A 72,089-nucleotide genomic window follows, 5' to 3' on the forward strand; every position below is an offset into this window, starting at 1 on the left:
TCATTATGGTTACATGCTCCCACCATATTACATGGATCCTATTCATAATTATGGAGCAGACAGCTGTACAATGTAAAGGCTAATAGTTTAACAAGATAATTTTTGTATGGGCTGTACCATAGTAATAATAAAAAAAGCGTGGTCTTGTATAAGGCTCTCTCCAAAGCCACTCTACAGTACGAATCCATGTGAGAAATCCGTCTGCTCCAACAAACACATACAAATCATCCAGTCTCATACTGTACGTCATACTGGAGACATAGACTTTACTGTGATTCCTGGAAATCAGACTTCTGTACAAATCACTGTGCTGTTTTGTACTTGACAAAACAATGAAGCAACGTGAAGGTCCAATGCCTTTGTATGCACTCATCTGTTTCCTTCCACATGGGCATGAAGGTCCTGTGTGCGTTCCTCTCCTCACACAGCTGTGGTCTGTTTGATGCTGTGGAAGCTAATCCTTGTGGGTGATGTAGGGATGGACATGGCTCGTGCCACTCGCACTCGAAGCGCGTGATTGTCTTGCCAGCGATGCCACCTTTTTCTTGTGGCAGAGCGCACCTAAAAGATTAATGAGAAGTTGTGTGAGTGTGTGTGTGCACGCTCACGCGCACGCGTGCTTGCGTGCGTACATGCGTGTGTGTGTGTGTGTGTGTGTGTGTGTGTGTGTGTGTGTGTGAGAATATAATTCCCATTGTAAAGCGATTTGTATAAAGCATACAGGTATATAAAGGCACCATTTAACATGACTCCAGAGATATGTGTACCAACTTTTTGCCAAAATCTGTTGTAGTGACAAAATGGCAGAATATCTATTTCAGTAGAAATGGGCCTGGCCTATCCAAGGAAGCAGGGGAAAATCCAGTGGAAAGCCAGAGGAGAATGTTGTTTTCATTGTATGACCTACGTTTAAAGAGTTAAAAAAAGTACCATGAGGCCAATTAGAATTAGAAATTGGGGGTGGAGTGTCTTCCTTGGCCTACTGGGAGTGGGCATGCAAAGTTTGATGCTGATCGACTCACCTCTCCATTGAGGAAGCAGTAAAATACTGACACGAAGAAGCCCTAAAAATAAGACACAATACAGTGACAATTAAGAAGTCAAATTAATTATCAGGGTTTTGCTATGCAGTTTTTACAATGGAAGATAGAATACCCACAGTTTCCGTTAACCGATATATGCCGGTCATTGACAGATTCAAATCTTAATTGACCATTAATATGAACATCGCCGGCCACCGTGGCAGGTTGGGAAAATACTATTTTATTATTATTATTATTATTTGGATAAAGCAACCCTACAATATGTGGTTTACAACCATTAGCATCATATTTTAAGTATTTTTTAGCTTACATTGATTGGCGAATCAGCCAAAATCATCAGGCGAGTTAAGCAGAAGCATATCTCTCCTCCTGATCAGCGCTGAGTTGGCCCAATTGAAAAACCCGGATCCAATTGACGATAATAAAACAGGGACCCCAACTCATATGGGTCATGGATATTATACAAGAAAGCACAGTGACTGCAATGGAGAGAGCGGTGGAGCAAAGTGGTGGAATAACTTGGTGGCACGTTGCAGTTGACTACCTTCCTTGCCATCATGAAATAAACATAACAAAACATGATGTAAGTTACTGCGCATTAAGGTTGAACGAGAGGTAAAGCCACAAACATACTCAGCCTATAGTTTGTTTATACTGTAGTACGTAGTAGTCAAGATCACATTCATCCTCCTGACTTTTATTCTGTTCTTTTTGGTAAGGGACACCTATGATGTATGTAGTAGATATGCTTCAGGAAACTATAAACGCAGGAACAGATTGCATCTGAGATAAGTGGAAAGAAGCGCTGCAGTAATGTAACGAGGTGTAATGATCAGCTGGGTGGTTCACTGCACATGCATGTATCTGCAAACACGCATGTGACATTTATTATATTATGGCCGATTAATTTACCCTTTGGCCGTAAACATGTAATCTTGCCAGTTATGGTGGCTGTCTAAAAGATTGTCTAGCGGAAACCCTGACCCACAGAGCAGAGATCAGACGCACATGTCTCCACTTAGCCTGACGGCCGAGTCAGTATGTTCTGACAAGTATCATCGCTGTCGGGCAGGAACCTTGTATCGCCATATTTCAAGCTTTTATGTTTTGTTTTTACATTTTTTAATGAATGCCCTACTTCATCATGCAAGATAGTCACTCAAAAATAGCTATCAATAGCAACAATCTACAAACTTGTTGCGATGCGACACAAGCTTGACAAGCTATTTTTGCTATTTCTGAAAATGTTTGAAATTGAAAGTGGTTAAGTGTAGGCCTATCTGTGTTTTCATAAATGTTGAACCAATCAACAATATTAACGAGAGCCTGTGACTAAATAATAACTACATTGGATCCACTGGAACACAGGTTCTTTTTCCTATTTTCTGATAAGTAACATATGCTATTACAAATTGCTCTTCCTCTCGAGGGCTCATTACCTGAAAGGTTGAGTGATGAAACTCTACAAAAGGATGATGTACAGTATTGTAAAAAATATTAAGATTAATTTGATCGAAGAAACCTAAGATCTAGCATTTGCTTTAGCCTTCATTACTCTCACCTGAAACGATTGTAAAAAGGAATTGAAATAGATGAAAACTATTTGGGAAATGTCATCCTCCCCTGGATTCACAAAGAAGAGCATGTAAGTGATTCCCAACAGGGGTAGTAACACCAACGTTGCTTTCACTGCTTTTCTGTGAAGACAGAGATATAAAACATTGAGTGTGAATGATGAAAATGTGCTTGGATTCCATCATCCACTTGATCGTGAAGTCATTTCTCAAAATTATGACTTATAAGACTTAAGACTTATTTTAATGATTTCCTTTTTTTTTTACCCATTAAAACCGGGAACGCATCCGTATAACCACTTTAACCATTATTTTATACTTTGGCTATTAAAAAAGAGTAGATATACGGTACAAGCTCATAGCTGCTATTTTATTTTAATCGTGAAAATGTGTGCAAAAATTGGAATACAAAAATATTGGAATACAAAAATAGCAGATCTACAAGCTCATAGCGCGGCAATCTGTGCCGCACTATGAGCTTGTATATCTGCTATTTTTTGAATAGCCAAAGAAATCTGAAAATGACACGGATGTGTTCCCGTTCTTAATGGGTTAACCAATCTGTATGATAGAGTATGTTAACACAATAACTAACAAAGCTGCAATGGTTGGAGGTGGTCTCTACTCTTCTGTTGAGACATTTCAACCACGGGTCTGTGTAGGTCAAAATCAGTAGAGGACACCCTCTGGGGTTTATGAAGGTGCACAGAAATGTCCATGTCAATCCTGTCAGTAATTACCGAGATAACTTATTTGGTGCCAAAGTGGAGAATGGAAGGACAGAGAAAATCCCAGACGATATCTCATATCACCATATTGATATGGATGGATATATTGCCCAGCCTTATCTGGAGATACAACTACAGTAGTTTGTGATGTCTGAATTAGAAGCCAGAATATCAGCAATGGCACTAATCAAAATCTGTTTATTGGTCAGGTATACTCACATATTATTGTGCAATGCATTTGAACAGTAAATTGCTCTCAACTACTTGAAGGTTTTTTAATCCTGGGTCCTATTATTGGATCATTTAGACCACAAACGAGGGTGGGTGTAAAGAAAATATTGTAATTGGTCCATTCGTTTCCTTCCAGGCGTTCCAGTAATTCCAGCAATCCATAATTCATCCAGTAATTCAAACTATGACTTTTTTCCTTTTATTTTTATTTTTATGCCTTTTTCTTTAGTCATTGTGCCAATTGATTCCTCCCAGTCCCCACACACATGTGTGTGTTGTCACTTTGTTGTATCCTACTGACTCACCTGCCACTGAGGAGCCCCCACCGGGAGGACGTAGAGCCTTCGTCCTACTCCTCCCGCCCAACACTCCATGCTGACAGGGGCCGCCCCAGCTCCGTATATTACTTGCAATGACAATATCATCCTCCCCGGCCGGCTTCTCCCCCCCGAACACCGGCCAATTATGTTCGTATAGACGCTCGACAAAGCCAGATGCAAACTACGCCTTTTTTTGTTTTTTATATTTTACTTTTTCTGCTTTCATTGATAGGAAAGTAGACTGACAGGAAATGGGGAGAGATGGGGGGGTGACACGCAGCAAAGGTCATCGGGATCGGGAGTCGAACCTGTGACACACCATCAATTACCAGGATTACCAGCCTCTGTGGTATGCGCGCCCAACTATGCCTTTTTATAATAAAAAAACAATCTCCTCTGCCCAGAACCCCTAACCCCTTCCAGCAACACAGTCAATTCCCATGGAATGTCAAAATGATAGATAAGCCCGGAGAAAACTGGAACAATGTTCTCAATCAAATACAATAATGTGAGCCTGTATTTGGAAAGAAAGGTCATAGTTTGAAATACCGGATTGCCCCTCCGGAAAGTGGAACATTTGAAAGCGAGCGAATGAACAATTACAAAGAAAAAATCACAGCTACCCTTCATTTATGGTCCAAATGATCCAAAAATAGGGCCCAGGTTTAAAAAACAAACAATTTTTAAAAAAATCCATTTTAAGCCCTACAGTACTTCATTGTACAACAAATATGGAAAATGGCTGATCTACAGCTTGTGAGGTTGTATTATGACATGCCCAGGTTGAAAATGGTTGAACAGAAGAAAAAAGAAGAAAGAAAAACATATGCAAATTAGATAAAAATCCCAAAATATAGTAGCATGGTATAACAAAAATAGGTATAATTAATATAATGAGTATTGGGCCATCTTATATAAAATGGTTTAACTTCACCTGCATTCAAAATTAATGTTTGTTTGGTGTAGTAGTGTATAAAGGGCCTTATATTTGCCGGCTGATTTTTCTTTGACAGAACCAATTTGGGGGGAAAAGTTGTTTATTTATGACATTTTTATTAAACAAGTACTGCAATCATCTGCAGTAGGAACCCACCTGTACTGTATTGTTTCAGATGTCGTAGAAGCTCTCAGTTTGGTCATAAGAATTCGTACAATGTTGAAGAGGAACACAAAATTGATCTGGTAAAGAAAGAAAAAGTAGAAAAGTTAATCTCGATTAATTTCTAACAGTTCGCAATTAAATGAACCTGACAGCAATTTTAGGTAGTGAAGACACCAAACTGCATTCATGATCAGCTCTGATTGAAGGGAAGGGCTTTGCAAGGTATCAATCATCAATATATTACCATTCTGGAACGGCATGTGCACAATGATAAAGTAAACATAATAAAACATTTTCTCATTTCCACAGAATCATTTAACTGTTTTAACTGTACAGTATAGCACTTGTTAGTAAAAGTCTCATCAATGCTTTCTCCAATGTATAAACCCAAAGTAAATTATTATGATAGATGCTGACACAGTACATTATGATATCAATTAATGCTTTACCAAATCTAGGGGGTGGGGATGATAAAGTATACAGTATATAGAGAGGGAGGAAAATGCAACACAGGTCTCTAGCTGGAAACAAACAGGGGATATTGTAACTACAGAGTGTAGCAGACACCTGGCATCTACCAGCGTGTCCCAGTAAAGTGAAACATAGTAAAAAGTTGAATTTCCCTGTTACTGCTCACCAAAAGGACAAGAATAACTGGCCCTTGGTAAATGTAGTCAATATACTTTCCAGGCTCCTTGCCAAACCAGCATCTGTTGGCATAAAGAATAATTGTATGTGAAAATCCCATCAGGTTTTGTGTTGAATTTGTATTGATGAATATCAATGAATAATTAGAGTGAATGCTTACTGTTCATTCTCATAATATAGCTTGCCAATAGCCCAAGCAATAATGATAGGACATGGAATGCCTGAAATTAATAGGATTAGTTTACATTTTTGTAGAGAGGAATTACCTTGTACATCATTTATTGTATATCATTTTGAAAGGCATTTAAACTGCACAAAAAAATATTAATTTGCAGCAGAAACAGCTCTAAGCTAAGTATGGTAAATCAATACCAATACAAATCAGTACCAATATATTAAATGAAAAATGTAACCCAACTCCAACCCACTAAATTAAACCAATTAAGGATGCAATTTTACCACGTTTTTTAGAGCTATGTGATTTTAGATGGTTTTAACAAAAAACAATAAGATTAAACATGCTCACGAAGCTCTGCTACTTCACCTCTTATGCCTATCAACTGTCTTTCAACCAAGTTGGACTCACTTCAATCACATCCAATTGTGTCTCATATTCACTGGGTTTGGAAGAAAATAGCTTGTATGTTCAAATTTAATCCCTTTCTCCATTGGTCTGCAGGAGTTTGGCATAATCCCAAGCTTTGCATAGACAAAAAGCCTTTCCTTTGGAATTCATGGTTTCAAAGGGGAATCACAGTTTTGGGAGACCTATACCAAGGAAACAAACTAAAATCATTTGTTAAATTAAGATCGGAGTTTGGAGTACCACATAATCACTTTTGACAATACTTACAATTGAGACACCTTTTGGTGAGGACCTTTGGCTCTATCACATCAGCCCCCCCTGTATAAAGGGGGGGGGGGGGCACTCGAGTATATTCGCGACAAAGATACCATGGGAAAGGGATTTAGAGGTATCATTTTCAGGTGGGGAATGGGTTAATGGGTTCTCAGGAATGGGAAGAAAATGCCAAGAGAACTGCGTACAAATTTAAAATCATTAATAGAATATACTGGATGCCATCAAGACTGTTTAGAGTGGGCCTGACAGAAGGGCCTGAGTGTTGGAGGTGTCAGGACAGGGATGATACATTGGTGCATATGCTCTGTAGCTGTCCAAAAATCCATACAGATTGGAGAGGATAACAGGCCTGGCTATTCCCTTCTCCCCCAGACTGTTTATTCTGGGGGACTTTAAGGAATGTTTCTCTTCCTTCAGCTGAATGGACTGCAGACTGCCCTCATGTTAGGTAGGAGGCTTTTGGTCAAGGACTGGAAAGCCTCATCTGCACCTGCACCTTGCTTGTGGTTCACCTCTCTTGGACAGCTGGCCGCTTACAAGCGTCTGTCATACAGGTTGCTTAACAGGATGGACAAGTATATGATCTAAAAGTTTCCAGCTCTAAGTAAGCTATATCTACTGGAAATGATTTATTAGAGAACTTATTGTCTGGGGTTTGGGCTGAGGTGGAATTCTGTATGCTTCTCTGCACTTAATTTTTTTTGTTTTTATTGTGTGTGTGTGTTTTGTTTGATGTGTGTATTTTATTTTACGTGTCTGTCTGTCTGTTTGATGATGTTGATGTATTTGTATGTTGTTATACCGGAGAAAATGTATAAAGTACTAATCATAAAGAAATACAAATAAAAATAAAACATTTTGAAATTAAAATCTGCTTCTATTTTTCTTACGCATCATTTGTAGTGTGTTCCTGCCCACCTCTTAAATACAGCACACTTCAATCACTGTGAGGCTACCTGAGGTCCAATCATAGTAGAGCTATCATCAGTTCCCTAGTGTTATACAGATTTAAACTGTTCCACTTCTTTCATGTCCTGATAGATAATAATTAGCAATCACAAAGGAGTGATATAAGAATGGACACTGTTCTCAATTCTCATTAAAGGTGGTGTCACCCAAGATACCAAAATCTAAAATAGCATGAACATAAGAATATTTATGCAGCTTCATAATAAAGGTGACGAATAAACGATGCGGTAATGCATCGCCGAATATTTCACATCAAACTAATCATATAGTTGATGCCTCATGCATACAGGTTGATGCTTTTAATCACAGTAAAAAAATAAAAATAAATAAAAAGATGTTGCTTTATCGTCACGTAATAATTTGCGTTTTGGGTGGATGTACTCAGTCAGGACACAAACAATAGTTTGAATTAATGCCAATTAATCACACAAAATAAACAATCCTTTTGTGTGATGTGTCAGCTATTGTGTTCCCTTCTACTTCCCTTCTCTTGCATCTTACATGTTTGCTTACTTCATACAAGTCTTACATCTTGCAATGTGTGTATAATACATAACATAATAAAGAAAATCGTTAAGGCCAGTCATGATTGGACCATAAATTTATATAAAGTAATGTGGTTATTTCCATTTTAGGGCCAATATGAGTTTTCCACTCAGAGCAATTTATTCTGAAGATGTTTGGTGTGAGTCACTTTAACATGACCCACATATTTTTTCCCCAGTGCTCGTTCTATCACAGTGTGGAAGTCATGCATAACCACAAACATGACCATCGTCCACGCTTCACTGCTGCCCATCCCACTACAATCCTTTAAACCAGTGGTTCTCAAAGTGAGGTGCGGGGGACCATCAGGGGTCCTTGAGGGGGTTCCAAGGGGTCCCCAGGAAAATAAGGAACAGTTTTCTAACACTTAAGCCCTCTTTTGTTTTTGACTATTCTAAAATAGCCAGTCTATAAGCTCTGAACGTGTCTCAGCGCAACACGTGAGCTTGTTTGTACATCTGCTATTTACGAATGATGTTTACAAAATGTTGACAAATCGTCTCTTGTCGTCTCTTGGCTCAAAATCTTTTCAAATGGTGGTCGGCAGCCAAATGCATATCAATTTGGCCATCCTTCGAATTAAAATGTTTGAGAATCACTGTGTTAACGAACTGATGTGTCCCTCATTTCCACCAATATTTATGGTATTTGAAGCATTCAAGCTCATGATGGAGCATGGAATAATGTTGTTTTGGAGTTGGAGGGAAATACAAACTGAACAGGCATCTGTAGCAAGTGTAGGCAGCTGACTGGTAATTTCGTTTTCTGTAGCAAGTGTAGGCAGCTGACACATAATTTTGTTTTCAATCTCAACAATAATTCCTTTGCCTGTTTTGGTGGACATGTGACGAGTTCAACATTTTCAATTCACAATCTATCACCCCCAAATTACACCCTGGTATCTTAAAAAGTGGAATATCAAATGTCTAACTAACTGGAACCAGAAAGAATAATGGCTTTTGAAATGACCAATAACAGTGTGACAATTGGCCAGCAAGAGAAGGCTTATGAAAGCATTTCTAACTCAAGCTCTGCATTGTGAACATAAATGTACTTACACCAGCCAATGAAAAGAAAGACCCACTTTCTAAGCTTGCCAGTTGAATAAGTCATCACAATGGCAGTATGAAGGTAGCATCCTTCAACAAACATCCAGAAAAAGTTAGTCACCACAAAATAGTTGTATATTGTGGTAATTAAGCGACACCAGGGCTGAAAGAGAAAGGGTATTTTAGTCACTCAAGGTTGAAGCAAAAACAAATATTATTTTAATTTCTCCAAAGGCTCAAGGTGTTTATTGTCACATTTACCGTGGGATAACTGATTCTCATTCAATTCTGACTCTGAGTGAACAAAATACTAGAAGAATGTGACACTGACTTTAATGTGTGCATACAACACTTATAGATCATGATTGTTACCTCATTGCTCTCATGGATGTTGTGGTCAATCAACTGAAGCAGAAACCACATAACGTTCCTTAAAATGAAGGTGGTGATTAGGTTCCAGTGGATGACATTTCGAAGACATCTTATGCTTCTGTAGTGAAAGTCAAGTGGAGGAGATGTCAAAATTATTTATTAGCATAAGCTCATTCACGGTGTGGGGGAGTTACTTTCAAAATGTGCTATAATATAGTGTATTACATATCACTTACAAAATTACTTTCTGTGCCAAGAAATGTGTTATATTACTTTTGCACTACTTTCACACTGAAGCACAAAGGGATTAGGGAAATATGAGATGGAAAAGGGAAGGCTGAATAGAACAGAGAAGAATGCCACAATAGACATTCATAGGGCATTATTTTTGCTCCTACTGTATGTATGTCATACTCATACTGTACATCATGTGTTTAGCCTACAGTACATGATGGATTACTACCAACACTGATCACTGTACGGCACAGCAGCGGTTCTTCATGTCAACGACCCCCAAATTTGATACAGTGTGTATGTTACCCCCATTTGAAAGGATCTTGTGCCAGGGATCCCCAGAAGAGAATAAATAATGGGTCCCCAGATCCCACTTTGAGAACCACTGCTGTACAATACATGAGGGCTGATTTATACGTAGTTGCGTGCCGGTGTCTCTCACCACAACATTTCTGATCCCCAAACTCATAACAGAGTGAGATAAGTGTGAGAAACGATGCACAACCAAGTATAAACGAGCCATGAGAGCCGTGGTGCGTGCGTGCGTGCGTGCGTGCGTGCGTGCGTGCGTGCGTGCGTGCAGGCGTGCATGCAGGCGTGCAGGCGTACGTGCGCGTGTGTGAGTGCATGTGGGTGGGTGTGCAAACAGGAAATGGAAAGGAGTCATGTTGGTTAAACATGATTTTGAAATACACAGTAGGCATATGTACTGAATCTCTTAGTATGGATTGCTCTCATAGTGTTGAACTGGAAGGCGGGGGGGGCTATATTCATCTGACATAAACGAGTTAATGATACGCACAGCAGCTGTCCAAGGCATTACATGATTTTCTGTGATTGATTTGTAAGAGGCCACATGTGTATAAGATACATTTAGAAGGGAACTATTTCTGTACTTGCCTTAAGCACAAGAAGAGAACGAAGGCCACGACCAAAGCTCCCACAGATATGCAGTGGCCAAGGTAGTTGATGATCAGTGCTATTTTATAATGCATGGGATACTTCCTCTGTAATGGCAATATGAATCATTTCATTACATGGACTGGACATGAAATAAAACACACACCAACTTAATGCAATGTGCATGGGTAATGGTGTACATTATGTGCATTAATAACTAAAATGAAAGATCTCTATCTGTCTGTCTGTCTGTCTGTCTGTCTATCTATATACTGTACTATATATCTATCCATCTGCAGTACCTACCTAGCTTTTTATCTATCTTATGTCTGCCTGTCGTATGCTGAATATGCATAATTTGTTTTCATGAGTATACAGTATACTGTCCCATCAAGGGAGACAGCAGGTAAAATGGTAGTGCAAAAAGGAATCTGTCATTGACACACTTTAGACGTCTCGGCTTAAAATTAGATGGAAATAGAGCATGAGCCACATAATCAGGGGCCATGATGTGAGGTAATCAGGCCAAAACTCATTACATGCAATATGGGAGTCTCGCCTATGATTAGTAGATGTAACTGTTAAAATGGAAGAGAGTATTATTTGTGATGTCACACAGACAAAGTGCAAAACATTTAGTGTTCAACTGCACTATGCATGAGTGGAAAAAGCTGTTCATTAATCTTATGCAATTAGAACATCACATTAATTTGATTTGCATTATGTGATTATATGATTTTTTAATCGCGTACCATTATCATAATGATGAGTAAATATGGTGAGCATGTCTCTTGCTGCTAACAGATTACAGTACTCTACATATAGTACAGAATGGAGGATATACATGTAGGAGGGTTACTTCTGGATACTAACCTTTTCCTCCAAAATGGGTTCACAGCTGGAGTAATTGCTCCTCATTGCCCACGTCCCATTATCCATGCACTCTCGGTATGCACTCCCTATAAAGGAGAGGCAAGAAGATGATTCTTCATACCGGCCGTCTCACACACAAACACACATAGCATCCACACAGTTTACTGAAGATTGTACACACAAACACATGCACACATAAACAGGGCTCCAGAGTGCACCCACAATTCTCTCCAGTGCAACTAAAAACGTTCATTGGTTGCACCAGTGCATCTTATATACAACTAGAAAAAGTGCTCCTTGGAGCGCAGGTCTCTGCCAGGTCAGGTACGTTACTGTGGCCTCCTGGTGGCGCTATAATAGGCTAATGTGAAAAGGGTGCCATTTATTCTTAGGTCGTTCACGGCAATCGGACACTGCATTCATGATTTGAGGCATTTTGTTCCAAAAATGTGTTTTGGTAATTAGACCTGCTGGTGGCGCTATAACAGGCCAATGTGAAAAGGGTAGCATTTCTTCCTTGGCCTAGTGGGAATGTGCGTGTGAAATTTCAGGGAAATCGCAAGCTGGGTTCATGTAATGAGGCATTTTGTTCAAAACGGACCAATCCTGCAAACTTTGGAAGCCAACCAGGCAATGTGGATGGAATCTGGGAAATCGGACAGATCCGTGTTGATCACATGACTATAGAGAGATACTACATACCAAGTTGCATGACGTTTGGATAAAATCTGTAGGAGTAATATAAAAAAATAGGTTTTGCACGAATCGGCCTCCTGGTGGCGCTATAAGAGGCCCATGTGAAAATTTTGAGGCAGAGGTTCTAAATTGGCATCCAAGGAGTGTGTGTGCACAGTTTCGCAGCGACCGGGCCAACGGTGCCGGAGATTAGCTGGTAACACACGGACAGGACACACGGACGGACGGACACACGGACGGATGGACGGACAGACAGGGTTCAAAACATACTCTCTCGCCATGCCTTTCGGCCTGGCGGAGGCATGGCGAAATTCACACTGTCTTTGTGAAGTAAGTCCTAACTCAGCTTACATTTGAGTGTGCATGTGTGGGTGCATCTAAATGATATGCTGGTGCACCTATATGAAAAGGTGGACTAACTTAAAAGTTAGTCCAGAACCCTGTATAAATGTACACACTGTACACTTTATGCTAAAGATTATGCTTATGCATATACACAGTATATACCGGTATCACATTTAGAAGTAGGACCCATAAACACAGCACGTTCAAAGCACCTGTGTGGCCTTCTTTGTTCTGTCCCAATGGCTAAATCTCTCTCATCTTTTATGTCAAAATTAAAACCTTATTTTTGTAGACTTGCTTTTAATGTATTTCATTTCTCATTTGTGGTTTGTATTCTGTACTATATTTGTTTCATTAATCGTCTTTATTTTTATTTTTTTTCATTTAGCTTTTTCATTCATCTAATAAGCCCAGTGCACATCAACGAGTTGCAACTTGCAACCAGTTGCAGCGGTCTGAATTGACCCGATTGATGCAGTTTGGGGATTCTGTTGCAAGTGGTTGCAAGTGGTTGCAGTTGCAACGTTTTGTGTTGCCAAGGAGTGTTTTAAAGGAGTAGTTCACCCAAAAAATTACTTATTTTCTATCAATTACACAGATTGTTCCATGTAAATTTAACAACCTTCATGGGTAAGAATAGATTCTTGCACAGCGCAGCAGTGCAATGGAATGATTTGCCTAAGGAAATGAAAACAAGTGTCTCTCTCTATGCACTTTTAAAACAGCTCTTAACTTTTTAGAAGAAGGCTAGGTTGCACACCTCAAAGGTTGGTGACAGGTGCGTAGGACAAAAAGTGTATTATATTCAGAAGGGGATCTCTGATAATGACATCAAAGAAAAGGACCCGCACTGTCTGGAACTTGTAAAATATTTTTTTTTGACAGCTCTTTTTTGACAGCTCTTAAAAAATGGCTTCAAAATAACTAAATCTATTTTTTATTTTTACTTTTATAGTTATTTTTCTTTCTTTTTGTCATTTTCTATAGATTACCTTTGCCCTGCTGTCACCTAAATGGTTTCAAATGGTTAATGTATGGCATAATATGCACTTTAATAGATTGTTTGGTATAGAACTTTATATGACAAACTGTGAACTTTATCATAGCATTCCTAAGCCAATAATTTGATGACTGGAGGAGTCTCAAAGTCTCCTACTCAAAGAGTCTTCTACTGAGTTGAACGATGAACAATGATCAAATTGTTGGCTCAGGAATGCGACAAAAACTAAAAAATCTGCAGAAGTTCAAGGCTTCATGGTGTGTGTAATTGATAGAAAATAAGTAATTTTTCGGGTGAACTACTCCTTTAACTGAATGCAGTAGGCCTGAAACCCAGAACCTGCCATATGACAATATTTGGAAAGTAAGTTTGTCTGAAGAGTTGAAAAACCTAGATTTGCCTGTAGTATAAGTAGAGGTTTAGACAAATCCCAGTCAGACTGAGCATGGCAGCCTATTTCTGTCATCCAAAGTCCTTGTAAGCACTTTAACCTATCATGAATGTCAGTGAAGCAACTAAACCACCATTAGTCACTAGAATGGAGTAAGACCATCTGTATTAAAACAAATGTACAGAAAAAGAAGTAGAAAGAGGGATAGCTTTAACTATCAATCAATGCTTTCCCATACTTTGCCTACTTTGACTGTACTTTTACCTGACTGACATTCATTGCACAGGAGATTTTTATACAACGCATTTGGACTAGCAAATCCTTGCAGCATGTGGTCATGAAGTAAAGTCCCAAATGACAGCTGTGGTGTCAGGGCTTTGGAGTGTGGAGTGTGGACTCAGTTAAATCCTTTGGCAAATAGATGCTCAAAACATGTATCCCCTGAGAGGAGGCGAAGATGTCCCTTCCAAACACATCGAGCTTCTTCATTTTAAACTTGTACACAAACGTTTAGCAGTTAGGGGCATAACTAATTAAGTCTCCCTATGTGGTGAGGTACTGTATGCTACATCATAACACCTACCTCTACCGTTTTGAAAAACTATTTTACCATGTTATGAAGAGAAGCCTGTGTTCAATTATCTTATCTTTTTTGTACTAACCTTTTTTTGTAAAGCATTGTAAAGCAGATTCATTCATATTTCATGGTGCCATTTCTGTTTTTTCTTTGTCTGTTATTTTTCAGTATTATACAGTACTGCACTTTAGAATGTTCACTTTACTGCCACCACTGCAGCCACTTAGGTGACTGCACTATAATATATGTGATCTTCCAGCCAGTTCTCAGGAGGACATTAAACTGGACTGTTAGAATATGATTATTAGCCTACTTTAGGGAGAAAAAAGAAAAAAGCATGTCACTATATTAGAAGGAGAATTGTATAGCCTGAAAATAGTCCAGGGATGCCATTGTATTATCATGTAGTGTTAATGAACTGCTACGAAAACGAAACGAAAAACACCCTCTTTCTTATTACGGGGCCAGAGCTCTGCTCTGGACACGTATTGTTATTCGCATTATTCTGTCACTTCTGCCACTTTTCGCAGTTCTGGCTGAACCGCGCTGTCGCTTTTTACGAAACTCGGCCATATGGTAGATGGTCATGAAAAACGATCAAAAAATAATTCTCACAATCTTTCGTCCAAAGGTGGCGCTATAGCACTCAATTGAAAATGCCAACTTTGACCAGGTACAACTCATGCCCTGTTTGACCTACAGCCATGAAACTTGGATACACATATGCGTCTCCTCATGCTGAACAACTTTCACACTCTGACTTTTGACCTCTGACCTTTAGATCTCCCACCATTTTGAATTATATGAAAAACAGTCATTGGCTCCTAACTTCTGCATTTTTTCACTTATGGAAAATCCGTTGGAAATTTTTGTAGAAAGTGGTCCAAAGTTCAAGTGTGAAACGTTTCGTGCAGATTGCTGAAAAATCCCAGGAGGAGATAGATTTTAACTATTACAGTTTTATGAAAATTATTCATCTGTGCCTAAAACATACATGCAGACTCACATTTCTTTGAAACTTTGCAGAAATGTACAGGGTCATTCCAAATATCACTGAAACCAATCTTACTCCAATTGGCCAAAAGGGGGCGCTATAGCAATTTTTTGAAAAGGCAGATTTTAAACAGGCATAAGTCATGCCTCGTTTGGCCGAAAGTCGTGAAAGTTGCTTACACATGTGCCTTGACTCATGAGGAACACACGTATCGATTTGACCATTAAGCTCCGCCCTTAGATTTTCCGCAATTTTGAGCAGTTTGAAAAATACTTGTTTTTGCCAGTTCTGGCTTAACCGTGCATACGCTTTTTACGAAACTCGGCCATATGGTAGATGCTCATGAAAAACTACCAAGAAATAATTCTCACACTCATTCGTCAAAGGGTGGCGCTATAGCACTCAATTGAAAGTGCCAACTTTGAACAGGTACAACTCATGCCCTGTTTGACCTACAACCATGAAACTTCGATACACACATGCGTCTCTTCATGCCCGACAACTTTCGTGGTCTGACTTTTGACCTCTGACCTTTAGATCGCCCACCATTTTGAATTATATGAAAAACAGTCATTGGCTCCTAACTTCTGCATTTTTTCACTTATGGAAAATCCGTTGGAAATTTTTGTAGGCAGTGGTCCAAAGTTCATGTGTAAAATGTTTCGTGCAGATTGCTCAAAAATCCCAGGAGGAGATAGATTTTAACTATTACAGTTTTATGAAAATTATTCATCTGTGCCTAAAACATACATGCAGACTCACATTTCTTTGAAACTTGGCAGAAATGTACAGGGTCATTCCAAATATCACTGAAACCAATCTCACTCCAATTGGCCAAAAGGGGGCGCTATAGCAATTTTTTGAAAAGGCAGACTTTAAACAGGCATAAGTCATGCCTCGTTTGGCCGAAAGTCGTGAAACTTGCTTACACATGTGCCTTGACTCATGAGGAACACATCTATCTCTTTGACCAGTAAGCTCCGCCCTTAGATTGTCCGCAATTTTGAGCAGTTTGAAAAACACTTAAACCCAGGATTTTTCGGCTATTTGCGTGAAACTGTATCATCTGTGTGATCTCCTTTTTCACAGTTACTTATCTGTTGGGCCAATGGCGTCTCCCTTAAATGAATGCCTCACAATCTCAGGGTCGCCAGTTCAAGCCTCACTTGATGCAGACTTAATTTAAGTTGAATTGCAAACAACATGACTGTATCATTGAATACATGTGCAACTGGTAAAGGTAATGATGAAATGCTTCTTGGAGAGAGTATGTTTTTGCAATGTATGACAAACTTCATTGTGAAAATAACCGATCTACAATCTCAAAACTTTTCAGATAGCAACATGTTTCTGAGCTTGTAGATCGGCTGCTTTCACTGGTTCACTTTTATCTTCAACAGATGACCTCAGCCTGGACAAAGCTATAGCCCTATAGGTAGTGTCTCAGCCTGTGAATCCAAAGGTCGAGAGTTTGATTCCTGTCAATGGCAATAGGTTGAAATGTCAATGGGTGAGGTTTTTCACCTGGGATTGCCCCCCTGCGTCCTATATATGACCACCTCAGCTGGGTTGGGCTGAAAAGAATATTCGCCTGTTGGAATCATTTGCTTTGTCTCAATTTCAATCTATTCCCTTTCCATGTCTTATTGTGCTATTATTACGGGGCCAGAGCTCAGCTCTGGACCTGTTTTGTTATTGGCAGTATTCTGTCACTTCTTCTGCCACTTTTCGCAGTTCTGGCTGAACCGTGCAGTCGCTTTTTACGAAACTCTGCCATAAGGTAGATGGTCATGAAAAACGATCAAGAAATAATTCTCACAATCTTTCGTCCAAAGGTGGCGCTATAGCACTCAATTGAAAATGGCAACTTTGAACAGGTACAACTCATGCCCTGTTTGACCTAGAGTAATGAAACTTGAATACACATATGCGTCTCCTCATGCTGAACAACTTTCACCCTCTGACTTTTGACCTCTGACCTTTAGATCGCCCACCATTTTGAATTATATGTAAAACAGTCATTGGCTCCTAACTTCTGCATTTTTTCACTTATGGAAAATCCGTTGGAAATTTTTGTAGGCAGTGGTCCAAAGTTCAAGTGTTAAACGTTTCGTGCAGATTGCTCAAAAATCCCAGGAGGAGATAGATTTTAACTATTACAGTTTTATGAAAATTATTCATCTGTGCCTAAAACATACATGCAGACTCACATTTCTTTGAAACTTGGCAGAAATGTACAGGGTCATTCCAAATATCACTGAAACCAATCTCACTCCAATTGGCCAAAAGGGGGCGCTATAGCAATTTTTTGAAAAGGCAGACTTTAAACAGGCATAAGTCATGCCTCGTTTGGCCGAAAGTCGTGAAACTTGCTTACACATGTGCCTTGACTCATGAGGAACACATCTATCGCTTTGACCAGTAAGCTCCGCCCGTAGATTGTCCGCAATTTTGAGCAGTTTGAAAAACACTTAAACCCAGGATTTTTCAGCTATTTGCGTGAAACTGTATCATCTGTGTAATCTCCTTTTTCATAGTTCCTTGTCTGTTGGTCCAATGGCGTCTCCCTTAAATGAGTGCCTCACAGTCTCAAGGTCGCCAGTTCAAGCCTCTCTTAACGCAGACTTAATTTAAGTTGAATTGCAAACAACATGACTGTATCAATGAATACATGTGCAAATGGTAAAGATAACCTGAAATGCTTATTTGAGAGTACGATTTCTCAATGTATGACATACTTCATTCTGAAAATAGCCGATCTACAATCTCAAAACTTTTCAGATAGCAACGTGTTTCTGAGCTTGTAGATCGGCTGCTTTCACTGTTTTCGGTAGCGAGGAGACATACAATTTCTCTATTGGTAAATGGTTTGTGAACGAGTGATCTTAGTGTTGGCTTGGTTCATGACAGAAGGCAAGAGTTTATGATCTTCAACAGACAACATCAGCCTGGACAAAGCTATAGCACTATAGGTAGTGTTGCAGCCTATTAGCCTATCATGGGGCGGCCATAGCTGGGTGGTTAGTGAGCACGCCTAGGGAACCAGAGGCCCTGGTTGCCCCAGGTTTGATTCCGGGCCATCCCAGCATATGCGTCGATGAAATGCAATTTGTCCCTGAGCAAGACTCTTAACCCCTAATTGCTCACAGGTTCTCATTGGAAACAAGACCACAAGGACTTTCATGAACGACCTGTTAAAAGGAATTATCCTTATCCTAGTCCGAAGGTTGAGAGTTCGATTCCTGTTAATGGCAACAGGTTGAGATGTCCAATCTATCCATTCTGTTTCCATCTCTCTCTCTCTCATCAATCTATTCCGTTTCCATGTCTCTCTTCAATCTATTCCGTTTCCATGTGTCTCTCTCTCTCTCTAGTCTCTCTCTCTCCAGTTTCCATGTCTGTCTGTCTCTCTCTCACTGGCCCCGTATTATCGCTGCTTGCAGCTATATTTAGTTCTTGTTATTGGTCACAAACAGCAATTAAATGGCAAAAATGTATTTAAAATAATTATTATTTGTCGTTCCACCTTAAAATACAGAAGAGCCTTATTTAGCAGAGGAATATTATTACAGTACACATTCTCCAAGTTCTGCACTATTCTTTTCAAGGATGTCTGTGTAGTTAATTTGGTGAATATGAATTGGACTTATGAATTGGGTTTTACACTGAGAAACGCTTCTCATACTGTAGGACTTTTTTTCCAAAGATAGTTTTACATCATCTGTGGTCTGTTCAAGGGGCCATAGATTTGTTTGTTGATGACACTGCACCACATTTTGTTTTGTCTTTTTGACTTTTTTTTTTTTTACATGCTTCCATACAAACAGGATATTTTAGTCAGTGTTTGAGTGTTTGGTGGATATTGTAGTCACAGCAGCACTTGGCTTGGCAATATACAAAGAAATACAAGTTTCACTAGTTGATCCAGAGTTCAGTGTCAGAAATATCACAGCAAAAGCCCTTAGTCTCCCTGCGTTACTGTGATATCACACTGTCTTTGTGAAGTAAGTCCTAATGGTGCAGACAGAGCTTATGGGAAGCAGGTTGTTGCCTGTGAGCTTCCTCCAGCGAGGCAGAACTAATTCAAGGCAGTGGTGCAGGGAAAGCACATTTCTGACTTCCATTTCTGACTAACCATCTGTGTATTACACATGATAAAGCTACTCTATTCACCTACATCATCATCATGCATACTGTCATATTCTTAAATAACAAGTTCCTCAGGTTCTACCAAATCTGCATAATGGTCCTTGATAAGGGCTCCCTATAAGATGTTAAGAATGCAAGCAAAGCACAAAACAATGGCAAGACTCCACGGGCATAGACGAATGACTTGACATGCATTATTAAAAATGAAAGAAACATGCAATTACCCTTTGGTTTACCCCCTGCCAACATCACCAACCTCCTCCGCCACTTATCTCAGAACCTGCCTTTGTCTCTCATACTTTATCTTTTCTCTCAAGGTGCTAGCGTTAATCCATGAGCTTCATCCTTTTTTGTCTAATCTGTTGTGTTAATTTTATTATGCAAATAAAATAATGACTGCACCAGCTATGTTTTTTCTCCTAGACTATGTCTGAAGTCATTCACTTATTCAGTATTAACTACTCACTATACAGTAGGGGCTGTATATGGAGAGGACTATGATCTGAAGGAAGAGCTTTCTGCTCGAAATTTCACTCTGGCGGATGCCTAAATAAAGTCTCTGAAGGAAGCTACAGTTGCAAGCCTATTAATTATCCTTTGATGTTTGGTTCTTTTGGGTTCAGAACCTGCCTTTAAAGGGTGTGTAGATGTGCGTGATCTCATTTGATCCTTGACGACTATAGCGAGCTCATTGGCAAAATAAAAATAAAAAGTATTTTGGACACTACTCAGGTCACTGCTAATTACATCATTGCTGTTGCACAATTAAAACCTAAAAAATATAAAAATATAAATATTATATGTACAAAAGCTTGCAATGCTCTCTATCCTCTCATCTGTCTGCAATTTGTCTTTCACCCCAATGCACAATGGTGTACACTATTACTGCTTGGTTAGTGACTGTAGGTTGTACAGTACTTTTCACCCTGCATTGTGAGGTATGATGAGTCCAGTAGGGTATAATAATTCTCACTATACATTTGGACAGCACTACAAAATGTAGTGGACTATATAGTGAGTAGTGAGTGATTTCGAACACAGCTCTGGTCTTTCTTTCATCAAGAAATAGAGGTACAGTACATGACAGCAGACAGTCCTACTTCCTCTTGCTGGGATGTCATAGTATGTACTGAGAAGCTAGAAAGATACTACTGTATGTGAGACAGGGAAACTCTCATATAGCACAATCTGACAGACAGAGCACCCTATGCACCACATTTCTTGACAAACTCCAAACCTTAGCTGATTTTATTTTATTTATTCTATTGAAAGTGTAACATAATATCCTCGTGGTGAATCTAAAGATGGCATATATTTGAAAAAAGAAATAAAAGTGATCCTAAACTAATATTAATGCTTTGCCACGTGGAACATTTGAAGTAACGGTATGTTTTAAATGATTCAAATAGAAACTAGAAAAGTGCGCTCCTTTGAGTGCAGGTCTCTGCCAGGCCGGGTTGTCTACCCAGGCCTGTGCCAGCTCTGCAGTGCAGCCGCCAGGACACAAAGTGACAGACTGTTCATGTTTGTTGCACCCCCTATGGGAAAAAGTGAGAGAGGCTTTTCGATGCGATGCGATGCGATGCGATGCGATGCGATGCGATGCGATGCGATGTGATGTGATGTGATGTGATGTGATGCGATGCGATGCGAGAGCGCAGACTAGACAACACCAACTCAGGAGTCCTGAATCACTGCTCTCCACACCCTCCTGTCTAGCATCAGGGTCTTGAGCTCTGCAGTGTTGTTACAGTAGCTCTGCTGTCGCGCCGCAGTGTACAGTATCTACGTAGGTGGTGCGCCTCTTTCCTTTTCTGGATTTGCCCTGGGTTGGCTCCCACAGTGTCTGTTTGCTTGCCACCAGTTCCAGGTGCCTGACGCACTATAGAGGTCCCTCCACATGCAATTCCAATTTGGGGTTGATTGAATGTTGCGTTAACGATATACGTTTTTGTTTTTGGAAGAAATAGGCCCCACCCATAAAGTTATGAAGGCAATTACAGGCAAACGGTGTGGAGTATAAAATTCCTGTTTGACGGACATTGCCACTTTTCTTTTTTTTTGCTTGTTTACCCCATTTTCTCCCCAATTTAGTCTTAGTTCCCCCCAGACAGGAATCAATTGTGTTGTCACTGCTGTTCTATCCTACTTGCTCACCTACCAGTGAGGCGCCCCCACCGGGAGGATGTAGAGCCTCCATCCTACTCCTCCCGCCCAACATTCCCTGCTGACAGGTGCCGCCCCAGCCCATAGGAGAACGTGCAGTGACAAATATCACTATCCCTGCCCAGCTTCCCTCCCCCGAACACAGGCCAATTGTGTTCAAATAGACAATCAACAATGCCGGAAGCACCGCGGAGGATTCAAACCCCTGGACTTCGCGGTGGTGGGCAGTTACTTTACCACCACACCAACCGAGAGGCTACAAAAGAACATTCATGCCTACTTTGGAAGGGGGGGGGGAGCGGTGTCAAGTATCTGCAACAAACAGTGACATATCGATTTTTGAACAAAATCTGTAGGAGTAGTATCAAAAGGTGTGTTTTTGATACTATAGTATAGTAACCATTGCTATAGAGTGTTTGTTCAGTAACAGGGGCCTCCCCGTCTCTCCAGCTCTTTAATAAACAGAAAATACATTTTTTGGTAGGTGACAATATTTCAGCCAATCAGAAGAGAGTACCCATTTATCAGCTTAATTTTTATAGTGTTCCAGTTCAAATTTTGTCAGCTCATTTCTTAGTGTCATCACTTCCAATTCCACTTGTTTAATCTATATCCTGATTGAGTTCTCTATCCTTATTGGATAAAATTGGAAATGAAACTGAAACTGAAACGAAAATGCATTTTATGTTTTATAAAGAGCTGGAGAGACATGGAGACTCCTTTTACTGAACAAACACTCTATAGCAATGAGTACTATCAGAATATAGAGCTATTTAATACTTATTTTAACCAAAGAAAATCACTTACCCTACCTTTAAATACATTACGTTGACTTAATGATTTTTTTTCCTTTCAGCAATGCACAGCAGAATTCATCAGTGCCTGCAGGTGGTTAAATGAAAAGCTCAGATTCTGATCATTTTCAGGTTAATAAAGACTATCAATCAAGCTATCATATGAAACTCAGCGACATCATGTGAAGCATACAAGGGGGCCAGATATTGATATTTTCGCTATCGTTGAAAACAGGGTCTAAGAGGTTACATTTTCAACAATTTACACTTTATTACTTAGTACTACTTATTAACCTTGTATTCTAACTTTTACTACCTTACTTTATATATATCTACCTTACTTAATACATCTTGTTTTAATTACGTTTGACACTGTGGGAACAGTCTGGTAAAGTATGCCGCGCCAACATTTCACTACACATGTATGAGCATGTGACAAATATTGGATCTTGAATGCAGCCATAGACACACAGACACACATTTAAAGAAAGTATAAACAAGTGCAAACTTGTGATTTTAGTGTCACATACTGGACATGTATCACAAGGCTAGTAAAGATCATCTAGTTAGAAACCATAATGAGGTCATAGAGCAGGTTACATTCTATAAATACTTGAGTGTATATATATAATATATATAGAGAGAGGAATGTAAGGAGCACATAGACTGTGACAACGGTTTCTGCTTCAGCAGACAATAAAGTATTATCTCATCTCTCATCTCTCATCTCTCATCTCTCATCTCATCTCAGCTCATCTCATATGGCAAGCGTCTGTCTAAATGTACTGTAAAAGGCAGGGTCACGTGCAAAATGCGATTTGCAGACATGGAGGCACAAACACTACCACAGTGTTGATGACAAAAGTAAATCTATCCATGTTTTTGACAAGCCTTAGGTTATTTTTTCCTTTTTTTTTTTTACATCATCACATCAGCATTGTTTAGATCAGCTGAATCAAACCCTGGGGATTCTTTCTGCCTCAGTTCAGTCAGCTTTAAGGGGTGAGAACATGGCAACAGACAGTTGCCAAATGTAATCGAAGATAGGAAAAAGGAATTACACATCTATCTATTCATTCACAAAACCTGTGGGCCTAACACGGGCACCACCCGACTGGACGGCCTCAAACTTGGCGTTTGTGTCCCATATGACACCGTGTGCAGTGCCGAGTGCAATTCGATTGGCCCAATGGTTTACCAAGTTTGCAGGATTGGTCCATTTTTTAAAAAATGCATCAAATCATAGCTTCCGTGAAATTTTCCACGCATATTCACGCCAGGCCTAGGAAGAAATGGCACCCTTTTCACATTCGCCACCAGGAGGCCACAATAAGCTACCTAACCTGGCGGAGAGGAGACCTGTGCTCGATGAGCACTTTTTCTAATTTACACATGTTTAGGTCCTGTCCTCACTTACAGTACTACATTTTTGGACAGATATTTTTAAATCCCATTCTGTCATGGGAAGTCCCACTCAGTCCTCATAAGGCCCTGTTTGGTGTTCCGGTCAAGGACTATTATATCTTAATAGAATTATGTCCTTTACTTCTCTCATAGCTAGATGCCTTATACTCCTTAAATGAAAACATGTGTCTCCACCCACCCATAATAGATGGATCAAGGATGTATTATCCTCACACTAGATTTGATTTTCGTTAAACGGTTTACTGGACACCTTTTGTGGGCTATGTAAAGACCTGTCACAGTTGTTCTAGAGGAGAGTGACATTATGAACTTTGACATGTTGAATCTTGTACTGTACATACAAACATAGGCCAGCACACACACAGGTGTCTTGTTGTTTTAAGTTGCTGTTGTTGTTTTGTTTTAGTTTTTTTCTATTTCTACACTTATTTTATTCCAATACTTATTTTTTCTTCCTTTTTCTCCAACTTTTTTTTGATTGATAGATTAACCCATTAAAAACGGGAAAGCATCTATGTCATTTTAGATTACTTTGGCTATTAAAAAATAGCAGATATACAAGCTCATATGAACTGCGATTTTTGAACATTTTTGAAAATTGTTGAAAAGCTTTGAATATACATTTTTTTAAAGCAAACATTTTTAACTAAAATCTTTTGTTCTGTGGATCCCTGGAACATTTTTTTTTGAGATGGGTGTCAGCGGCCAAATGCATTTTGGGGATCCTTGACGTGAAAACGTTTGAGCACCACAGATATAGCAACATACGTTTTTAAGAAAACTGTTAGGATTTAGAAGAGATTCGCAGAATCGGCCTCAGGTCTTAATGGGTTACGTTACTTTTTAGAGGGGTTGCTACAATAACATGATGTGAACGTCATTGAGAGATGTATGTCTTATTATAACAAAAGATGATGATCACATGAGGCCTTGTGGTTTAAAGTTTTGAGTACTGCCAGCCCAGTAGCATTACAGACTTATGTTGTGAAACGTGATTCTCTCTTTTGAAAAGGGTCAGTAGTAATGCCAGTAGGATATTTGCATTTCTATATCATTTCCATATTTTTCCAGATCCAAGTATACCATCTGCGCTACATGTAACATTGAATATGCTTTAAATTCTGTACTATAATTAAATACATTTAACACAAAACAGATTTGGCTCAAACATGGGCAAAAATGCATTCTACTATACTGCCATCAAAGTGTGGAATGAATGACCTACCAAAATATGTTACATAAAGGTTCTCAACTCCCTATCCAAATTCAAAACTAACCTAAAAGAATTTATGTCCTTAAACTACAAGTGGACAGTTTAACTCATTGAACACCTCCTCTGCCCCCCACCCCCACCCATCCTTTCTCTGTAAATATACCTTATGATTCTACTGAGTTTTATTCCAATATGTTTTGTAGTGTATTTGTATCCTATTGTATTGTTAGTATTATATTTATTACAGATGAATTGAGTACAATGGAAAACAATGGACTTTTTGAGTCATTGTTTTAGCATAACCTTAGACTGTACTACCTGTCCGTCAAATCGGCCTCATGGTGGCGCTATAACAAGGCGATTCAGGTTTTGGCTCATACAGTAACTCTTGAACCGTAGGTCATAGAATCAAAAGTCCTTTCCCCTGTATTCCTTGGATCATGCCAAGATCTTTCGCTTATTTTGCGTCTTTTTAACACATTGAGTGCCAGAGGTTTATTAAAATATTATACGTTCAGTGCCGGCATATCTTCCATCCACTTACGTTGATATGTTTCGTGCTGTAGAAGCCCCGACGCGGACATGCATGTAAACAAGCGTGCGTGCAAGACGGCGGAGGGTCCCGACTAATGTCCTGGAACAATAATATTTCCAACGCGATCCTCCATTGCAGAGTGATCGCCGATCGAAAACGGCTCGCTTCCACCACGTTAAAAAGAAATGGAGATATTAAGCTTTTAGTCAGGAGTTAACATTGGAAACGCCGACCGGAAGGATTTTTGACATGGAGCCACATCCAGCCTCTCCTTCTCAGAAACTCCGTGGGTGATCCCAAAGTTTCGTTTTAGCGCCCCACGTGGGGCCCTCGTATAAAAGCAGAATTGGGTCAAACACGGTCCGGACCGTTTTCGGCACTTCTCGTTTGGATTCACAAAAACGGTCCGGACCGTTTACGGCACTCGATGTGTTAAACACGCCTTTTTCTACTACTACCGATTTCCTCCAACCCTCACACAAATCGTTACACGTTATCTCTGTAGTCATGTGATCAATACAAAATGGTCAGATTTCTCATATTCAATTCAGATTGGCTACGATTGGCTTCCAAAGTGTGCTGGGGCGGCCCATTGCGAATCAGTCAGGATTCCAGGCTAACGTTTTGCACAAAATGCCACAAATCATGAACACAGAGAATCAGAATCAGAATCAGCTTTATTGTCAGAAATAAAGCTTGTTTACAGAAGTAAAGAAGTGGGTGAAATTCGTTTTCATGCATAGTTCCGATCGTATCGTTATTTTCCATAGAAGAAAGAAAGGGAAGAAGAGGGGGGAAAGGGGTTAAAGGAAATCAAACAAGATCTTTCTTGTTTGATCTCCTTTCCCCCTTGCCCCCCCCACCTTTCTTCTTCCCTTTCTTTCTTCTATGGAAAATAACGATACAATGGGAACTATATGCATGACATGCATGAAATTTCCTGAAGATGACAAATGTGCAGAGCCTCCGTGAACGGTTTTGATTGACAAATATGAGATGGTTTTCCTTCTTTCAATATCTTTCAATCTCTCCCAAGCGCAATTTCGCTTTATTTTTGTTCATAGTACGTAGCCATAATTAAACAGCATGCAATTGAAAATTGCAGTTACGGTAGTCACAAATCGTGCCTTTGCTTTTATACCGTATATGAGTGAAAGGGAAAATGTCATCACCTTACACCTTCTGCTCAATGAATACTAGCTTGAATATCTACAGCTTTATTTAACATAATGTAGATGGACCTATATCTTACAGTGTAATTGATATTAACATGTCGTAAGATGTATTCTGTCTTGTCTTTTGTATTTTGTCTTGTCCTACAGTATATCCTAAAAGGATGGGATTAAACTCTACTTGGTTTTCAAAGCCTAGATATTAAATAAGTCTAGAAGTCCAAAAAAGAGGAACTTTGGCTTGCGGAGAAGACCATCTACATCTACTATAATATAACCACACACTATAAACCTGTCTTTAAAACATCTACTTTAGCCACAGATATGAATCACCTAAACAAGAAAATTAACCAATGTAAGTCAATGTCAATGTTCCAAGTTCCAATTCCAAAATAAAGTTGTCAAGCACAGTGCATTGTCAGCTTTTAAACTTGCAATACTTCTGAGCTCAAATATTTTCTGAATGTGTTTATTTTTACTTTACAGTTTTGCCTGTGACTCAGCAATGACTATAGAGATTATGTTTTATGTTTGCTGAAACAATTAAGCTGACATCTTATGTGTCATATGGTTCCTTGAAGGGCATTGAAACTGGCTTTTCAATGTTGTGTCATTGATACACTAGTGTTGACAACACTGACAAATCGGAGACCAATGCTTAGTAATTTGAGTCAAGGGTCATGTAGATTGTAGTCTCGCTACCCAGAATGATCCCTACTATACTAGATTCATGATTGTAGTTGCAAAAGGCATCAAATTAACAGCATGCTCTTATATAGTATCTAATTATATAAACGACAAGTTACTTCCGCGCGCCGCTGACGCTATAGCCACAGCTCTGTAATCGAGTAAACACAACGGCACCACAGGACATGTCGCGAAAACAGTAGCCACGGCCGACTTTCACAATTTACGGGTGGCGTAGGGCACCTATCATTGCTCACTTCACAGTTTCCACGTCGCAACATAATTTATTACACTCACCACATTTCGGACAAAACGGAAGGTGAATCACTTTCTTACCGTTTAGCGTGCGCACCACCGACACCGAACGGCGACGGCTTGAGCCGAACAGAGCCGAAACAACACGAGCGGCCGCCATTGAACTCTGCCCATCTCCTCCACAACAACACACACGCAGGTCCTTCGCTTCAAGCCCCCCCCCCCCCTTCTTACGTACCTCCTTTGTTCCACCCAGGCCGTTACTTTCACTTCACTCATGTCTCCATCACAATATGTCCGTCCTTCACGTGCCATGCACACCCCAAACACACAAACACACGGCGACGGCCACAGTACAGCAGCATAGCACGCTGGCAAATGTGGTAAACAAACCAGCCTAGGTTCATGACACCAAAGGATTCGACAGTGATGTCATCATTATGCAACCCGGAAGTACAAATACCAAGGATACGTCAGTGATGTCAGTCGGGTTGCCACGTTCATGCCAGGTTTTCAAAAACAAGCGACAGAAACAAGCAAACCGTGCATGAAAAAAAAAAAAACAGCCGAAGGGGTCCGCCATGTTCCAGGGGGGTCCCCGGGGGTCCCAACACTCACAGGGGGTCGGTGGACCACCAGGGGGTCCGCGGACCACCAAGTTAAAAATAAATATTAACATTTTTCCCCCCAAAAAATGTTTTCTTTTTTTCCTTTTGGACAGTTTTACTCCGGCGATTTCGGCACCCCAATATACACGCGCCCACGCTGGGCCCCGTGCGCGGCTGGGGTTGTATAATAGTACTGTATAATCATGTACTATGTTTGATGGATACATCATTGTCTAGTATAGTGACATCTTAAATGTGTATGTAACACAATGTTCTGTCAGTAATCCCAACATAAAGCACAAGATTATGATTTATATATTTTTTCTCAACTGCAAAGACAAGACGGACGCAGGGGAGAAAGGCGGGACATCCACTTCACCCCCAGATCGGTTTCAGCGCTTCCCATGTACAGACCGTATGACAGAAGCATTTGAAAATTGTGGGACGCAACAGTCTGGCTCGAGAGAGACACGATATGACATAATTGAAACCTTTAGTTTAGATCTCTACTAAAATGCAAGTTTTTTTTTTTTTTTAAAACAGTTTTACATTGCACGCATGCACACAGTCCCCACAACACAAATAGACAGAGAAACAAAGAGACTGCATAGGGTGACCATACGTCCTCTTTTACCCGGACATGTCCTCTTTTGGGGGGCTGTCCGGCCTACCGGGGGGGGGGGGGGGGGGGGGGGGGTTTATAAAATCCTTCAAATGTCTGAGGTTTTGAGAGTTTGGGTGATATCCCCCCCACTTCTGGGATGAAGAAAAAAGAAAAAACCTCAGACAAGTCAGGGGTTTTTACGGATGAAAAACAGAACGCTCGTCCTAAAACACACTGCCCCATTTTTTTCGCGGGCAGAGGCCGCCGGATTAGACCCGGGGCGAGGGTGTTTTAGAACGACGGTTCTTCCATTTCTGAGGTGCACAAGCAGCGCGATGGAGAGAAGGACCCCCCGATGTGTGCATGTCATGCTTGATATTGTTTAATGGCGAAACAATCATGACTGATACACATGAAAGAAGACCCTTCACAGCTAATAGAAAATTTAAAATTTTAAGAATCGGTTCAGAATTGAATGAGTAGGCTACGGCTACAGTTAAATGTGAACCTCTTTCTGCTATAAAAATCCACCATTCTGTGCGCCCCTCGGCTGCGACGTTTCCTTTTTGCCACACAACTACACAGAAATAAAAAGGGGGGAAAACGCAAAAAAAACTGCGCGTGCACTCTGGTCACGCATGCACGATGCGCGCGCGTGCATGTGCGTGAAGTGTCCTCTTTTTTGGAATTCAGAATATGGTCACCCTAAGACTGCAGCACCACACAGGACAGACATGCCTTCAGTCAAAGCTAAGCTGATCACACATTTTACAGGACAGTCCCGAAAATGGAAAGTTTGTCTCACATCCCGCATGAACAGAATAATGTCTCGCATTAGAATGATCAAGGTTAAAAATAAACAAGTGGGAAAGAGAGAGAGAGAGAGAGAGAGAAAGAGAGAGAGAGAGAGAGAGAGAGAGAGAGAGAGAGAGAGAGAGGGAGGGAGGGAGAGAGAAAGAGAGAGAGAGAACTAACGCAATCTCAAAAAAAGCGAAATAAGTTCACTGATGACACGACAGTGATAGGCCTGATCACTAACGACCATGAAACAGCCTACAGAGACAGTTCGAGAACGCAATACAATGATGTAAGAAGAACAACCCATGGCTCTTAACATCAACAAGACCAAAGAGCTGTGTGGAATATGGAGATACAAGGGTTCTGGTCGACAGTGACGTTATGATCATTGGGTCAGTGGCAAGGGGCCCTGAGGGTGCACCATCAGTGGCCAGTCAAGAGGTGACTGTTCAAATCTCATCTGCTGACTCAAGCCTGCAGGCTAGACAGAGGCACACGGTCACTTGCAATATAATGTGAAAGGGGGAATCCTGTTTCTTCTGTCTGAGATTTGTGTGTGTCTGGGTTACTGGTATGATGCTGTGGTCCTTTACTAACAAGACCTTCCAACTGAAAGCAGCATAATTATATTTAAGTAAAAGATTGCGGATACAAGCGGACAAAATTAGTTTTATCAGACGGGTGGCCGGCCTCTCCCTTAGAGATAGGGTGAGAAGTCCGTGAGAGAGACTCACCGATACTCCTTGACTCGGAAAGGAGGGAGGAGAACCTGTGGCAGACTAAGGACCAGATGGAGGGATTATACAGTATCTCCACACTGGCCTTGAAATGTCTTCGGGATACCCCAGGAGGAAGTTGCTAATGTTGCTCTGGAAAGGGAAGTCTGGAGCACTTGGAACTGTTGGAACTGTTACCCCTGCGACCCGATACCGGATAAGCGGTTGAAGATGGATGGATAATGTCAATAGACAGTGCCTAGTTGGGTGTGTTGATTGAGCCATCAGATTTCAGTGTTTCCCCTAGGTTTACTGCTTTGCAGGGGGATAGGCCGTAAAGAGTATGTTCTAGACCTGCTCTTTGTTAAAAGTGCCATTGGATTACTTCTATTGTGATTTGGTACTAATTTGACTGGTAGGGGAAACACTGATCTTGGGAACCACTCCAAAAGATCACAAGCCGTTTGTGTTCTCATTGAAGATGAAGATTAAGAAAAAAGACTGCCACCTCTAATATTGCGGATCCTTCTGATGTGGTAAATCTTTGGGATATTGAAATTCATGGAAATGAATGCTTGAGAAAGTAGAATGAAAGAAAATAACCTAATATCCATGCTCAATACAGAAATGTAAAATAAATAAATAACTACAGTAGAAAGGTGTGCTCTGCGGTGCACAGATATCCGCCAGCCATTGCTTTTAAAACAAGCTTGTAAATTAACTGTGTTTTGACTTGATTCAGTGGTTGTATTTCGTGTTGGAATGAGCAGCAACACAGCAAGTGTTTAAGCTTGCCTGTGGGTTTCATAAATATTTAACCAGAAGAGCTTGTGACTAAATAACTAAATTGGATTCACTGGAACACAGGTTATTTTTTCCATTTCCTGAAAACTGGTTTTGTACATACAAGGTTTCAGCCCGACAGTGACGATAAGACACATGGAGGTGCTCAGAAATAATTGGCTGCCTGGCTGCCTGACCAAACAACTATTTACAGTTTGTCTACCTTGTGGAACTGATTTCCGAAGAGCTCGGCTCTATGCAGGGGCCATATTGGCTAAACATCGGGCAATTACTTCATTCACAGGTGTAACCAATCATACTAATTAAGGCTCTGTCCAATTAATGTAGCAGAGCCTGTCCAGTGAACCAACGTGCACAATGGCAAATATGCTTAATTTAGGAAGAAACGCCATCGCACACTGCGCCACTAAGGCTGCCATAGCCGAATGGGTGGAGAGCCTGCCTGGGAAGCAGAAGGTGCCTGGTGCGAGCCCCGGCAATGTGTCGAGGTGTCCTGAGCAAGACACTTAAACCGTAACTGCCCCACACCCCCACCCCCCACGCTCACTTGTGAATCACTCAGCTAGGTGAAGCTGAAAACGGAAATTCCCCTGTGGGATGAAATAGGTCTAACTATAATTACTGTGAAATGGTCCACAAATAGTCGCCTAAGTGGGTGCCGTCTGATGTTAGATGATTACTGTTCCTACAGTAGATCTCGCATTGCTGTCATGACCTACTTCTGGATTCCTAAGGTGACCACCTACGTATGTCACACAGATACGGGAAGTAAAGTGGAGATGGAGTGTCTTGCTTTACTATTGTTTGTCTTTGATAATAGTAGCTCTGACTCAGTTTGACCAAAATGGAACAGAGCCTTAATTAGTATCATTGGTAACACCTGAGAAGGAATTAAGGAAGCAGCCCAATTTCTTGCCAATATGACTGCTGTGCCAAGAGCCTATTAGTATGAATAAAGCCCACAGTTTTGCAGGTTTCACTACATTATCTAATTAGCTCAGTCGGGTAACCTTTATGTATTTTTATTTTGTATTTAGGATGCTCCAGAAGATAGATTTGTAAGGTAAAAAGACATCAGTTACACACAGAGAGTCTGGACTTTAAGTCTTCGGAACTTACAGTAGAACTTACTGTACTGCATTGAGCGAACACAATCACCGCAGTAGCTGCATCACAGCATATTACACTGCTACTGCAGTATGATTTCAATCCCTATTTTGCAAGTCATATTTAATTAAATCTATGCATACAGAATTATAAACCAAGTTAAGAATACAATAAGAGTCTATGCATTATACATTAAGGGTGTTCCACAAGTGCTGGCCAAGGACTGGATAGCCAAATATTAAAATATTTCCAGCCAGTGGCCTATTCCCTCCACTAAGTAAACGTAAAAAGGCTTGAAATGAGCTTATCTCTGAATGTTTTCATAGTTGCCTATCTCACAACTGTGAGAGCAAAAAACTCCCATGTGACCGGTCGTCCTGTTGATCCTTACATCCAATCTAAGTACAACTTGTTTGTCATGTAAATGGTGCATGTGCCATACTTGGAACCACTGTACAGACACATTGCTTATTTGGATAATGTCGTATTTGGAGTTTACTACAACAGAACAAGAACCAAAATCGAATTGGGACTTGACATTATACTGCATTTGGGCTTGATTTGTAAAATAAATATATATAAAATAGAATAATATAGGATAATATAATAATAATAATAATAATATTTTTGCAATTTTTTGAATACTTTTTATTATGTTTTGACACATTTTAACATACATTTTTAATTATATTGTTAAATTGTGTTATTATAAAACACAAATATCAAACATATCACACTGTAAAATGCATGTATTACATCAGTCTGACCAGAAGCATGGATAAAACATACCCCCACTGGTGATAAAAATGAATGGCCAGAGAGGGCATATCAAAACAGAGGCATGATCCCCCGAACCCCCCCCCCCGCCCCCCCCCCCGCCGCCGCCGCCGCCGCCGCCGCCCAGCAAATCTCACCCTGCAGACTAATGTAGAACACCATGATATCTGTCAATTTGAACCACCACAGACGACTGTACTAGACAGCAATGAGCTTATTAGGTCACCCTGATCTCTCACGGTGTTTGCAAATGAAGCAAAACATTATATAGCACTGGATCATCCATGCATAGTTATGTTAATAATTGATGTTCATAATGATTACACTGCACGATTTACATGCATCAATGGCAAAAATCTATAAGACAGGCCTTCCACTATTACTGCCAGGCAGCACATCTTGACTGTAATTCTTAAGCAATGTTCTCATAATCTAAGTGTGAAATTATGTGGGAAGATTTAGTAGTAAATCAAATAGATGTTAGAATGTTACTGAATTAATGCACATTCATTTGTGAGTGCAAAAATATGACTAGAAAGTGTGCTCCTCGGAGCATAGGTCTCCGCCAGGCCGAGTTGGCCCGCAAACTTTGGTCATAGCCACTTGGAATGGGATCTGAAAATCAAACTTATCTTATCTTGATCACAAGACCCCCGAGATAATGTGCACCGATATGTTGAGTTTTTGACTAAATCTGTAGGAAGAGTAGCAAAAAAGGGTGTTTTGAAGAAAACGCGCCATGGCAGAAAATTTTATCCGGCACAAACCTATAAGCCTATAAGCCTATGAGCCTATAAGTTGTGTCATGATCCAAGGAATCCAGGGGGAAAAAGATGTTGATTGTACGAGCTATGGTTCAAGAGTTATAGGCCAAAATGTGAAGTGGGCTATTGTAGCGCCAGCATAAGGAGATCGGCCTGGCGGAGACAACAAATGGATGCCCAGTGAAGAGACTTCTGCATTTAAAATGCTACTGTGCATGCTTCTACCGTTTGAAACCCTAGTGCGTTGGACATGGTGGCCGTTCATAGGTACTGCAGCTTATTACGGCTGAGGCCAGACACATGAACGAGCGAAAACGAAATCGACCAATGGCCTCGACTCATGAGCTTGCACACAGGGTTGTGCACGGAGGTGACACTACTACGCATGCAAGATGACGCGCAGAGGGACGCAAAACGCGCCACATAGGCCCCAAATAGGCCCCGCCCATCACATTTCCCAACCCGGGAGAAGGGGTGAAAAGGGAATATGCGCTGGGTGAGCAATCCATACAAGTGAATGGGCGGGGATTTTCATCACCTCTCTATTATTTTTTACTCTATGGCACCAACATTTGGTGCTCAAATGCGGAAGAAGAGGATACTTCCGGGTGCTTCATGCGCTGGGTGAGCAACTTCATTGAAATGAATTGATGGGGCGGGGCCGACCGTTCTCTAGATATTATAACTCGGGTGGAAGCACAGAGATGTATGCAGTGGTAATTCACCATTTCATGTCTTTCAGAATGTGCAGTAAACATTTTTGGAGTATCTCTCACTAATTCAGCTTTCCTTCCAAAATGGCAACATGTTGTTAAGCAATTATTGTTTAACAGTATGCTGTGAAAGGGAGGAAATCAAGCTTCTTATGGAAAAGACATTGCTTCTATCAGTGTTGAGCACAGCACATTACTGCTCCATTTTGAAACAGGACTTTAACGGACACAATTTCAAACATACTCACAGTCACAAGTGTCTTAATTAGTTGCAGTCACAAGTGTCCTCAGTGATTTATAGTTACAGTACTTAGTTCAGCTCATGGTGGAGGCCTGCTTAGTCTACAGAGGTTCATCTGAATTTGTCATTTCAGATTGCAACCTTGCAAGGAGACTACATATATACAGTAGATGCCTGTAAAATGTGTTGAACATCTTCCCCAATTATTTTTATATGATTTATTATAGGACTTTACCAAGTACACTGTGATAGACTGGACAATTGAACAGTCCAGATTGCCTTCCACTTGTCTACAGTGGATATTTTGCCCAATATTGTAATTAAAATGACATGACACGTTTAGTAACCTGAAAACTATATTGTCGAAAAGCTGGTTTCCTGAACCATTTAATATATTATTTTCAACATTATTACCTGCCGTGGTCACCACCTCATCAACACAGGTGAGCACTCCCTCCTTTGTGTTTGCCTGAAACTCATATAATATAAGGTGCCACCATTCTTTACTCAGACATCATGACTACAGTACATATTGAAACAAAGTTATCTCTCTGCGTGGAGTTTGCATGTTCTCCCCGTGTTCCCTAGGGTGGGTACCCTCACAAAAACATGCAGTAATCCTGGTCACTATACTGCCTCCCCCTGGCCAGCCGGGGCGCCTGATGGAGGGGAAGGGAACTGATTGGAATAACGTGTTCCTTCCACGCGCTACGTCCAACCAGGGAAACTCTCCCCTGTTAGGTGACAAGAAGGTCAATAGGCTCTCATGCATTGAAGGAAGCATGAGCTCGGCCCTGGCCTCCCTAGGTTGGCAGAGGGTAGAGCCCAGGATTACATAGACAATTGGCACTGGGTGTAAAAAATGGGGTTACAAAATCGTGGGATACAAATTTAAAAATAAATAAATATATATATATATATATATATATATTGAAACAAAGTTATATAGGTATTACCACGCCCAGATTGGCTGTCGGGAGGGGCGGAACAATCCCCGGTGGGCGGTGGCCTGCCGTATGATTGGCCTGCCCGGCCTGTCTGTCAAAAAAAAAAAAAAAGCAGAAAACGGCGGCGCAGCGCTGTCAGACATAGGCTAAGCGCCTGTTAGTTGGATTGCTCGAAATGTCAGTAATCAAAGTTTTTTTTGGCAGGATCAAGACGTGAATGGCTTGTTTCGCTTTCCACCCCGCCCCCATCACCAGTGCAGTTGTAAACAGAACAGCAACGTGAGAGAGGAGTAGTTGTGAGATTCCTGAGAAGGAGAGATTAATTGACGTTTGTGTCATGTTATCTTTATCAAATACGGTAAGAAAAAGAGTGGTGGAGCTGAAAGGACAAGAAATAAAGGCCTGTCTGTCCTGTGGAGGCAGAGGTTTCAAAATGACTGATATTCAAATCCCCTGTCAGTCAAATGCAGTCGCAAGTAAGTTGCACAACACTGATTCTTCTCAACACATGGGGTTCTCAGGAATGTTTTAGACCAGCTATGATTAACAGTTAATCATTTAGCAGCTCTCAGTTCCGTGGTCTAATCAATACATTATGCACTGCAGCTGTGGGGCCTTACATTTTTTATTGAGAATCACAGACCTAGATGCCACAACAAACAGTCCACAGTTGGATATAACTGACATAATAGTGAGTTCCTAGGGATTATGTTACTAAGTATTGTATTCTCACCAGCCTGTAACAAGCTGTAAAGATTTAGCTCATAACATGACACAATTGGTAGGCTATTCTATATGGCTGAATGTTTAGCTGTAAAAAATAACTTTGGCATTAGGCTACTTGTTACTGTCAAACAAGGGCGCCGATAACGTGGGTGCCCCGGGGCTAAAGCACCCACTGTGGGTGAGGAGCACCCACTGGGTGCTGGTCAAAAAGAAAAAAAAAAGTAAAAAAAAAAAAATATTTTTCAAAATCAGATCGCCTGGTTCAGATCGCCACTGAACAACCGAATTAAACGAAATAAAGTTACAAAACCCCCCCAAAAAAGTCAATTATCCGACCAAAACCCGCAATTTTTTTCGGGGCGCCTGTGCATGTGTGCCTTGTTGGGCACCCGCTAGAGCTTTTAAATATCGGCGCCCCTGCTGTCAAAGCTTATTCAATTTAGTGCTAGTAGGTTTGTTGTGGTATTATGTCTATCACAAACATAAAACCTACTAGTCTCTTATAGTTGAGTGAGTTGACTTTGTCAACTTTTCATGTTACTGAAATAACATCACACAAATTCAATGTTGCTTTTGACATAGAACTACTACTGTATACGTTTAACTAGTCTTACTGTTATTCTACTCTTGTTGAATATTGGTATTGGCATATTGACTATTGGTAAGCTAATTTGATGACAAAACTAGAAAAAGTGCTCCTCGGAGCAGAGGTCTCCGCCAGGTCAGGTAGGTTGTTGTGGTCCAGCAATGTTCGGAATTCGCCAATCAGGATGACTATACCAACCATCTTGATTAGATAATGTGTACCGATTTGCATGATGTTTGGACAAAATTTGTAGGAGTAATATAAAAAAGCGTTGCAAAAATTGTCCTCCTGGTGGCGCTATAATAGGGCAATGTTAAAAGGGTGGCATTTGAATTCTAGAAATAATTGTCAATCTGTTTGGGAAAGGAAGAACAAATACAGTATGTGACGTAAAAATCTGCACACTCTCAAACTATTACCAGGAAATCTAAGTTTGACACAGTTCATCTTTCCCTCTGAAAAACAAACTGCTTTTGCTCCCTGCAGTAGTACTGTACATGATTTAAAATGAAGTGACAAGTTCTATTCCCAACATGCAATGCTGCCAAAGCTCTGTTGTTCTTCCTAAACCTGCCACACAACCACTGTTTCCTTACGGCCAAGACTTTATCGATGTTGTTAGGGTTATTGACTTATCATTTATTGAAAATTGTCTTTACCATCACAAATAATGAACAACATTGCAGTGATAACAAGTGTGTAGACACTGTTGATTTTACTAAATGTGCAGTAGGCTATGTGGTGCATTATACAAAAGAAATCAATGATAGAGGATCACACACAGCAAAGTGAGTTGCTTTTGCAATGAAGAGTCGCTGACTCAGCTATCGGGCATACTGTGTAGATACACTGTATGGCCTGATAATTGAAACCTTGACACCGGGGTCATACATTACTTTCATCTGCAGACCTTGCTAGTCCAGGTTGCCATCTATTGAGTGACACAGTAGCCCCAAGCAGTGACAATGAATGACTTTGTGACACATACAGCAACTATGCTCCAACAGAGGGAAGTGCATCTTCTATAAACCATTGAACTGGATGAACACTCACAAAAAAGGACACAGGGAGGTTTAAAAATGCATATCCCTCTTATCAAGGCACTCCACAGGCATTAATATTTATATGTTGAACGAAATGGAAATGGCAATTTATAGCCCCACACCTGATGGGGTCTGTGAGAAACATTGGACTTTAAGTGACTGTCAAATACATGTCCCCAACATTAACCCCACTCAGCTGTTCATTTTACAGGGTTACTGAAACACTCATCAAGGTCAAACACTGTACTTACATCTTTTAACCCTTTAAGACCGGGAACGAATCAGTGTAATTTTTAAAATAGCAGATATACAAGCTCATAGCGCGGCACAGAGTGCCGCACTATGAGCTTGTAGATCTGCCATTTATTTTTTTAATCGTGAAAATGTATGCAAATCTTTCAATATATATTTTTAAAAGCAAACATTTTTCACTAAAATCTTTGCTTCTGGGGCGTCCCTGGAACAAAATATGTATATCAGTGGTTCTAAAACTTTTTCATGTCAAGGACAATATATTCAAAGATTTGCACACATTTTCACAATTTCTCAAAAATAGCAGATCTACAAGCTCATAGTGTGGCACTCTGTGCCGCGCTATGAGCTTGTATATCTGCTATTTTTGAATAGCCAAAGTATAAAATAATGGTTAAAGTGGTTGCTTTCCCGGTCTTAATGAGTTAATGTCCAACTTCTTGGGGTCTAGTATAATGGCCCATGGATTACAGTCCCTGTAATCCATGGGTTTGACCTGTTGTTCTAATATACAACGTTATAGAATGAAAACTCCATTACTGCCCTGAGGATTCTTACGGATGCCATTTGAAAAGCAGAACAATATATTATTATTAGTCCCATTAAAGTCAAATGAGTCAGCTGAGAAAGAAGCTTGACTACAACGAAACTCCAGAGTTTAGGTGTAACATAAATGTGTAATGTAATTTAATAACATGAATAGATTTTATCCCACAATTTTGTAACCCTTTTCCCAATTATCTAAGTGATCCTGGGCCCTACACTCCCCCCGCCAGCCTAGGGAGCCCAGAGCCGAGGTCATGTCTCCTTCAATGCATGAGAGCGAACTGAACTTCTTATCACCTGACAGGGGGGAGTTTCCCCGGTAGGACGTAGTGCGTGGAAGGAACACGTTATTCCAACCAGTTCCTTTCCCCTCCATCAGGCTGTCATGGGGGGGGGTATAGCGACCAGGATTACTACATGTTTTTGTGAGGGTATTAACTACCCTAGGAGACACAGGGAGAACATGCAAACTCCACACAGAGAGGGAGATATTCTTAGCATAGAACTGTTCTGCTTTGCCTTGTGTTTGCTCATTGTGTTTGCGTATATATAGCCTACTGTGTATACCATAGTAAGACAAGGACAATCACATCATGACACCTCACGTGGCTCAGAACCCATGTGACCCATAGTTGTAAAACCCTGCTGGGTTCAGTGAATTGATATCAATTATGCATTTAGGACTATTGCGAAGCTTATTCTATTCTATTATTATTTTTTATCTGTTTCACACTTTGCTCAACATGCACCTACAATACAGCTCAATTATGTTTGTTAATGCAACTATAACTTCTGTTGTATTCACAAGATTGTATTGCATGCATTATGTGTGTATTTGGATGTGCATTGAAAGACCCTCATGTTCAGCACAGTGGAATTGCTTGAGCAAATGGAAATCAATAAAGAACTCTGACAGTGATGGGTCATTTGAAATGTAACCTTTGAAACCACTCACCGAGACGATGAACTGTAGCATTTGGTAAAAGTTAAATCATGAACAAATTAAGAAGTGAAAGTGGCAATGCTTTTGGGGATTCGTTGAGTAAACCACCCTTGACATGTGATTCAAATTTGTGATTGACCGGACGCTTCGTTCATATTTTTTCGCATTTTTGGTAAAACGGGCCCATCCCACTAACTTTGGAAGCCAATTACGGGCGAACGGTAAGGACTATCATAATGCCGTTTGGATATGTTTATCGCATGGTTCCAGAGATCATGTGTACTGTTTTTTATTTTAATTTGGATAAAATATGTGGGAGGAGGAGCTAAAAGTGTGTTTTGAAGAAAATTCAAAATGGCGGAAAATCTATCCTGACGCAAATGGGCGTGGCCTATATGGGCAGTCGCGTCATGACCCAAGGAATCTAGGGAAAAAAATATTTTTATTCTACGAGCTCAAACGTAAAGTGGGCTGTTATAGCGCCACCATGAGGCCGAATGGTGTAATTATTATTTTAATAATTTCGCAATAAACTATGAACCTCCCCTCCAAGTCTTGTAACTCTAACCCTCACGGTTTCTGAGAAAAAAAATACTTGAATGGGAGATTTTTCATTTTCCCATTAAAGTGGATGGGGAAATTTAATGCACTAATAAATCAATATCAATTAAACTATGTTACCAATCTCTTGATATGATAGCACACGATTCCCGGTGAAGCCGGTCATTTTCACATATGGCGCGAAATTTGGGGGAAAACACTGTGGGAGGAGTAACGTGCCAAAATAAAGTTTATCTATAATAAATAAACATAGATCATCTATTACTATAGTCAGTAAGTAATTAGTGTGGTTGCCCTATTCAGGCAACCACACTAATTACTTACTATATAACCATATAACCTCAACCAAGAACAATGATTTTTAAGTACCAAAACAAATGAGGGCTATTAAGAACCCATTTGCTGTCGATGTTGAAAGAATTTGTAGCACTCCTGTCAACTTCCACCAGATGTATATGTTGTACTGTATGACGTAAGAGCAAAATGACTGTTGTGTGAATATGGTCCATGATCATACACAGCTATAACAATCATGAATAGCATTGAAAAGCAAAATAATATGAGGCATTTATGCAAAACATAATTATTCCTTGTGAAGGATTCTTACAAGTGCACATGCATGTGACAAAAACCTACAGTGAACTACAGAGCAAACCAAGATAATGCTGTTAATAAGGAATGTTTGAACTTATGCATGATCTGTTTTCAATATTTAGCTTTTGTTTATTTGACCCTGACATTTATTTTCCTCTTGGTTTGTCTGAGCAAAAGGTGCAAGTTTTAAGTCCAAGCCTGCTCTTGGATATGAATGAATATTTGTTATCACCTAAAAACTCCTGTCACATTTTATATCCAACACAATGTATGTAATCTAATTCATTTATAACTGACTCACTTGTGCTTTTGGCAGCATGGTCTGCCAGAATTATCCAGTCATAGTAATCTCACCTGCAGTCAGTGCACTCATACTGTACTACCCAGCAATGCATGCAGAAAATCAGAGGGAGCAATGGAACAGGTGCTGTCATGGTAAACAGACATTTCAGACCAACACACCAGCTAACTATACACAACACAGAATGTCAGACATGGTTTCTACATGCGAGAGCAAGATTCATAACGACTAGCAGAGACATTTAAAGTGCAGTGCACACAGAGTACACCCATCATCTCTGTGAACTGTAAGGGTAGAGAGATGGGGGTGGGATGCTGAATGAATGAACTACCCCCTCTAACACATTAATGACATTATTAAAATAGTATACTGTAATTCAGGTCCTCTAGTGACAGAATTAACTGCCTCTCATGAGGAGGATTTATTGCATAGGCTATACATGTAGCAGTGGTCCCCACGTGATTTGGGGGGGGGGGGTCCTCAGATGACAGTGAAGTGACAATCTAAGTAATCAACAAACTATATACCATAACAACTGGTCAAACATTGGCCAAATTGTCAAATAATATAAGAAAGACACACATTTTGAAAATATCTGATCTACAAGCTCACAATGCCTCGCAACGCAAGGCGTTGTGAGCTTGTAGATCGGTTATTTTCACAACCTTTTTCTGTGCATCTGAGTCAAACTAAATGTAATGCCTCAAATCCTACAATTCCAAAATCCTACAAGTGCTTGTCAGGGTAGTGGGGGGGGGGGGGGGGGGGGGGGGTCCTCATTTCAAATATGATTATTTTGGGGGGTCACAGGCTGAAAAGGTTGAAAACCAGCTGGGACATCATCAAACTGTGCCCCCAAAACTTTTATGTAATACTGTCTCTCTTTTTCTCATACATGTATGGGCTAATTTAGCTTTTTTTTTTGTTACACCCTTTTAAACTTAAACTGGAAAAGAATTCAATTTAATTGAATAATTTATTGGGACACTGTTAATTATTATTAGTCTATTATCATTATTATTGGCAGGACATTTGACTGATAGGCTTTAAGAATAGGCCAACAACGTATAGAGAATATTGACAGGTATTACGTTATTGCAGGATTGATTTGGTGAGAACGCTCAAAGCAAAGAAATGCATTAAGTCAATAACGCGGGGGGAGCGACTTTATAATGTTGAGCAAGAGTTCAGTAGGCTATCTTAGTTGTATTGTACTTCACCCCGTTGATGTAGCCTACTATGTATCTTACTTGTTGTATTGTACTTGACCCCGTTGATGTACTCGGGACAGGGTCTCTCCACGATCCGCCCGGCGCCACTCCGTGGCCAGCAGGTCCCGATCTCATCGGTCGTGGCGTTGCAATAATAAGCACCTTTGGAGAAAGAAATCATACGCTTATTATTTGCTCTGATGCATGCAATGCAAGGGTTGGAAATATAGCTCTCTGAAAATGTTTTGTCCCGTAGGCTTACCAGATTTGTGTTGTTAGAATGTTTGTTTGTTTGTTTGTTTGTTTGTTTGATTGGTTGATTGATTGGTTGATTGATTGCATACTTTATCAGTTTGCCAAAAAAAAGCACAGCTGAAAGTAGCCTACAGTTCAATACAAGTTCTGCTAAGAGGGTTATACCGAAGAAAGCGCTGTTTCCATTGGGGTCCTCCTGTGTAGGCTACTCAATTCATCAACAAATATTCCAAATATTCCACATTTTATCTCAAGATTTTTTTTTTTTTTTTCAAGACAAGCTATCGTGACGCCTTGTGAGCTTGTAGATCGGCTATTTTTCAATCCATACAGTAGTTTAAAGTGCTCATAATAAACGTCCAGAAGAAACACGCAATGAATGGCAGCTTACCGTCAGTGTTCATCAACAAGAGGGACGCGTTCTCGTAAAAAGTGTCTTGGAAAGCGTCCATCAAACTACAGTTTGGGTCACCGAACTCTCCGAACAGGATTTGGTATATTGTAGCATCCATGGCGAAAGCTGCTGTTCCAGAAGAGACAATTGGTCCAGACAGAGTGAACTGCTCTCTCCTCTCTCAGCGCTGTCCCTGTGCTTGTGAATGGAGCATCTCTGACAGCCAGAGTATAGAGCGACTGTTTAACAAGAGAGCCCAGTGGTGGAAAAGGTACTCACATCCCCAGTAGGCCTAGGCTACTCACATTTTTAATTAAGTAAAAGTATCAATGCTGCAATGTAGAAATACTCTGTTACAAGTAAAAGTCCGGAATTCAAAGTGTAGCCTATACTTGTGTAAAAGTAGCCTACAAACGTATTGGCATCAAAATGTAGCCTACTTAAAGTACCTAAAGACAGTAAAAGTACTCATTAAGCAGAATGTCCGATTTCAAGTTTTCAAATGTGTAAAAAATACAAGCTCACAATGCCATTTTGAGCTTGTATCGGCTACTTTTCAAATGGCCAAAATGTATACTTAGCCTACATGTAGAGCTGAAGTGGTGAATGTATATTTTGTAATAATAATCCAAATCTACGAAGTAACTAGTAAACTAAAGTTTTCAAATACAGCGGAGTAAATGTTTTGTCCCATGTACCCCAGAAGAGAAGATTTAAGTAAAAAAAAAATCCGATTTATTAAAAAAAAATCAAACATTTTTTACATTCTCCAAAGAATGTAGAAAGAATGTATGGAAACTATTGTTTCCAATGTTTAAACTATGTTTGCTATGTGTATCTTAGCCTACATCTTTGTTAAGGTCTATATTTGGAGAATGCTATTTTAAAGATGGATTAGGGCCCCCTTAGAAATCAAATCTTTTCTCTATTCATAGTACAAAAGAAACTAACCTGCATGTCCTAGCTCATATCAAAGTTGTATACTGTAGCCTAACCTCATCACTATCAGATTTCTAGTTTTACTGTAGGGTATGTCTATATCTACTTGGGGAAGAATAGAACAGACAATACCCCATTGAGAAGGGAGGATGCAATGTAGGTTAACAGCCTAGCCTACATATTTACAGTTAACCTTCTTTAATGAGAAAAACACGCACAGCTCATCAAGTTTAATCAATGCCAGTAGTCTACAACTAGATCTTAGCTCAATATGAAACATTGAGCAAACAGTCTTTTTTTTTTTTATTAAAAAAAAGATTAACATATAAGTAAACATTTAATTATACATTATTTTCTCAAGCTATAGTAACAATACGATTTCATCAGTGTTGTGTTCTAGTTTTTTTCGGAAGGTATACGCTACGATACGATGCGCGTGGTCGTGGGTATACGCTCTCGCGTTTTCAATGGATGAAACAGTTTTTGAAGGTATACGGTAGCGACAAAAAAAAATCTCAAGGTATACGCCGTACACAGCATCTGACGGTAGAACACACCACTGGATTTCATTCATGAAAAGTGTTCTCTTTATTTAATTTCAATTATTATGCCAAATCTTTTCATAATGAATAATCTCTTGTGCAAGCTAGTTGAAGATGTTTGTTAACCTCTACAGCAATGTCATTAATTTATATACTGTACAGTGACAGGACATCATTATAGACATACAAGTGGAGGCACGCATCCCTGCTTGTCTGGCTGACATCTCGGAGTGGATGTCGACGCACCACCTGAAGCTCAACCTGGACAAGACCGAGCTGATGTTCCTCCCGGGGAAGGGCTGTCCGCACCGAGACATGGCCATCACCATTGATAATGCTGTGGTGACGTCAACTCGGACTGCGAAGAATCTGGGTGTGACCCTGGACGATCAACTGTCGTTCTCGGCAAACATCGCATCAGTGACACGGTCCTGCAGATTCCTCCTCTACAACATCAGGAGGATTCGGCCCTTCCTCACGGAGAAGGCAGCAGGTGCTCATCCAGGCTCTTGTCATCTCCCGCCTGGACTACTGCAACTCCCTCCTTGCTGGTGCTCCGGCATCTGCCATCAGACCTCTGGAGCTTGTTCAGAAAGCTGTGGCTCGTCTGGTGTTCAACCCTCCCAAGTTCTCCCACACAACTATCCTTCTCCGTTCTCTACACTGGCTCCCCGTAGCGGCTCGCATCCAGTTTAAAACCCTGGTGCTAGCCTATAGGGCAGTGAAAGGAACAGCTCCTTCTTACCTCCGGAGCTATGGTCGATGCCTACACCCCTGCCCGACCACTTCGGTCTGCCACCTCGGGGCGACTGATTGCCTCCTCACTCAAGGGTCCTTCTGGCCGATCCACATGGTCACGACTTTTTTCTGTTCTGGCCCCACAGTGGTGGAATGAACTTCCCACTGATGTCAGGACAGCAGAGTCACTGCCCATCTTTCGCCGCAGGCTGAAAGCCTACCTCTTCAGGAAACACTACTCTTCCTCTTTGCCTGGCCTATTGTTGTTACTGTAACTAGTTGTACGAACGCTTGTTTTATTGTTGTATTGTTTTATTGGATCTTGTTTAGTCGATACACGTATTTGTTTTAGCTCTTGCTCATTTGATTTAGCTATTTTGTCTCATCTGTTTAAGAAAGTAGGTAGCTGATATATTGCACTTTTACCTTAGCGCTAGGTATACTCTTGGTTGCAGGGCCGGCGCGTTCATACAGGCGACCTAGGCGGCCGCCTAGAGCGGCAGTTTGGAGAGGCGGCAAAAAAAGTCGGGGAAAAAAAATTATGATAATAAACCGGTAAAATCAGAATTAAATAACATAACCCTAACCTAACCCTAACCCTAACACCGAAATAAAGTAGCCAAAAACGTATCATAATCCGCCCAAAACCCGCTTCGTGTGCGCGAAAGGGGGACCACCGCACGCGTGCTTCGCGCGCGCACGGGGGCACATCAGAGGAATCTCGCCTAGAGCGCTGATCAGCCTAGAACCGGCCCTGCTTTGTTGCTTGTTTTAGCAGAAAATGCACTTAAGACTTCTGGTGATTAGTAGTTTTCGTTCCCTACCTATGTTGAATGCACTTATTGTAAGTCGCTTTGGATAAAAGAGTCTGCTAAATGACTGTAATGTAATGTAATGTAATGTAATGGTTATAAAACAGGAAATTAACCAAACCTGTGAGAACATAGGCTACTGTACAGGTAGATATAAGAAAAAGAATCCCAACCTTTGTAGACCTCTGTATACAATGAAATGGGCAAGATGTGTTGGTACAGAACCTTTGTTAACAAAGCTACCAAAGAAAATAATAAAAAGTCGGCCCAAACAATACAAGATAGCCTACTGTCTCTAGTCCAGTTAAAGCCAGGAAGAACATAGGATACAGCAGCTGAACTGTCCTTAAATAGAGCCATGCTCAATCACACTGGTAGTATGAAGGTATTATTAGCATGAGGCCACCCCTCAGAACACTAATAGGAGATGGAAATAGAAAAGTACACCACTCAGCTTTCAGGTAAATAACCTTGGGCCTGTAACAGATGCTAAAGATCATTGCAAGAGAACCCAAGGGGGATGATAGGGTACAGTGCTACCCTATAACCACACACAAATACAAAATGTCTACAAAACCAGTCTTTCACTGCATAATAGTTAATACACACTTACAGGGCAAATGTGCCATTCAAAAATATATACAAGAGTAAATCTGGCAGATTAGTCTGGAACCAGGCTAGTTTTCCTCCTCTTCTTTTCACTTCAGGTCATCTTGTTCCTCCTTCATCTTCTTCTTTGGCTCCTTTGGGACGCCCCACATTTCCTTTGTAAAATCTTCAGCCTCCTTCACGTCATCATGTGATGATGAAGTTGTCAAAGATGGTGCCGGATTTGACAGATCCAGACCCAACACACCGATGTTGACCCAACACACCAACTTATAGATGGCTGATTCAGGACTGTATTCAGTATTAACTATCTATTATTATTATTATTATTATTATTATTATTATTATTACCCATATTATTATTATTACCCTTATTACCCTTATTATTATTACAATTATTATTATTATTATTATTAATATTCACTCTTTGTCCCCATACTCTGCACTGATGCTGACACGGCACTGCTCAAAGGCACTGTTCAACATTGGCTTGCGGGAATAAACTCTCATTCCAGCTAAAGTGCCTGTGTGGGCGGAGTTGTGACAGATTCTAATATCCTCCTTGTTTACCTGTTCAATTGGAGGCTTGACCTTTTTATTAGCAAGGTTTTCTCATCTCCTGCAAGCACTGTTCCGTGTCACTTTACCGCGCTGTGTATTCGTCACACGTTCTGAGATCTGTAACACAGCGGTCAGACCAGCACAAGGGTGTGGAGTTGAGCATGTTATAGATATTATGGCTAAATGTTAATGTGTACCCATGCAGCCCAGTCCTCTGTATGCCAATATCAGTAATGTGATCAGAATGCCATAGGTTGTTATTATGATAATTAAACAAATTATTAGTTTCATCAATCTGCATGTGTATAATTGCATATTGTATAATTGTTGATGGCAAAAAACATACTGACATGCAATAGTATATTGATGATGCATTATTCGTTTGCTAAGCCTGTGGTTGTATTTTGTGTTTTTATACCAAGGAAGGGTACAGTAGGCTATGCATAAAATCAATTGGTTAGCAATACCTTCATGCAGTAAAATAGAGCAGCACATAATGGAATCAATGTAACACCTACATGTCTATCATTCAACCATAGACACAGTAGGAGGGTTACATGAGTGTGGACACCTTTTTTAACCAGTACAGATCTTCACAGATTTAAATACATCTCTGTGGGAGCCAGGACTCAGGAGTTGTTTCCAGAGTGAACTCAGCGATGACAGAATGCTCATGTGGGCAACCCTGGCATTTTCACCCTTAGGGTGTGGTCACACCGAACTTTAATTCTGCCTATGAGGGCGGATTCTGCCAATGCTTTTCAATGGGAACAGAGCGTTTTTTAGCAGAAATCCGCAAATGACAACAAACTCCGTTCCCATTGAAAAGCATTGGCAGAATCCGCCCTCAGGCTAAATTAAAGTTTGGTGTGACCGCACCCTTACAGTATATTGTAGTACTTATTTGAAGTAAAAGCACCGTGAATGTACTGTTCATTAAACAAAACAAAATGTACCCGATTGCATGTTAAAAATTAAACCAGGAGGGAAATCATTTAAATAAAAATGGGATTTCACAGAATAAAATGCATGAATTCACTTGACCGTGAAATCTAATTTCAGACAGACCTTTAAGCTGCTTTGTTGCTTTGTTAAAAATTAATTCAATCCTTTTTGGGGGAGATTGTTCTATAAGTCTCTTGGGTGCAGCACAGATGTAATTGAGGAAAATGAGAGCAAACTCAAACATTGGCATCTATTTTTTATTCTTTACAATTTGAGCTGCATCAATCTCCTGCTAGAGGTTGTTATAAATAATAGGGATACAGAAAAGCTCTTCTGGTAGAAAACACATGATCTGTCATCTCTCAAGACTTTCTGCATGTATGCCATCAAATTATGACTTGGTACATATATGCAGAAAATCTACTTTCACTATCCTACCCTTACTCCCTAGTCTAAACATACAGCTCTATGTCAACGTTTCAGAATGAAGCTCAGATGAGGGACATTTCATCATGGCTCCATGGATCAAACCCTTGTGAATAGGACTGAGATCTAGGTCCTAGCAGAGTGTCTAGTAGACCCTAAGGCCCCTGAGTTGCAAAGACCACAAAGCTATGGGGTCTCTGATATGTATTTTCTCCTTGGGGGGGGCGTATTGATTCTGGAATTCTCACAGTAAGTTCAAGTGTAACTGTACCTGTAGCCACAGTTAGAGTAGGTCTGCATGGGAATAGCTAATCTATGTACAGTACAGATGATGGCAGAGTTGTTTTTCTTTCTGTTGGTTTTCTCATTGAGGGCACTGATATGAGCATTGTATTCACTGTTAGATGAACGCTCTAGATCACAACTTAACAGTCACAATGTTGTGAAAGCGGTCTACCCATCCATTTTCCACACACGCCTCGTTGTGTCCGGTAGAAACAATGCAAGCTATGCACATATGTTTTCAACATCAGCCTCCCAGCGATGCAGAAACACCCCAGGAAGAATAGACTCCACTGAGGTGTAGATTATCCTTAATAAACAAACAAACAAACAAAGCATTTGTCTGCAACTGGTGAAACTCATGCTCAAAATTATGTGTGTCTCCATAGCATGTGAACCATAGCATTATTTGCAAGGTCAATCTCATTGCTACTGGTTCACAATTTCAATGACTTGAATGCAGAATGTGAGGGTGTAAACATACTGCATGGTGCTGCGGATTCTCTATGAGCTTGCTATGATTGCTAGCAAGCGTCACGCTGTTCCTCGATATCTTTCAGAAACAAGGAATGTTACAAAACCATACTTTAAAAGACTGGAGAATATCTCACCCACAGACTACCTAAAGATTACATGTGAATAATTTGTTACAGAATATGTGAATATGATTTGCTACACCCCCCCCCCCCCCCCCCTTTTTTTTTTTTTTTTTCTTTTACTTGTCCATTAACGGCATGTCAAGGCAACCAAGCACAATTCTCTGGAGTCTGGAGTTATAGTTGCCCTAATTCCACCCACTGTCATTTCTGCAAGCCAGCCTTTGTGCTCGTTCAAACAAAGTTCTAGGCATGTGCACACACTGGGCTAGTTTAAAAAAATATGATTGCTTGTCAGGGAAATAACAAGCAACTTTATTTCTTTGATATTCATGGTATCTATTTTCCCCATAATGCATTGAGTGACAGTCTACTCGCTAGTCTAATGATATCAAAGGTGAATTATTTGCTCTCTTCCAAATGCTTGCCCCCAGTATGTTCATGTTTCTGACAGGAACGCTGAGAGTGGCTTATGAGCTGATGGAAGAAAAAAGACACAATCGCTGATCACACAATTGCATTTCGTTAAAACAAAAGTACAAAAAATGTCCAGGGAAAACTCATTTTATAGGCCAAAGCATAAAGCGGCCTGGTGTAGTGCCACCATGATGAGACTGATTTGAAACATTTGGGGTCGAGTTCCTTGGCCTACTGGCAGCATGCACAGAAAGTTTGCTGCTGATCGGTGCAGAAGTTTGCGAGATTATAATAGCTCTGGAAATACATAAACACACACAGACACACACTGGGGCAGACACTCCGGCCCTTGTGGAGAAAAAAAGCCTGTTCTGACTTGAAACTTTTCAAATGAAAAGAAAAGGTCCGCACAGACAGCTGTATGTAACTGTATGCTGCTGCATGCTATGACTGATATTATTCAGAGCATACAGCTGTCTGTGCTGACTTTTTCCTTTCTATACATTACACTTTGTCCTGCACCACAGACTATCTGGATGTGCATAACTCTTTTTTTAATCTGACTTTCACTTGATACTGGCAATGCAAAAATGCTGGACTGCCCACAGTCATTTTTTGGTGTAAGTGATCTAGAGAGTAATAACACCCAGCAAAATTCCTCCACCCGATTCAAAACTCTTTGATGTCAATTTGGTTGATGACACAGCCAAACAAGTGTGTGTGTGTGTGTGTGTGTGTGTGTGTGTGTGTGTGTGTGTGTGTGTGTGCGTGCGTGCGTGCGTGCGTGCGTGCGTGCGTGCGTGCGTGCGTGCGTGCGTGCGTGCGTGCGTGCGTGCGTGCGCGCTATTAACTTGAGTAACAGTTTACCAAAGCTCTAGGAGAAGCCAAGCTTGAAAACACTGTTGAAACAAACATGAATAACAGATGCCAGGACTTTTCCTTCTGAAACCAATAAATAGCCTCCTTGCTAAGGTCAACACATGGCATTCTTCAGCCATCTGTGATTCTATTACAGAGCAAACCACAGTTAGCCACAGTGTCCATGCTAGAAATGTGTTCAGGTGATCTTGGCATTTTGCATGCACAGTGGCAGGCAGCAGTGGAGAGCAGTGTTTCAAAGAACTGGCCCTGTACTGTATGTGCTGTCCCTCCTCAGAATACCCCTGAGCAATGCTGATGTTGAAAGAGTCTTTTCTCAAATGAACCATGTCAAATCAAAACTGAGGAACAGAAGGGGCCAGTAGACTGCGAGCAGCATACTCTCTCTGTCCGCTATGGCCTGAGAAGACAAGGGATTTGCTGAAAAGACTTTGTACCACGTTAGGAGATGCTGTAACGATTCAAAGTCGGAATGTACAAAGACAGAGGAGACAGGGGAGACAATGGATGCAGGAGCTGGATGATCTTTTATAAAGGTAAAATAAACCTTCCATTATACAGTCAAAACATTGTAGCTTATGTTATTTATGTGTATAATTATTTAGCTTAAAATCTATTTCATTATCTTTTATTTCTCCAACTGCCATTATGTTGTCGCTTTGGCCATCATACTCATTCTCTCACTCTCACGCTAACATACAAACAAACAAACAAACAAACAAACACGCACGCACGCACGCACGCACGCACGCACGCACGCACGCACGCACGCACGCACGCACGCACACACACACACACAAACACGCATGTGCGCACGCACACACGCACGCGCACACAATGTATCACAACAAATAAAACTCATGTATTAATTATGTTTCTGTATATATTTGTGTGGGGCACAATTAGAGCAGTACTTGGACTCAAGTAGCCTACTGGGTGTTGAAGATATCTGTGTTTGTGAATATTTGCTGAGACCTCTCTACCAGGACAGATACTCCGGTAAAAAAGGTAGACGTGGATTCTAGAGAATAGTTTTTTGTTGCCTTTTATATAAGGAATTTCAGCAGTAGAGGGGAATATTAAACAACATTGAACGGAGTGAGTGATATTTTCTTCATTGAATGACATAGACGTGAGGCACTGTGTAATATGTCCCGACATATGTCCCGAAATTCACTGTGTTTACAATTTGGCCCCAACACTAACAGCGCTGCCTACACACGGTAGTGAAAATCTGAGCTGCCCAAAAGGTGCCTGAACAAAACATAATATGAAATAACAAAATACCCAAAGGAGGGAATGTATAACGCTGGGGATTGAGTATATTTCTGGGCCCACTGCCATGGGGAAGAGGCTGCAAGGTTGTGGTCTTGATAGACTGGTGCATTCTTGCCAGATGCTCTACTCTAGCAAGGATTCCTTTGGGGTTATACAACTACCTATACATGTGCTTTTTTTCTCCTTCTTTCTTTTTTTTAAGGATTCTGCCGACTGCAGAATAGCATTTCTTACATACAGTGTCTAATCTCCTAACCGTGAGGCTGGAATGACTGCAAAGACTGCACAGTTGTGACTGCAATTAGCATGAAATGACATTTTGTTTACCAAAACACAGCACTGGAGCGTGGCTGAATGCACACAGAGATGCTGCTGTTCCTTTGTAGATAGAGGTAAGCCTTCCTGTTGGAGTCTTTTGATTGTCTCACACCACTTAGCTGTAAACCAATGGGAACAAAATTATCCAATACAGAAACACATTCAATTTGTGAGAAACAAACACCTGTTTTGATTGAAAAGATGTTGCACTCTGCTCTGAGGCACACTGGTGGGTGAATGGTCAGTGTGCAGACCATATGACCATTTCTCAGGTTAGATTCCAGCCAGAGCCATGTGTTGCATGCAGTGGTGGAAAAAGTACTATTTTTGCCAGACCCAGGGGGTCGGCCTACATGAGGCTTTGTCTGTCCCTCTTTCCCTCTTTTCTGTCCCTCTTTCCCTCTTTTCTGTCCCTCTTTCCCTCTTTTCTGTCCCTCTTTTCCTCCTTTCTGTCCCTCTTTTCCTCTGCACACACGTCATGCGAAGTCCGGCCATTCAGATTTCAACCACTAGGGGTCTGGCAGTACCAGGTCTCCTGGTTATAGTTTTTTACTTTTAAAAGTATCAATACTGCCTTGTAGAAATATTTAGTTACAAGTAAAAGTCAGGAATTCAAAATGTACTTGAGTAAAAGTGCAAAAGTATTGGTATAAAAATGTACTTAAAGGAGGAGTTCACCCAAAAAATGACTTATTTTCTAACAATTGCACACCATATGAAGCCTTGAATCCATGGATTCTTTTTTGTTTTAAAAAAGTAGATTATTTGTGTCTCCTACCGGAAATACACACGGCCATCAAATTATTGTCTTAGGAATGCCACAAAAACAAAAATAAATCCATGAAATCAAGGCTTCATGGGGTGTGTAATTGAGAAAATAAGTAATTTTTTGGGTGAACTCCTCCTTTAAAGTACCAAAAGTAGATACTCATTATGCAGAATGTCCCATTTCACACATTTTCAAATGTATAAAAATCTTTTGAAAATAGCAGATCTACAAGCTCACAATGCGACGCATTGTCAGCTTGTAGATCGGCTATTTCCAAATGGTCAAAATGTATATAGGACTGAAGTGGGTAATTTATGTTTTGAAATAATAATAAAAATGTACAAAGTAACTAGTGATTAAAGTTTTAAAATAATTATAGAGGAGTAAAAGTACAATATTTGCCTCTAAGTGGAGTAGAAGTAAAAGTACTGAAAATTGGAAATACTCCAGTAAAGTAAAAATACCTCACAATTGTAGGCTAATTAAGTACAGTACTTGAGTAAATGTACTTAGTTACTTTCCACCACTGGTTGCATGTCTTTTATCCTATTCCTCTATATCCTCAGGTTCCTGTGATGAACAAAGCAATAATTGCTTAAAAGGGGGAAAAAATGCTTTTAAAGAATATCACCCTCTCTTACCTTCAGGATAAGATCCACCCCTACACCCCTTCCTGCACACTTAGATCAGCTAAGCGCTAACACAGCACGTCTCCTCCTAGACTCAATCCCTCCTGGCTCCCAAACTGTGGAATGACATCACTTTCAGATTTTTCATATTCCATCCTGATTGGCTAAGATTGGCTTCCAAAGTTTGCAGGAGTGCTCCACTTTGAACAAAATGCCTCAAATCATGAAGGCAGCGTGCGATTTCTGTGAAATTTTGCACAGTCTCACCAGGCCAAGGAAGAAATGTCACTTGAACATTTTCAAATCAGCCTCATGGTGGCGCTATAACAGGCCGATTCGCGTTTTTACCGATAACTGCACCGATCTGTAAACCTTTTATGCACACTCCCTAGAAGCCAAAGAAAAACGCTCTGCATTTTTCACATCGCCTTTTATAGCGCCACCAGGAGGCCGACTTATGTTAAACACAGTTTTTGATATTACTCCTTCAGATTTTATCAAAATTTCACGCAAATCGGTACACATGATCTCTATAGTCATGTGATCAGGACGGCTCTGTTTGATTTTTCATATTCCATCCTGATTGGCTAAGATTGACATCTAAAGTTTCCAGGAGTGGCCCGTTTTGAACAAAATGCCGCAAATCATGAATGCAGCGTCCGATTGCGGTGAAACTGCATGCAGATTCGCACTACGTTGAGGAACAAATGCCACACTTTTAACATTGCCCTATTATAGTGCCATCAGGAGGCCGATTTTTGCACAATTATTTTTTTATATTACTCCAATACAAATTGTGTTCAAACATCACGCAAATCGGTACACATTATCTCTATAGTCAAGTGATCCAGACGGATCTGTCCGATTTTCCATCCTGATTGGTGAATTCCGAACATTGCTGGTCCACAATAACCTACCTGACCTGTGCTCCGAGAAGCACTTTTTCTACGTTTTCCACAATCCATTTCTTTCCGCCGGTCATTAAATTATTGGCTTGGGAATGCGACATGAATTCAAGCCTTCATGGGGTGTGTTATTGATAGAAAATAAGTCTTTTTTTTTTGGGTGAACTACCCCTTTAAATACATTTATAATGGGTATTTCTTATAGTCCACATTACAGTAGATAGCATTGGTGCCTTTGCACCAAATATAAAATAGATTTAGAAAAAGGCAAGGCAACTGTTTATACAGCACCTTTCATACACCAAGGTAACTCAAAATGCTTTACAGAATAGAAACAAATACAAATAAATAGATCTTTTGTGTGTTCCAGTACCATCATATGCAGTGCATTAATATGAAAGAGGCGACTGTGTGTGTGTGTCTGTCTGTCTGTCTGTCTGTCTGTCTGTCTGTCTGTCTGTCTGTCTGTCTGTCTGTCTGTCTGTCTGTCTGTCTGTCTGTCTGTCTGTCTGTCTGTCTGTCTGTCTGTCTGTCTGTCTGTCTGTCTGTCTGTCTGTCTGTCTGTCTGTCTGTCTGTCTGTCTGTCTGTCTGTGTGCGCGCGCGCGCGCGCGCGCGTGCGTTTCAATGTTACAGCATGTTCTGTCACAGGGGCGGAGTCACATTGAAATACAGTACGAAACCCCATTCCAGCATCTGCCTCGGCAATGTGCCTCGCTAATCATTAGACTTTCCGCCCCAGCCTCCTGGGATCGAATCACGACAGAGGCGCCATCAGAGGCTTGAGGCGCCGAGCAAACGTTGCGAAGTCCGCTTCTGCCGACTCAACGCCGTCCGAGTTATATCCCGATAGGCACTGAATCGTAAATCGTATTTTGGGAAAAGTGTTCGTTCCAACTGCCAATCAAAGGACTGCTGGCCAATCACAGCGACTCTTTTCCAGACAATCACAGCGAGTCTTTTCCGGCCAATCACGGCGCGTCAACTGTAACACTTCACTTAAAACAGACCGTTTTTTCCTCCTTTCATATTATGTTCGTTTTTTCTACGGATTCTCTCATCCTAAATAAACAGTTTGGCACGTAAGCTACGAGTGTGAGGCTACTTTGATCTTTCTAGTCTTTTATCGTGGGTTGGCACCTCAAAGGGACTGGTTTGCGTTGCACTTCTGTGAACATGGATTCATGACTATTCAACAAGAAGTTGAGAAGTGGATGACGACAGCTGCCAGAATTTGCACAACAGAAAATGTCATAATGACAGAGAGGCAGAGGTTCCTGAATTGTTTATTGTTTATTAAGGATCCCCATTATACACCATAGTGGAGACTATTCTTCCTGGAGCCCAGGCAAAAAATTACAACAATACAATACAAATACTAATTTAACGTAGCACTGATCACCATGTCAGTAATTGTTATATATCTGGGTCCGATAATCACAATCAGTTGATCGAAAGCTGGTGGGGCTTTTTGAGAAAACACCATGCTCAATGTCGCTTAGGGCCTCAAAATATTCAGAAATGGCCCTGGTACATGCCCCATTTTAAAGATATCTCTCATGGACAGGTCACACAATCATAAAAAAAAATTGACTGCCACGTGGACCTCATAGTTGGACATCTGCTCAGGGTCCACTAGACTGTATATCTGTGCAGAACCAAAGCAAACCTTGGGCAGAAAGAGTCTGTCTAGGAGGTTTTCACAGCAATCCTGTGTACGGCTGGGTAGATTATTTGGCGGAAATACATTTTGCTTATGAACTGGGCCTACTGAGAAACACTAGGACCAGTGCCAGACATGACTGCATTTGTTATAATTGTATATAATCTGCGCTATGCAAAATAATAGTTTAGAATCTCTATGACTTATGACACAAGTCTTTAGATTTGAGAAGTTGTCAGACTATTTTCTGACTGTTTTCAAAGTCTTTTCAAAGTCTTCTAGCATATGGTTGGCATTAGGTTGCTCTTACATACAAAGATAACTAAAGTTAATTTTCTCCATAAAGTTGCTGTCAGAACGCAGCTTGTAAGCATGCAGTTTTAGCAAATCAAATTAAGCATGGGTTCATTTACAGAGCACCCATCCATGTGGTCTGATATCACAGGAAACCTTTACCTTACAATTTAAATATTTACAGCATATTGAAAAATACTGCAATTCTTCCACATGTCACATAGTGTAACTCAATGAATAAGAAGCCTCACAGGCTGGCAATGATGCTGCCATGAGTGTAGAAACAAATGTGTAGAATGCTGACTTCTATGCCATGTCTCCCCCTATGTATCCAGCCTCGGAGGGCAAGCTATATGGGTGCGATGCCACGTCAGCCACTACTGTATGTGTTAGAGAGGATGAAAAGATAAAGGAGTTGACAATTTCACAGCCAGCTTTCCCATAGATCATGGCAGGTTTCACTGTACTGCATGCTGACATAATTAAATAAGTGATGTCACAATTTGAAAGTGGTCGGAGCTAAAGAGGTCTCACGTGAAATATGGATTCCAAGCTCCGATGTTCTTTTGTGTTATGTTAACACATCATCATAACAGTCTAGTAACTCAGCCGCACATTACTCACATTTCTAGTGTAAACAGAAACGGTCAATAGAGAATCCATACTGTGTTATTTGGACCATGAAACTGGAGGATTACGTTGAATGTGAGGCTGACAGAGCATTCATTCAAACCATTCGAGACAGCAGGCATCGTCTGTTTCTCCTTGTCTCTGAGGGAGACCATTCGATAATGACCCCGTCCAATAAAGATTTTCTTATCCAGTTTATAATGTGTTTCCAGGGATACGCTTGCCATGTGGAGTGTCTGAACGTAAGTTAAAGTGTGGTGGATGTAATTGCACTAAATGTAAATGTTAATTGCAGAGAACTCCTACATCTCACACAAGAAGGTCCCTCAGGACACTGTCAAGGTTGAGAGTTCATGTTTAGATAGAAATAGAACATTCTTCCTATGAAGCCCATGTGTATTACAACTATGAAAATGATAATACTATGATCCTGGCCAAAAGAAAAGCGACCAGTAAGTAGTATGCAGTATTTCTGCATTATGATACTTCACGTTATATGTAATTGTCCTTTTCTCCCTCTAGTCTACTCTAAATCTCTCCTGTCATCTCTGTTCACAAGCTCTCCAATCACTGTTACGCTAAATGCCTAAATTCAAGCTCACAATGCGGCGCAACGCATTGTGAGCTTGTAGATCGGCTATTTTCAAATATTCTAAATGTATACAGAGCTGAATGTGGTAATGTATATTTGTAACAATAATCAAAATCTACAAAGTAACTAGTAACTAAAGTTTTCATATAATTGTTGTCAATTATTTGTCTCTGAGATGTAGTGGAGCAGTAGTACTGAAAATTGGAAATACTTCAGTAAGGTAAAAATTCCTGAAAAGTGTACTTAAGTACAGTACTTGAATAAATCTACTTAATTACTTTCCACCACTGCTGAACATTCTAATATTGCAGTTGATTTGTCAATGCCATGATAGCATATATGCTGCCTTATAGTGCCTTCCCTTGTTAGTGATCTTTTCTGGCTCATCCTCTTAAGGAACATCACTCTTTTTCCCCACAGTATTCTGTTATTATACTGCATTATTCATTCACCACCATTACTGCAGATACTGCAAATGCCTGCATTATATACAGTTAGACATATACCTATAGATTCCTCTTGATTCATTTTTATTCTTGACTTATTCTGACTTGTTTCTTCTTTGTCTTTTCTCTTTTTCATACTGTTTAAGAAAGCTTGGAGTACAACAATTTCACTGCCAGCATTGTTGCTCCCAACTGTATTCTATACAGCATGTGCATGTGACAATTAAGCAAATTGAACCTTCAACCTAGACTTGACCACATGAAGTTCATTAATCATATAAGCAGACTGGACACATTCCCATCACTGGTACTTTTGAACTGATAAGTCTTGAATAAATAACAATATCACAGGCTTCCAATCTCAGGGGCTGCCAATATTAACATCAACACTCTCCGTCATTGTCTCAATGTCCCTCAGCACCTTAATGAAGAAGTGACTGCATGAATCTAAATGCCCATCCATCTTATCCATCTTGCATTTCATTTCTGGGGCCACTGAGTCCCCTCCATAAAGGTGATACCGTGGCGACTGGCTGCCCATTGATAGGTGAAGCAATTAATCGTCCGCCTTCAATACCCGGCGTTACTCATGAGCTTTCTCCCCTGCATACTGAACATGTGCAGACCTGGGAGCTGAAGATGTCTAAATACTAGAGAGGATGTCTGATATCGTCGCTGTCGGGTGGAAAACTTGTACGTCCAAAACTGTTACTCTTCAGGAAATGGAAAAATATAACCCATGGATCCAATGTAGTCTTACAGGCTCTTGTTAATACTTTTCATTGTTTCAATATTTATAAGACCTACAGACACACTTGACCACTTTCACTTAAAATACTTTCAAAAGTAGCAAAAATTGCTGATCTAAAAGCTCACAACACATCACGCCGCGACGCATTGTGAGCTTGTATATAGTAGATCCTACTTTTGTGTGAGTGTGACACTGTAGTGAGACGAAGTAGGGCATTCATTTATGAAAAAACATAGTTTATATATGGAGAGATACAAGGTTTCTGCATGCCCACAGCGACAATATCAGCCATTCTGTGCTGCTTGAGAAAAGTCCACAGAAAGCAGTGCTACAGCCTGCTCATTTCCATTATAACTATATAACTAGACGGTATATCTATTTTATTCACCACTTTGTGTCTGTGCATCTGTGTGTAAATGGTAAATGGTGCATTTAGCGCTTTTGTTACACAGTAGTGAACAATCAAAATAAGCCAAAGGCTTCACTTCTAAACAGTGACCATATATGGGGAGACACCACACAGTGAGGCAAGAAGTCCAAAGTCAATGTTCTTTTATTCAACCTAATACTAATAAAAGCAGAGCTGTGGAATGGGGCAGGGGCGTAGGGAATGCATTAATCCAATGTCCAATGGGGGAAGGAAAGGGGTCTTTCAGAGCTGTCCAGTGTTAAAAGCCATTAAAACTGCCAGATGCAGAGTCATTAAATGCCATACAGTAGATTCCGATGTCTAAAATCCAATTACAGCAGTAAATTGTCTTGTGCATCTACTTCCCTTTCCAATGCAGGGTGGGGGTCCAGTTGGTTGCTGTCTGAGTCCAGGTCCTTCCTCCTCTGTCCTTGTGGATCTGTGCTTTTCCGTGGCCAGAGCAAAACTACCTGGATCTCCAACAGTGGCCCTTAAATAGGGAGAGCCTTACCAGCCCAGCACCAATAGCAGCCTGCAATAGGGTAATTAGCTCATGCCCTGCACCTGTTCAACTCACTTGTCCAATTGGAGTCCTCATTGCTGAACTGCCGACACTGCCAATATAGACTGGCTTCCAAAGCACTGCAACTCAAAATGAAATAATAAAGAAAATCATGAATACATGCACACAAAATCAAAAGGAATCAACGCAAAGCCAGCTATAATACAAATAAATAAGCAGTATGTCAGCATGACACTTTTATTCAAAGCGCTTTACATAGATTGTGCATTACATTCACCCATTCACACACACATTCATACACCGATGGCGTAGGAAACCATGCAAGGCACCAACCTGCTCATCGGGAGCAATTATGCTGTGTGTGTCTGTCTGTGTGTGTCATATTTCTTGTGCACGTTGATAGGAGGCCACGGGACATATTTTTCAAATCTGTCAATGACAACTATGGTATTATAATCCCTTTGAAATTGTCCCTCCAGCAGGATATGAGAGAAGATATGTGTACTGCAAGGCAGTGGCGTAGCCAGAACGTTAGGCGACGCTGGGCCTAGGCAGTTGCGGGTGGGCACGCATGCACGCGCGCGTGCATGTGCGGCCAGACTGTGCGCAAAAATGTGCTTTATATATATATATATATATATATATATATATTTATCTATTTTTTGGGGGGGGGGTGGGCAGAAAATTACTTCCCGTATCTGCGTTAAGTAGGTGGCCGCCTTTTTAGAAGACCGGAAGCAGGTTGGAGTCTATTATTTACAATGGAAGAGTGAATGGGAACACAGCTTCTGAACTATTCTTTAGCCCCATGGTCACTGAACTAAATATTGGACTCAGTCGTCACAAGCCACACAATCTTCCCAATTCCCCAAATTTTCATTCTAAAGTGGCTTTTTTCAGGGAGACAAATCAGGAGAAAATCAACATTAATATCGACCTTTCTCTGTCCCAGCAACACACTCTCGCGGAATCTACACCACCTGCCAAAATAAATGTAATCTTTGCAACAAGGCATCTCATAATATAATAGGCAGATTGCAGGATAAACAGGATTTTGTTGGCCCATGGTCTTTCCTCTAGCACCAACCTTTAACTCAGAAATCAATCATTTAAAATAAATACATAAATTACATTACAATGTTCCCTTTTTTGTTTATTATTAGTTGTTAGAGAACTGGGCTCAGCCTCTGAGGACAGCAGTGTTGGGTCAGGTTGGGTGTAGCCTCTAGGGGCCTTTTAGTTAGTATTTAGCTATTAAATACTTATAGTCGATAAATGGCTGTGGTTAGAAATGTTCAGACTGATCAGACAGAATACTATATGTCAACAGAATGCATGCAGAATGCTGAACCAGGTTAAAAGCTAAGTTTAAAAAACGTATTAAAACTAAAGAACTATGCTAAGATTTCATGCTGATATGCTCAGAATATCTGCACCTGTAACCTAACTCAGCATGGCATTGTCCTGCATCTCCTTGAGAAAATATACATTTACAGCTCAAGAGGTGTTTCAGATCCTTGGGCGGTCGATTGATCTCAGTGACTCTGTGTTATTGTTGTAGCTGCATATCAGCAACAGGCCAGCCATGACAGTTCTGATAGATGGGTGTCACTGCAAAACGAGGATGCTGATTAGAGTGCTTCACTCTGCTTGTTTCAAGGCAAGGGGGACATCCATATAAATTGTCAAGCTTAACCATGCTGTATACAAATCATGATACCCTTCAACAGCATGAAAAATAAGGACATCCAAACCCCTAAATTGGGCAGGTGCTGAGCAAAAAACTGTACATAAGAAAACAACAATAACCGCTCGCTGTACTTGTTGGACTCATTTGAAAAAACTATTTATTGCACCCAATAATTGCTGTGACATTTCGAACTTGTGCTCTTCATCAGAATGGATGAAGAATATGTCAATTGTCAATAATATGTGAACATAATTAAAACTAGAAAAAGTGCTCCTCGGAGCACAGGTCTCCGCCAGGTCAGGTAGGTGGCCTACTGGTGGCGCTATAATAGGCCAATGTGAATAGGGTGCTATTTCTTCTTAGACATTTCACGGCAATCGGACACTGCATTCATGATTTCAGGTATTTTGGTAAATTCGACCTGCTGGTGGCGCTATAACAGGCCAATGTGAAAAGGGCGGCATATCTTCCTCGGCGTAGTGGGAATGTGTGTGCAGCATTTCACGAAAATTGCATGCTGCGTTCATGATTTGAGGCATTTTGTTCAAAACGAACCAATCCTGCAAACTTTGGAAGGCAATTTTAGCCAATCAGGGTGAAATATGGAAAATTGGACAGATCCGCGAGATAGTATTTCGAGGCCACGATATAGTATTTCGAGGCCACAAGTTATTATTTTCTTCTGTCAAAGGCCACTCCGGGGCTCTGTAAATTTCCCCTTCTATTTGTCAACTAAACCTTCACATTCATCTGTTTATGCACCCACACGTGCTCCACCTGACAGAACAACTCTAATGCTGCTTCTGCTTTGAGATTCCATTAATTGAACCGCGATGCCGCTTGGATTTTTCTCCCACCCAAACATCTTTCAAAATGATTATAGACTGCCAGCTACCATCAGTGACTGTATTACTTTACAGACACTTATATAGTGCTTTACATAACATCAAAGATAACTCGAACTATTGCATGGCCGTTGCAGTAGGCTACATGCTGCCGCCAACCACTTGCGATTTACGTCCATGTCTCTGTCCAGACTCAATGACTGACATGTGAAGAATTTCAAAGAATTTAATGAACGTGTTTTGTGAGGTCACAGTGACCTTGACCGTTGACCTTTATCCACCAGCTACTTGTCAGTAGTACATCCTTAAGTCCAAGTGGCTGTTTGTGCCAAAAGTCATGAAATGCCCTCAAGGCGTTCCTGAGAACCCACCTAACCCTGTCACACAGCCTCTGTCTCTGCCACCCCATTTCCCCTGTACCTTGATTGTTACTTATTTCACCTGTGTTGCTGACCTGTCCCACATCGCCCTATATTAACCCTGACAATTTTTGCCCCATTCTGTCTGCTTTGTTTGCCCTTTGTTCTTTTGCCCTGTGTTTGCTCTGCGACTGTGATTGAGTTTATATAACCCTTGTAAAACAGCCACAGGGGTCTTCAACAGGGGGTCCGGGACCCCAAAGGGGGTCCTCAGAGTTACTACAGGGGGGCCGCCAAATCTTTGCTAGTATAGAGTAGAGTAGAGCAGACTATTATAGAGTGAAAGATCAAGTTTACTAAGTAGTAAGTAGTAAGGGTTTAAGTGGTTTAAATGTCTGTACTAATGTCTTAATACAGATTAACATGAATCCAACATACACAGTGCTGGTAAACAAGTGTATGAAGAAGCTATCTATGAAAAATGTAATCTGTAACACAATTTTATACAATATGTAGTGGGGGTTCCTGCTTCATTCCTCTCTCAGCTACATGTAGGGGGTCTTTGGCCTTAAAAATGTTGAAGACCCCTGCTGTAAAAGTTGTACTTAAGAAGTACTTGTTTTTGCAATTTAAATCTATTTAAGTTAATTCCTTAGTTCCAGAGTATTGTTTCTGCATTTGGGTTGTTACGTAGTTTTTGAGAGTTCCTGACTGATATCACATTCACAAGTTTGGGATGGGTGGACGGACACACAGACAGACAGACAGACAGACTATAAGGTTTCGTGGTGGTTGGTGACCTAATGACAAGCCAGGCAGAAATGGTTGCAGAGTTGTGCCATTTACTGAGGAACCTACACCATTTACAAAAATGTTTCCATGACGGAGGCTACAACATGACCCCCGGCTGGCAGAGACAAAAACAGTCCCACCACTTTTCCCCAGCTGGTACATAGCCACCACAACACCTACAGGCAGTCAATACTCATTTAGCTAATACAGGTCAAAACACATGTCTAATCAACTAAATAAATACTAAACAAAAACCCCAAAACCCTCCAACTACACCCCTTTCTCTTCGGTGGCCCTTTGGTACAGCAGAAATAGCTTAACAAGATGATGGACATCAGCTGGCATCTTGAAGCTGCATTCTCCATTCTATATCTATGGCATTCTCCCCTGAAATCCCGCCTCCAGGAGTTAGACGTCAAAGAGAGGATGATTAATAGGATAGTAATCATTGCTACAGAGCGTTTGTTTGGTCACAGGGGTCTCTCCAGCTCTTTAGTAAACAGAATATAGTACATTTTCAGGCAGGTGACACATTTTAAGCCAATCAGGAGAGAGCACTGAAAATGCATTTTCGGTTTAATAAAGAGCTGGAGAGACATGGGAGACTCCTTTTACTGAACAAACACTCTATAGCAATCAGTACTATCACAATATAGAGCTATTTAACACTTATTCTAACCTAAGTAAATCTCGTACCCTACCTTTAAGAGGGGGGTGTTCTTCAGCTCCCTCACACAGATGTGTACATACATACGGACGGAGAGATGGATGGACAGATGGATGGCTGGACGGACAGATGGATGGACGGACAAACAATCCAAAAACATAATGCCTCGGGCACAGCTGCACAGCTTCACCGGCGGACATATAAAAAACAAGGAAAATTTGTGAGAGACATTTAATAAAAAGAACATAAGAAAACACATAAACAGTATTCAGGAAGTCTATAAAAAGTGTGTTTAGTGTGTAAGCAGTGATTTGAATGAGAACACTGAATTTGTTAGCCTGCATGTATGTCATTCCAAAGTCTAGCAACCCTGTGGCAATGGCCCGATTGCCTTTTGTCTTCACTTTTGTCTCGACTTTAGAACTGAGAACAATAAACAATAAACTTTTCGTTGGTGTCGGGCAGAAACCTCATATCTCACGTTTTATGTTTTAAATACAAAATGAATGCCCTACTTTGTCGTACAACAGTGTCATACAATAGTAGCAAAAATAGCTGATCTACAAGCTCACAACGCATCGCGATGCAACGTGTTGTGAGTTTGTAGATCTGCTATTTTGGATTTTATGGGGTGGGTTTTTATAAATATTGAACCAATGAAATGTATAAACAAGAGCTTGTGACTAAATAACTAAGCTACATTGGATCAATTGGAACACATGTTCTTTTTTTTAAATGACCTGAAAAGTGTTGGACATACAAGGTTTCCACAGACAGTAACGTTATGGAATCTTATCTAAGGGCCCTGCCCGAGAATCTAAGGCTGCATTCTTGCTCATATGTTGTTAAAAGTTATGTGATGAAGGGAGGCTCAAATTGGTGTAATGTTCTCTGCTCTTCTGGTTTTAGTTACTGTAACAGCCTGGCTGCTGTATTCTGAATTAACTGGAGACAAGATAGATTTTTCTGTTTCTGAGGCTGGAGTATATTGAGTTGCTGTTATCTTGACAGGAAGAGATAAAAGAGTGTGTGACCGTAAGAGAGTCAGAAAAGTTCAGAACGGTACTATTTAATCAGACCATGCCACCTTGGGAATTTTACACAAAGAGCTGATTAAGAATGGGCTGGAATACCAACACTGAACAACTAAAAGTTCAGCAAAGGGTCATTTTATTGTAAAGAAGGGTTCTCATGGTTCTCAAAATTACTATAAACTATAAAGTTAAGTTATATTAAATTAAGCATTATAGATGACCAAAATGTAATTAGGTCAAAGGTAGCTGTGACCTTTACCAAAGTTTTCTTTATAATTTTATCCTATTACGTTATTTATCCTATTGAGTCTAACAATGCATGGATCTCTTTTACAACTATTTGCAACCACAAGTTACCTTGACCACCAAAATCGAATCAGTTAATTCGTCCAAGTGGATGTTTGCGCCGAATTTGAAGAAGTTCCTGAGATATTGCATTCACGAGAATGGGACCTGAACACATAATGCTGTTGCCGGTGGCGTCATAAAAAGACAAACATTCACATACAACACAACCCAGAACAATGACAAAGCAAGCAGTAGCTTTGTAGTTGAGCCTGTAAAAAAATGTAATGAAAGAACAATAGCACAACAGAACAATATACAGATACACCACGGTTCAAATCAAAGTTGCGTTACCTCTGACAGTCAGGGTGGGGGCACCTGATTCAGCAAAACAGCAACATGGACAGGCCTGATGTGTAAACTGTGTGCAAAGAGCATTAACATTAATTTCTAAATTTTAGATATGATTAAATCCACAGTTGCACATATATACCTCTGATAGTGAGTAAAAGAAAAGCCAAACAAAGAAGTGGGTCAGGACACGGAACCATGAGGTCTCCCTGTTTGGTCCACATGATTGTCTAAACCAGCAGGAGTAAAAAAAAAAGACTTAATTAAGAACTCTTGCTCAGGTAAAAAAAAAGTCACTCATACATTTCTGGCTGTAAGCTTTCCACTAACACACCAAGTTAATGTTGAATTATTGCAGCGGCGCCGGTGGAGGGCCAAATAAAATTACTTCTGATCTGCTATTATCTGTAAAAGATTTAGTGCAATCCAACAGTGTAGTGTGTAAATCATTTAAACATGTTTTGAGAGTCGTTAGGCAACCAGAAGCCAGAGAATTAAAGTCATACTGTGTAACTTTTTCAATAAAAGCCATACAGTGTAACCAGGGGTCATCACCATGCTGGCTACGAAATAAGCAGTCAATAATATTACCAGAAACACTTATTAGACCCTCCAGAAAAACGCAGGCAAAAATCCTTGATTATGCAGGCTAATATCCTTGATTATGCGGGCAAAAATCCTAGATTTTGCGATGAAATATGCAGGGTTTTTATGTGATTTTATGCGGTGAAATTGCGTGAAGTTGCTAAATATGCGGTAATATGCGAAACGTTGCGAAAATATGCGCTGCATATTTCGCATATTATGCGATGCACATATTATGTGATGCGATGCGCATACTGTAGTATGCGATGTGATGCGATGCAGGCTTTTTGAAAAAAAAATGTATATAGAATAAAATTATGCGATTGCATAATCGCGTTTCTCTGGAGGGTCTAACTTATAGCCTAATTGTATACTAGTGCACTAGTGTCTATGCCAATGTGCTACGCATTTTAAAACTAGAAAAAGTGCTCCTCGGAGCACAGGTCTCCGCCAGGTCAGGTACGTTATTGTGGCCTCCTGGTGGCGCTATAATAGGCCAATGTGAAAAGGGTGTCATTTCTTCTTAGGCCTTTCACGGCAATCAGACACTGCATTCATGATTTGAGGCTTTTGTTGTTCCAAAAATGTGTTTTGCTAAATTAGACCTGCTGGTGGCGCAATAACAGGCCAATGTGCAAAAGGTGCCATTTCTTCCTCGGCCTAGTGGGAATGTGCGTGTGAAATTTCACGGAAATCGCAAGCTGCGTTCATGATTTGAGGCATTTTGTTCAAAACGGACCAATCCTGCAAACTTTGGAAGCCAACCTTAGCCAATGAGGATGGAATATGGAAAATGGGACAGATCCGTGTTGATCACATGACTATAGAGATTTGCATGACGTTTGGATAAAATCTGTAAGAGTAAATGGGTTTTGCACAAATCGGCCTCCTGGTAGCGCTATAACAGGGCTATGTGAAAGATTTGGGCCAGAGGTTCTGAATTGGCATCCAGGGAGTGTGTGTGCACAGTTTCGGAGCGAGCGGGCCAACGGTGCCAGAGATTAGCTGTTCACAGACGGACACACACATGGACACACGGACACACGGACACACACACACGGACGGACGGACGGACGGACAGGGGGCAAAACAAACTCTCTCCCCATGCCTTTCGGCCTGGCGGAGACAATGATAGTATTTCTGTATTAAATCAGAGTCCAACCGATTCTGAAGAAAACCTGAACCTCACAACCGGGAGCTCACAACCTGGAGCTCACAACCTGGAGCAACCTGGACAACGCGTCGCGATGCGATGCGTTGTGAGCTTGTAGATCGGTTATTTTCAAATAGCCTAGGTATAAAATAGGGCTAAAGTGGTTAATGTATGTTTTATAATGTAATAATTTATGTTAGCAAAGTAACTAGTAACTAAAGTTTTCAAATAATTGTAGTGGAGTAAAAGTACAATATTTGCCTCTGAGATGTAATTGAGTAGAAGTAAAAGCATAGACAATTGGAAATACTCCAATAAAGTCAAAGTACCTCAAAATTGTACTTAAGTACAGTACTTGAGTAAATGTACTTAGTTACTTTACACCACTGAGTAAGATCAAAGTGATTTATACTTACTGTATAAACCACACGTCACGATGCATTTTGAGCTTGTAAATCAGCTATTTGTTGTGCGAGACACGATGCAACCAAGTATAAATCAGGCTTCAACTGGAGCATGTGAGCAGTGACTCACTGTGTTGTGGCATTGGTGAAAACCAGATTGGAATTGTCCACATAGGTTATTGGTTGGTATTCAAGTAGTTACTGCCGTTTATACACAACGTTCTCTAACACTTTGGATAAGAATGTGAATTTGGAGATGGGTCTGTACTGAGGACTCAAGAGTAGTTTTTTTTGTTTGTTTGTTTGTTTTTAAGTGGTTGGATGCAGGCAGGTTTGAAGTCAGGTGGTACTTAGCCAGTGGTGAAGGAACTATATTTAAAGCACAAAATGCTAGGGAAAACTGGATCCATGACTTATTTAAGCAGTCTTGTGGGGACAGTATTTAGGGGTCAGTAAGAGGATTTCATGTGTAATATGTCTGTAAGGGTTTCTATAGATATACTGTACATGAAAAAATCCAGCCAATTTAGCCTCCAGGTATCAGAGTGTAGTGGTTTTATTTTATCCTGGATATCTTCACTTTTTTTCTTTCTAAAGAATAAAATAAACATTTAACATTCCTCGATCATAACTGTGCTATAGACAAAATGTTGACAACAACTATATCAATGGTGTTACAGTATTTTTGGGCTGCAGGAATTTTAAGAAATTATTTTGGAGAAATTCTGTGCTTGTGCATCCTTACAGCATTAAATCCTCCTTTTGATCATTGAGCCAGGGAGAAGATTTATTTTCTTGTGTGTCTTACAGAGGTCATTAAATATGGTTAGTAAATGGACCATCTGATGAGAGGGGATGGAGGGAGTAGGAGAAGCAAGGAAGACATCAGAGAATTTTTCAGCAGTCGATGAGTTAATGGGGAGCGAATGGGGGTACACATGATCTTGGATGCGAGGGGGAAAAACATATCAAAGCCGATACTGGACTGAACAATGTCGGCGCTGGTGGTTTAAGCCAGCACTTATAAGAAGTCTAGATTATTTGAGGTGATTAACTGTGTGTGTGTGTGTGTGTGTGTGTGTGTGTGTGTGTGTGTGTGTGTGTGTGTGTGTGTGTGTGTGTGTGTGTGTGTGTGTGTGTGTGTGTGTGTGTGTGTGTGTGTGTGTGTGTGTGTGTGTGTGTGTGTGTGTGTGTGTGTGTGTGTGTGTGTGTGTGTGTGTGTGTGTGTGTGTGATGAACAAGATGGTAAAATTCCAGGGAGATAGAGACATTGCCAGATTAAGGCCAGTACCTCAGAGGCATCTGTTGCCACAATTACTTGGTTAAGATTAATGCTATTAAGGCAGGCATACACTGGGCCATTTTACACGTTTATCTCCGCCAGGCCGAGACTATGTTTTGCACCCTGTCCGTCCGTCCATGTGTCCGTGTGTCCGTGTGCCAGTCCGTGTGTCCGTCTGTCTGCAAGCAGCTAGCTCCGGCACTGTTGGCCCGGTTGCTGCAAAACTGTGCACACACACTCCCTGGATGCCAAAGCCGAACCTCAGATTGGCCTGTTATAGCGCCACCAGGAGGCTGATTTTTGCAAAACACATTTTTGGATATTACTTCCACAGATTTTGTCCAAACATCACGCAAATCAGTACACAGTATCTCTGTCATGTGATCTCTCCGATATTTCATATTCCATCCTAATTGGCTAACATTGGCTTCCAAAGTTTGCAGGATAGGTCTGCTTTGAACAAAATGCCTCAAATCATTAACGCAGCGTGCGATTTCCGTGAAATGCACGCACATTCCCACTAGGCCGAGGAAGAAATGTTTTTTTTCTCACATTGAGCTGTTATAGCCCCACCAACAGGTCTAATTTAGCAAAACACATTTTTGGAACAAAATGCCTCAAATCATGAAGTGATTGCATAGTTTTTATTTTACTACCACTCAGGAAGTGGATTGTCACACCAGTGATCCTGGCAAGAGTTTCTGACAAGAGTAAGAAGGTAGCAAATTAGTCTAGGAACAATGGACATCAAGGACAGAGGGTACACTGCCAAATCCTAAGTGGAACTTTTATTCTGAGAGTGTACTTTATTTTTACACCATCAGATAAAACCAAACATTTCACGGTCAAGGCAGACGTCTGTCACTGAACTGTAAGACTGGATGCCATCAAGATACATTTTCATTTCCTTCAGGCATCCTTTTTTTTAAGATGTCAAATTAATTCAATACTGCTTGCTGGCCGAGTTGAAATCTTAGCTCATTTCAATGTTTTGCACCTCCCAGCATGGCTGACTCTATCTTTGTCTATCAGAGGTCGCCCGTGGAGGGGATTGTTGGAAAGGCACCAACGGATGTACAGTACCATTATCCTGCAGCTCCACTCCTGGTGTGTAGACCCTTAAACTGCCAAACCGTATCTGCCTCCACTCTCTTGACCCACCTAGTCTCTGCTTGCAAAAGCACTAGAGGAGGAGTGGAGTGTGGATGTTGCGTGCCTGCGTGCGTGCGGGCGGGGATGTGTGTACATAGGAGGTGGGTGGAGTGGGTCAGTAGAGGCCATGCAGTAGCAGGAGCTTACAGGTAGTCTCGCATAGCCAGACAACTATTACACAATCTCTGAATGATATAGAGTCTGGAATTTCTATTTCTGTTAAGCAGAAAGCTATATACCGGTATGCTTCGACTAATTAGATTTACAGCGTTTCCATTGCACAGACTGTATGACGCAAACATTTGAATATTGTGTGAGTCAACAGTCTGTCGGGAGACTATATTGTGTTGTGTTACATGCAGGATCTGATAGCCTGGGCCCAGAGGTTAAAAACTTTGAACCCCTATCTGACTGGATGAGATTTTGATTTTAGGTAGTTCAAAACCAAACAACAGGATTGGGATTGCTTTGTTATCCGATTGGACCAGCAAATTAAGTTCTTTTGAAAAGTTTTAAAACAGGGATAGGCATCAGTTTGATCCAAAAAAATATTATGTATTAGGTCCTCCTGGCGAAACTCACTGTCAGATTAAAAAGAAACATCTCACACATAGGAGACGCGTGATTGTCTGTGCTTTCTCTAGGACTAACTGTAGGAGTAGCATTGACAAGGGACAAGACTACACAGGGAATCGGGAACTGGCATAACAACAACTAAATTAAGAGATTTTTTTTTTGGGGGGGGGGGGGGTTAATGAAAAAAAATACTTCAACAAAAGAAGCACATAGGCTATCCAGTGTGACACTTTAATATTACAGTAATTGTGGAAAATAGTATCTCGCATTGCCCGAACACTCAAATTGTATAGGGTGAGACATAATTCCATTATTATTATTATATAAGTGTTAAAATAATTCATTGTTTAATTAAGAATTAAGTCTCTAAATTGCTGCGCTGTCTGTCTCCCTTAAGTTGTTCTTCATATCCACCAGGTGGAGATAGGCCTACAAGGTACGATAAAAGCAATGATATGTCTGGTAAACTTGATAAGTCTGAATCTGGATCAGGGTGATCCTATATGAATTGCTTTGAAATATGGGGCAATGCTTGGCTGAGTTGTCTGATCCTGCATCACAAATCATGGGATTCATAAATCTGATCCGATCTGATAGGGATTAGTAAATGTTTGAACTACTG

At 40.6% G+C, this 72,089-nt stretch overlaps 1 protein-coding gene across 1 annotated transcript; it reads right to left on the reverse strand.

Moving 5' to 3' along the window:
• Nucleotides 1–420: 420 nt before the first annotated feature.
• On the reverse strand, nucleotides 421–43,459 carry LOC311045810 (corticotropin-releasing factor receptor 2; the record flags this gene model as incomplete). Its single annotated transcript, XM_084057868.1, has 12 exons — nucleotides 421–561; nucleotides 1,023–1,064; nucleotides 2,605–2,740; nucleotides 4,990–5,075; nucleotides 5,636–5,708; nucleotides 5,807–5,867; nucleotides 9,082–9,235; nucleotides 9,445–9,562; nucleotides 10,579–10,685; nucleotides 11,452–11,537; nucleotides 42,732–42,854; nucleotides 43,339–43,459. The coding sequence occupies 12 exons, from the start codon at nucleotides 43,457–43,459 to the stop codon at nucleotides 421–423; spliced, it is 1,248 nt and encodes a 415-aa protein (XP_083913994.1).
• Nucleotides 43,460–72,089: the final 28,630 nt, after the last annotated feature.

Source organism: Gymnoscopelus microlampas, assembly GCF_963454915.1.
Source record: "Gymnoscopelus microlampas genome assembly, chromosome: 5".
Lineage (NCBI taxonomy): Eukaryota > Metazoa > Chordata > Actinopteri > Myctophiformes > Myctophidae > Gymnoscopelus > Gymnoscopelus microlampas.